The following is a 72,089-nucleotide window of genomic DNA, read 5'->3' on the forward strand; positions in this document are numbered from 1 at the left end:
AGAGCCCAGTCCAGCCCTAAACTCGGGCGGACCGGACCGGCCCACCGGGCCGGGTTGATTTTGATAGCTCTAACAGCATGGTACTGAAATAAATCTCACACCTGAAATTTGAGCTTGATATTTATCAGTGATAAATCAATTTCAAAGTCCACGTCCTAGTCGCGTCGCATCTAATTAGATAAAATACAAATAATTATATAAGGGCCTAGTTAAACTTTTTAAAATAATTTAACATAAATCTAATGAAATGATTTCATAAAAGCATTTTAAAATCGTTCATTGTTTTTTTAGAACAAATCTAGAGTGAAAAATAATTAATTAATTATAAATGATGATTACTATTAAGAAAAACAAATTTAAGAAACGTGGGCTTGATGCACTTGTAAAAATTCTACATGCTAATTTAGGTTATTACTTAAAGGGTAATTTTATACATAGCCATTTTTTTACTCACTGCAGCCCCTTAATAAGTAATAAAATAAAAACAATAATGAATGTACCATTTTATCCCTACAATTAAAATTCTAATTAAATTATAGTTCTATGAAAAATAAATATTTTTATCTGCATCTTCTTGAAGAACCATAGCCACCGTCAACACCTCATTCTTGTCGAAGAATTCATCGACTAAATACTATCCGTCAAGACTTTTGATAACCCTTGAGATTGAGGTTCATTTCAAAATCATGTCATTCTTTGATTGAGAGCGAATAGTTGATCAAATCTTATGATATTATTTAACATAAGATTCAGATGTTTTCTGCGTTTGTTAACATTCTCTGCAGCCATTGTTGAACAAACCAAACATTGATCCATTATAATTTAATAATACAATTTATATTGTTTTTTCTTAACAGAATTGGAACAGTTTCTCTGCACACTGTCATAGTTTTATTGCTCAGATATTCAATAATTTTTGTATGAATTATTTGATGAATGTTGTAGTTGTTGACTTGTTGGAGTTTACTAATTCGGTGTCTCATTTTTCGTACAAGATATTCTAAATTAGAATATGGATTAATTCATGAAACCTTAATTATCCGATTGTCATATATACATATATGAACTACTCACGATTAATCATTCGAACCCACCCTTTATTAATTCCATAGATCTGTGCATTTGCCGGGAAGAATCTTTTGATTAGATTTTAGGTTTCCTATGAGGCTATACCGATGGGGTTATGTTTTTTTCGGGTTTGTTTTATTTCCTTTAAAAAGATATTATCTAGTATTTAGAATTCAAAACATGGGGACTATGGGGTGAAATGGTACATTTATTATTATTTATATTATTATATTAATTAGGGGGCTATAATGAGTAAAAGGGGCTATGTATAAAATCACCCTTACTTAAATCAAAAGCCCATTCTCAATTAGCCCATTTATCCTTAAGCCCCAAGTTCTAAATCAATTAAAATCTGCCAAACTAATTCTCTCCCTCAACTCTTGACACTCGTTTCTCTCTCCATCTTTGTAAAACACGCAGTCACGCAGAGCCCCCAAAATCTCTCACTTCTTAAACTCAATTCATACAACCCCTCTCTCCTCCCCTTCTCCTATTGCTTACGCCGCCAACTATTCACCGCCGCCGCTTCACCGGCGGTCACCACCACCACCGCCCTCATCTCTTAATTGTCTCTCTCTCTCTCCGAAATTCACCCTTCCTCATCGCCTTCCTCCCTTAACCAGATCCGGCGCCGCCTTCCATCCATCTTCTCCTGCCCGGCAGCAGCGCCGCCATCACCGTCCTCGCGACAGCGGCAGCCGCCCAATCACCTCCTCCCTCTCCCCGACCGGATCAGCGCAGCAGTGGCAGAGACCACCGCGCCGCCGCCTGCGCTTCTCTCCGCCGCCGCCTCTCATATGTGGCGGCGGTCGTAGCTCCGGCGAGTAGCTCCTCACCCCATTTCATCCCAACTCCCTTTATCAATTTAGGTTTCTAAATCTAAGTTTGTTTCCTGTAAAATCAATGAATATGTATTCCTTTTCGATTTCTTATGAATTACAAATACTAGATTTAATGATATGTATATGCATGTTTGGATTTGGAAATTTTGGTTTTGAACAGAGAATGAATAAACAATTGAGATGCCGAAATTAAATTAAAATTACATAATTTCTGCACAAATAATTAAAATTACCATTTGAGTCGAAAGGAACAGGACAAGAAGTTGATTGCTGGGTTTTTGAGTTATTTTCAGAAAATGAAAGAATTTAACATGATAGAAACTGAGGTGATAAAGGCTGATGTTTTAAATAAGAAGGTCTGAAATGGTACTTGCAGCTCAAGAAAGTTTGAGATGAAAAGTGGCTGTAGCATAAATCAGATCACGTGGCGGATGGAAATTGAAATACGTAAAAACTCATACTACTATTATTAAGTCAGATTACAAAATAGTTTTGAGGGTGCATGGGCTTTTATTCATATACTTAGCCCATAATAAAAGAAGGCCCAGTATTAAAAATATTCAAATATTCTTCATGCTTAAAAATAAAATAGAAAAATTTTGAGGATATAAATTTGTATAATTTTATAGGCATAATCTATAATTTAAAGCCATACATCTAATTAGGGGCGTGAGTAGATTCATCACAAATTCAATTGATAGATATATTTCAAAAATTTCATAGCTTGGAAGATTAATAATTTTCAAATAAAAATTGCGAAGAAAAATAAATGGTTTTGGGCTGTGACATATACTCTGTTTTGGTGTTATCAAGTGAGGACATCTCTGCGATTAATTTCCGGTGATCTTGATTTGGTTACTACGTAGCAATCTCATCTTTATTCTATTCCGGTCCTTGTTTATGGTATTTGTTGGGGATGAATCCAATGATTACAGATAAGGACGTCGGGGTCTTCCGATACGATGGGCACTAGCAACCTGAAACACGAACAACGTTAGAGCCCTTCTTGGAGCACCGGTGGGAGGTATCGATGGAAGGGCCTCCGACGCTCAAGTCAGTAAACAATATTAATAAAAATCATATTGAAAGTAAATGAAAGAGTAAATCGGGTCTATCTGGTCGACGGAGTTGAAGGCCATTGAGCAATGAGCGAGGGTCGTTGGGTCGTCTCGGTTGATCTGATCACCGAAAAACCTAAGGCTGAGAGCGTGGAGGCAGAATAGTGCGAGCAGGGAGAGAAGGTGGAGAGAACGTGTTGGAGTGCGAATGACTGTGTGTGGGTCGAATGACCTAGTTGTTATTTATACCGTGATGACTTGACGGCTAGGGTTTTGTTGCCATGTCTCCTACCCTCGTCGTTCCGATATTCGCGGGATCGTATCCTTGACCTTATTTCTTTTCTTCTCCCTCAAGTCGCTGCCCTTTCTAGGGTTCGAGGTTGATGGACCTTAATGACCTAAAGTACCGGGTTGGACAGAATTAATTGGCACTAATTCAGTTTTTTAGATTGGGCCTAACGTTTGGGTCGTGAATATTTATTCAAATAGACTATACGAAATTTGCCCACTACAGTATTCATGTGTATATTTTGTGCAATTTTGGGTGCAATATGGATTTATTTATTTATTTGTTCAGGCGGCGAATAATTCGATTTGGGGTCGATGAACAATTTTGTTTCGGACCTTCTGATTCTTAGAGCTCTCTCGATTCCCGGCAAGGCCAAACGCCCTCCGACTTACATCTACATCTCGCGGCAACTCCCTCCTCCAAATTGGGTTAAAATCAATACCGATGGGTCTATCCAGAATGACATCATGCACGCTGGAGGGGTTATTCATAATGCATAACAATGAGGTGATCGGTTGCTTCCATTTCTCTGGGGGTAGGGGCTCTGCTTTTGAAGCGGAGCTTTTTGCTCTCATTATCGCTATTGAAAGCGCTCATAAAGCGGGTTGGCAACATGTCTGGTTTGACGCCGACTCCACATTCGTGGTTAGTCTCATGAGTTTTCGTTCTTTAAATATTCCTTGGCGTTTCAAAGCTCGCTGGATTCAGGCGTTATCTTATGCGGCTGCCATCTCTTATCAGATTTCTCACATTTTTCGAGAGGGCAACAGAATCGCTGATTATTTAGCCTCTCATGTTAAGGATGAGGGTTATTGGCCTCATGATGTTGCGGATATTAGACAGCTGGTTATTGAGGATCTTAACCTCCATTTTTTTACTCGAGTGGTCGTCTAGTTGCTTAGTGGGTTTTCTTCTTCTTGCGGTGGTTTGGGCAGGCTACTGTCGCGGTTCCTCCATGGTGGTGGGGGTTCATGTTTTAGCGATTGCTCTCGAGGTGTCTCCTTAATCTTTTTATAGCTTTGGGTGCGCTCGAAGTTGGGATTCGGGAGGTCGGACCTTGTTGGTGGCTACGTGGTAGAGGGTCTCCATTTTCTTCCTCTATCAGCGTTGAGTGGTTTGCGCTCCTACCCAGTGTTTTATCACTTGGGTCTTCCTCTTGTCTGTTGCTCGGTCAGGGGTTCTTTTTTGTTTTTTGGGAAGGAGAAAATCGGACGGCTTAAGGACAATTGTTAGGCCGGAGTCTTTAAAGCTATCTTCCCGTTTCTCTTTCCCCTCTTTTTTCGTGGTCGGTTTAGATGAGTACTCTTTTTCCTATCCTAGATTTTTCCCCTTTGGGGTTTTTCCAAAATAGGTTTTAACGAAACTCGGCCCTTAGTCTGCGTTTTTGTGCTCTCAAGGGGTTTTTTTTTTTGCTTGGTTTTTAATAAAACTAGCAGAAAGAACGTACGTTGTACATATAATTAATGTTATTTTAATTGATAATATATTATTTTAAAAAATTTATTATTTCATTACTTTTTTATTAGATAATTTATTGGATGGATATATTTATTTATATGCCTTATCAATAGAGAGCGCTCGTGATATAGCCATTTTGAAGAAGAAAACACAATATTTGACCATTAATTAAAAAAACACAAATTCTGGCCATTTTTTACGTGTAAAGACCATTTTGCCCTTAATTAGGGCGGATCGGATTCGGGTTTACGCGCGGGTTAGGCACATATGGCACTATTAGTGTCATATGTGCTAATCGAAAAAAAAAATCTAAGTATATGTCACTAATGGCACTAATATGACCATAAGTACCATTCGTGCAACATATTAAATGGATAATCTAAACCCTAAATGATAATATAAACCCTACGGGGAAGTGTTCAAAATGGCACTAATGACACTAATATGGCCATAAGTGTCATTCGTATGGCACTAATAGTGTCATATGTGCCAAACCTGCGCGCAAACCCGAATTCGACCCGAATCCGATCCGCTCTATTTAAGTGCAAAACAGTCCGAAAACGTGAAAAATGACCATAATTTGTGTTTTTTCAATTAGTGGCCAAATATTATGTTTGCATCTTCAAAATGGCCATATGAATATATTGTTTCTTATCAATAACTACATATATAAAGTATTCTTTATAGATTTGGGTGACAAATAGAGTATATCAAAATGGATTTATATTTTATAAATATAATAATAAATATATAACAGGGGTAAAATAGGCAATCCACAAGTTGTGCCTTAGACTGCATTAGGCTTTTTTTTTCTATTAGTATAGATTTCTATTTCATCACCATGGATTTATTTATTTGTTTTATTTTAGGGTTTTATTCATAGCCCCTATTTTACTTATTATAGCTTCATTTAAAAATAATAATAATATTCCATAGCTCCAAATTAGCCCCTTGCCCGTGTTTGATCATATCCTTTGAACCTCGTTCGAACTGTCCTTTCACTTATAGGTGCGGATTCCTAATCTGCAAGGGACTTGTGATTCCAGAATGCTTCTGCAAGAGACTATTGATTTCTAGTGCAGATGTAATGCCTCAAAATATTTTTAACTACAAAAATTTATCTTCTTTAATTCTTTTCAATAATTAAATTTTAAGTTTTATAAGTCACGCCTAAATATTGCATGAGCATGAGCATTTAATCATTTCAAGTATTTATTATTATTATTATTATTATTATTATTATTATTATTATTATTATTATTATTATTATTATTATTATTATTATTATTATTATTATTATTATTATTATTATTTTGGGGATTTTATTTCCTATAAGATACTATCTACCTCTTTTAATAAAGCCCAATTCTTTTATTTTCTAAAGCCCAATTCTTTTAATTGAAGCCCATAATTTCAGACCAAATAAAGTGATTCACAGAATTCCCCCTAAAGCTGACCTTCCTCTGCATTGCCGATTTACCCTAATTCCTTTTCCTTCTTGACAATATTAGATTATGGAAAGATTTATTTTGATTGATGCTTCTTCCATAAATAATTTCTAGCTCTTAGTATAAATAACAGCCGTCTTCATTCATTTCCTCACACCTAAAATTTATTTATCGAGCTCTCTGAGTGAGGTAAACCTCCTCTTCTTTAACTTCTGTATTTATCTGTATTTTTCGTGTTCCTCTATTTTTCGTTCTCGCCAATGAAGATGATGCCACTTCTTTTGTTGTACTAGAAAGTCTGAGCATGTGCATTATATCATCAGTTTTCCCTTAATGCACTGTTCTTTTAGTATACTCATATATATATATGAGTATACTAAAAGAACAGTGCATTAAAAAGAGAATCTGACAACTTCATTAAAAGCATAAGGGAAAACTGTTGATATGATGCAATATATATGTTTTAAGTATACATAAGCATGAGGAAGGACATATCGATCTTTCTTTTATGGCTATAAGTTTAAACATTTTTTTACGAATATATATATATATATATATATATATATATATATACGGCCAAATATAGGAGTAACGGCACCCATCGCATATTAATTGCGATTCTTGATCTTTCCCATCATCATCATCACTACTATTTTCTTCTTCTTCCGGAGATGATGACACTAATCTGAGTTTGTGATTATAGAACTTATAATCTTCATCATGATGAGGTATTGATATAGCTCCTCCTTCTCTCTTTACCAAACCTCCAATTAGCTCCTCGTCCACATCACTTATTGGGAACTCCATAATCCATTTCTCATTTATTCTACAACCAACAAAAATACTAATTAACAAATCTTTATGATGATGATGATTAAGAGGGTGTTTGACCGAACTTATAAGTTCCTTAAAACAACTCATAATTAAGTTTCTTAAAAAATAAAGTTTCTCACCCTACTTGAGTTTTATAAGCAATAATTTATCTTCAATTTTCTTATTCTAACAAGAATTTTCTTATAAGCTCAATTATGAAATACTTTGACAATTTATAAACTTTTGAAACATTTTATAGGCTGTTTTTTTTTCAACTCTCTGAAATAAACTTTGCCAAACACCGTCTAAGTAATTAATGACACAAGAATACTGATCAGAACGTACCTAATTGCGTTGGAGGCGCAGTTGAGATGGACAACATAGTTGCAGGGCTCACAATGATATATCCAATATTTGGACGGTAAATATTTTCTACACACATCACATTTGGAGTTGTTTTTGATATATAGAGGTGGGACATGAAAAGAGAGGGAGAGGGAGAGGGAGTGAGAGTGGTATTCGGTTTCGATGGTTTAAGGCAACGATGCGCATCTCTGGTGGATCCAATACTGACAATTAGGTTTGCAGCAGATGTAGGACTTCCCCCCACGTGTGGTGCCGCAAGCATCACACTTGAAGGGACAACTCCTCCTCACCAACTTCAATCCATGTTTGGGGTGACTTCGATGATTTATGGTGCGACATTGCTCGTCGTCATCATCATCGGCTGCATCGTACATCATGTCACTACCCTGCGCGCATCTCATATGCATCCACAACTCACATTCTGCCTTCATACATTTGTAGAAAATGCTTCCCGCCGTGTTGATAAGAAATCTTTCGACCATGAAATCATACCATCTGTGCTTGGTAAGAATCCTTACGCGGTTGATAAGAGAACTTACGCAGATTACACACAACTTTCCTGTGAGTGTTCCGTTTTCGTATTCTTTAAAGCTGAATACATGTTGAGTGAGTATGTGTTGTGGGTGCATTGCGTGTCTAATCTTCCTCGGCATTCCCAAACATTCTTCATCTAATACGATACCAACCGACCAACATCTACATGCATAAACTTTCTCTCCTCCACTAAAAGGCCTTCCACAGCCAAAACATCCTTCTCCTATACGAGGTTCCCCGAGAGTAAGACGATGCTCGTGGCTCCAATGATGAACAACCTTCGTCTCCTCCTCGTCCTCTTCCTCTATCTTATTTTCTTTCCCACTCATTGTATATGTGTGTGTGTGATTTTCTACAACTGATGATGGTGTCTGTTGGTGGTGGATGTCGATGGAGCTTTGAGCTTTGGAAACATTTAACAGACGTAGAATGGAATCATGCAAAATTTCCCATCTCAGCAAAGAATAATGCATCATAATAACAAAGTATACTTCACTCAAAGAATCTACTTTTTTTTTTCTTCCTATTTTTGTCTTGATATAATTTTTTGTCTTAACAAATATATATATATATATATATATATATATATATATATATATATATATATAGGGTGTGGTTCTAGAGAGAACTACATTATTTGTGAGAACGGGAGAACCATCAAATCTAATGCATTCACTGTAAAAATTAATGCATCCGCTGTTAAAATTAATGCACTCAAAAAAATAAAAAAAAAAATGCTCCCTTCAGGATTCGAACCCAGGATCTGCATTCATCCAACAAGATGATGCATCCACCGTAGATCTTGATGATCGAATGGCTGAAAATGGTTCTCCGGTCTTCTTTTATTTATGGTTCTTTCCTGAACCTCTCCCTATATATATATATATATATATATATATATATATATATATATAGGGGAGGGTTATTCAGAAAACTCATCTTAGACTATAAACTATAAACTAATTAAAATGTATGAATTATATGTAGAACACCCATGAATCCGCTGTGTAAATGTATGAATTATGAAAATTAAATTTTTTGCTACCTATGAGATTCGAACTCAGGACCATGAATTATTCCAACAAGGTGATGAATTAACCGTAGATCTTGATGATCCAAGGGCTGAAAATGGTTCCTATTTTATAGTCTAACTTTGATTTTTATTTTAGCCTTGCCCTATATATATATATATATATACAAAAAATAATGCAACTTAGGGGTGGGCTACCGTGAGAGCACATCTTAAAATAACAAATATATAAGAGCAATTTTTAATGTATGAATTTTATGTAGAACACGTATGAATTCGCTGTATAAAGGTATGAATTGTGAAAAATAAATTTTTGCTACCTTTGAGATTCGAACTCAGGACCATAAATCCATCTAACAGCATTACGAATCAACCGTAGATCTTGATGATCTAAGGGCTGAAAATGATTCTTATTTTATATCTTAAGAAATGCTCTTATTTTGTGAACAGATCAAAAAGAAAATTATAGTAAATTTTTCGTGGACGGAGGGAGTATTTTATAAAATTATTTTATTTATTATATCCCTATAATGTATTCATCAATAAAATAAATCACAAGTCATGAGATTTAAAGAGAAATTCTATAATCTTAATATTTAATTACGTAATCTTGACGAGATCATTTTTAGGTTTTCCCCTTCTTATCTTGGCGGATGTGTTGTTTTGGGGGGAAAATGAAATAGAAGAAATAAAAATAGTACATGCATGGATAATGTATTGGGCAAGCAAGGGTTCAAGATTGGTTAATCCTTTTGAATTTGAAAGTGTGTTTTGGCAAATGAGTTCAGGAAGGTGAAAATAGGGTAAAAGATCGGGCACAAATAAGCGAGAACGTATTTTTCGGAACATGGAGTGTCGCCCATGGTCATGGGCCATGCTATCGAGGCCTGACTGTATGAACGTATTTTCTGGCAGCGGGAAATGTAGCAGTCTTGCCCGCAATGGTGACTGTGGTGCCTCTGTAGCTTCGCATAGTATTTTTATTTTAGCGATATATCTATTTCATTTTAGACCTATTTTTGCTTAAAAACTCGTATCAAGCCGAATTTCAATTGCCATCAAAATCATTCTTCCTAATTTTGATTCATTTTCCCTAAAATTGCACCAAAACATCCAAACAAGCATAACTTCAAGCTTATCATATAGTACTAGTACATGTTTTTTTTTTTCACAATATAAAAAGAGTACAAAAACCAGGTATGTCAAAGTCATACTCAAATTCTCGTTTTCTGATTTTCTCAAACTCACTTCTTTTTATCATATTCTACGATATTTATCAGTAGATTATAGCAGTTATATATAAATATTCTTCTTTTTTTGCGGACAAAGGTTTATGAAATTTGAAGTGTACCTTAAGGAGGTGTTTGGTTTGGTAGATGTAATAAATAAGATTAATAAAATTGATAGGATTGGAGGGGTGGTTAAATAGTCCACCCAACTTTGGGGTAGACACTCACTCATTGAGTGATTAGATGCAGACTACAAGATTATCAATCGCGGACTCGATCATGCAAACTAAATATTTAATTATAATGAATTGTTTTATCAACCACGTCTTATCACTCAAATCAAACCCCTCATAAGTTTACTTTTTAACTAATAATGTGCCTAATTCTATTCAATTGAGCATTAAATTAAAGTTGATATATGGCTATTTCAAATATAGTTTGACATATGGTCAATTAGTGTTGAAATAATCGGCATGCTTGGCAACATCTACTTGGAAGCATTTATGTCATCTTTTATTTAAGAGATTTAGTTCAAATAAACTTAAATTTCACTTCAATTATTCATATAATTGTATCTTTAACGAAAAATATTGTGTGAAAATTAATAGATGTAGCGTTTACAAATTTTAATTATTAATTAGAGATGTCAACTTTATAAATAAATATAAGACATTCGAGATTTTTTTTAGTACACCTATGGAAATATCCCAAAAAGAACAATAAAAAACAGGGCTAAACATGTGTTGGAGGAGGTTCAAATGAGAATTATTTTTTCAAATGTGAATGTAAAATTATTTATAGTCCTTGAATCCTCCTGATTTACGGTGGATGCGTCAATTTGATCGATGAATTTCAATTTTCACAATAAAATTTAGTTTTTATGTTAACCAACCTCAATATGTGTGTGTGTAGGGTTGAGTTCAATAGAGAATTATCTTTTTATTCATTATGAACAAATCTATTCATTTTACGAACATATTAACATAAGTAATGAACAGACGTCTTTAGTAAAAATAAAGAAAAACTCGCCACCAGCAGAATTCGAACCCTTGGCAAATTGTTGTTCATGTGGTACATTGATCTGTTCATTAAAATTATAGATCTATTCATTTTTATTTTACGAATTCTCTATTCTCTACAATATTTAGCTTCTCTGTTGAACCCTTCTCTCTCTCTCTCTTTCTCTCTCTCTCTCTCTCTCTCTCTCTCTCTCTCTCTCTCTATATATATATATATATATATATATATATATATATATATATATATATATATATATAGGGATGAGCTAAAATAAAAACACTTCTTAACATAATCATCAAGATCTACGGTTGATTCATCACCTTGTTGGATGAATTCATGATCCCGAGTTCGAATCTCATAGGTAGCAAAATAAATATTTTTCGCAATTGATACCTTTATGCAGCGGATTCATACTCTACATAAAATTCTTACATTTTTGTTGGTTTGTATTTTTTATTTTAAGAGTTGTTTTTACTGTAGCCCTTCCTTATATATATATAGGGATGAGTTATACTAAGAATGCTATCTTTCGTGAGAAATGAGAATGATTGAATAAGCCAATATATAGTGTTGAATAAGCTGCTTGTAATGACTGAATAACGAAATTCAATTAATTAGATATAATTTTCGCTCCCTTCAGGATTCGAACCCAGATAATCAGTCATTACAAGCAGCTTATTCAACACTATATATTGACTTATTCAATCATTCTCATTTCTCACGAAAGATAGCATTCTTAGTATAACTTTTTCCAATATATATATATGTAAGAGTAATATACCGATCTTATGAGTACCTTTCGCATTTTGTCTGTGTTACCATTAATCCTTTTTTAGAAAAATATTTGTTCTTATTTTGTTCTTTTATTTATTTATTTGAAGTTAGAGGGAATAAGACAAGAATAAATAGAGCTTTGATTTTTGTAATTATAAAATTAATAAAATCAATAATAATTTATAAGCTAATAGAAGGTAAATGTATAAAACAAACAAGAAAAATGTTAAAATGTAAAAAATTTGAATGAAATTTAAATATATAATATGAATAATATAATTACCGACGGCGTCGCTAGTTAGCGACGGCGATTTTGCCATCGGTAATTGGCCGGTGATTGAGAAAGGACGGGTCGCCTGAAATGTCGTCGCCGGCTGCCGGTAATTACCGACGGCAAAATCGCCGTCGCTAATTTTCGTCGCTATTTACGCGTTTTTTTTTGTAGTGAGCTGAAGATTAGATTAAGTGTACTTTTATTTTTTGAAAGTTACAAACGCACAAACATTCACATACAATAAGTGAATTAAAATCTCGACCTTAATTATAGGCAAAATATTTTCATTACTAATTGAGTTGTAGTTTATCTTTAACTTTAAGTTTACCTTTCAACAAATTAATATGCATAACATATTCCATCCGATTAGGGACTAGGAGTCTGATGACTATTGCAAGCAAAGGACAACATGGTATCAATTAAGGTTGAAATAGTTAAGAAGTTTGGCAACATTTGATTTTCAACATTTTGTCATTTTATTTTATTAACAAAATTAATTTAAACAATGAAAATTGTTGCTCCCGCAAAATAGAGAATATTGGACTAATTGTTTGAACGATGAATCCAACAATTATTTATGAAAAACAATAAAGCAGAGAAAAATAAAGTGAACATAATTGAATGATTTTATACTGCAATTTTAATTAATTGCATCTGCGAATCCACTATAGAAAATTCATTTTTCCGATGAATTATACGATCTACTTAATAGAATCCCTCGTATTAAGTAGATCTGATGAGAAATATAATCCTATCGTAAATGCTAGCACAAAGCTAGACTTTACTGAAGCTAATATTAATGTAACTGACAAACAATCTTATCAACTAGTCCTAATCTCATTTTATATTTGGGGGCTATGCAAAACTACCACTTTTTTAAAAAAATACTCAATTGGTTCCATTACTTTTTAGGTACGTGGATTAAGAAAATTGTAGTTAGCGTATAAAGTGAGTATAAAGTGAGTATGTGAAAGATATTTAAGGATTATTTAAAATGGGTTGATGTATAATGTGAATTAGGCCCACTGTTAATAACATTTTAAATGTAGTTAGTTTTTTTCCTAAAACTAGTATGGAACAATAATAGTGGAACGTTTCAATAAAGTAATTGGGACATTATTAATGGGACGGATGGAGTATCTACCAAATATATCCATTATTGATATTGTCTACAAGTATCATTAATGGAGGAGAAATATGTGGCTCGGCTATGGAAGAACTCTAGCGTGGCTTATACGGCGTCGGCAATGCGAGAACCCCCGGCGTGGCTAAGAGGAAGAAAAATCTGTTGAGAAACTCCAACGTCTCTGACGTCGGTTGTGCGACGCAGCTAAGAGGTAGAGAAATCAGTTGAACAATGCTAGAACTCCGGCTATATGAATTTTTGGTCAAATAAAGAATTTTTTGGCTAAGAGAAATATGTGGTATTATATATGTGCTGGATTTTTAAGCAAATAAGGTATTATGCGCCCATGAATGTATTGAAGAGGCATATGTGATATGTGGCAGAGAGGATCAATGCCTGTGATTGCGAATTCTATGCAGTTGTTGGAGATTCTTTATGAGTTTTAAATTTGGTCAGACTATTAATTAACTGAAAACTGTATGATAGATATAAAAGATTCTTTCATGTGTGTGTTGTTGGAAATATGGTTTTAATGTCATATCTGGAAATTATTATTTAATTAAATATTTATTATTTAATTAAAATAATGATTGTATGTTAATCTACATCTCGAGTAGATCAACGTGATATACTTGAAGTCTCAAAACCGATTTCCGATGAGTGAGATATTGTATGTCAAAGTTTGGATGTTGAAGAGGAAAAATAACATTTGTTATGTTATCCCACATTGGAAAACATAGAGATGTTTTTCATGTATAAGAATAGCAAAGCACATGGAGTTAATAAATTGACTTGTGGGCTTGCTAGTGGGCTTGATCTAAGTACTAGCCTCGCGCGCACACACACACGCGCGCCGCCGCCGACGATCGATCGATCGGACGGACGGACGACGACGACGACGCCGCCGGACGGGCGGGTCGGGTACGGGCCGCGGCCAAGGACTTGGATCTTGGCAATTGGTGCTTTGGGGTGGTGTCACATGGAGTTAATAAATTGACTTGTGGGCTTGCTAGTGGGCTTGATCTAAGTACTAGCCTCGCGCGCACACACACGCGCGCCGCCGCCGACGATCGATTGATCGATCGATCGGACGGACGGACGACGACGACGTCGTCGCCGCCGGACGGGCGGGTCGGGTACGGGCCGCGGCCAAGGATCTTGGCAATTGGTGCTTTGGGGTGGTGTTTGGGGCCCAAACTATTTTTTGGACCAACTCAACTCCATTGGGCTTTTAATTTTTGGCCCAACAGAATTATTTTCTTGGCCCAATTGATTATTTTTCCTAAGCCCAGCCCATAACAGCAACAGTTGACAGCAGCAGCAGAAGAAGCAGGACGCCAACTTCGACTTCTGCATGGCGTCTTCAATTTTGCAACTAAGTTTCTTCAATGACTGCGCCCACCGGCCAACTCTTCAACCTTTACGGCTTCCAGCCGTCGGAGTAGAATTCAAGGTATTGAATTCATACTTACCACATGTCTATAAATAGACTTGTGGAGAGCATGCAGAAAGAATGAACAACACCAACAAATTTCTGCATTCTACCATTTACACTCACACTCTCTGCAAACACTTGTGCTCAGTTCTTGATCCTATTTAGTTCGCCGGAGCTCGCCGGATTGTGGTGCTACATCCGACGAGACGTAGTCGTTTTACCTTTGGGGAAGATACGCCAAACCGAAGAGCACTACCGGGGCGATAATCTTCTTGCGGGAAGAGATTCATCTCGACTCGACTTTGTTTATACGTATAATTTATTTATACAGTGTATTTCAGTTGTATCAAATTATTTGAGTTGTAATTTCTCAAATTATTTACTTTGTAATATTTTCAATTATTTTGAGTCGTAATTTCTCAAAATATTTATTTTGTAATATCTCGATCGTGTACCCGGTTCTAACAATCGCAAGAAGATTATTCTCTGCCGTTGATACACGTTCGAAAAATGGCTCACACCGACGTCAATATGGATGGCTCCACCACCTCTGCAACCATCGGTTCAACCACGTCGTCAATATTTTCCTCGTTTGCATCAACGGGGGCTTCTTCGTCAACATCTAGAACTATTGGTCTTGCCGAGAAACCATCAACGTTCTCAGGCAAGAACTTCAAATATTGGCAAGAGAAGATGCTATTCTACCTCACAACCGTGGGGTTTGCCGGATTCTTAATGGAGGATAAACCTCCAACCCCGAGTGAAGGGGAAGGGGAGACAAGCCAAGAAATTCGTGCCGGATATTTGAACTGGTGTCGCGGCGACTACTTGTGCCGTAACACCGTTCTCATGTCTCTGGACGAACGGCTCTACCGTGTTTTCAAGGTTCATGAAACCGCGAAACAATTGTGGGAGGCCCTTGATCTAAAGTATCAAGTGGACAAGGCGAATACTACCAAGTATGTCGTTGCCAAATGGTTGGAATATAAAATGGTTGACTCCCGACCATTGATGGACCAAGTGGAAGAGTTCCAAAATCTTTCACATGAGGTTCAAGCCGAAGGGATGCCCTTGGCGGATGCATTGCTCGTTGCAATCATCATAGAGAAATTACCTCCTATTTGGAGGAAATTTCAAAACCTTTTGAAGCATGAGCGCTCGGAGATGTCCGTGCCGATATTGTTATCCAAGCTTCAAATGGAGAATCACGTGAGAAGTCGTGATCAAAAGGGAAAAGCTCCGATGGAGGCAAAGGCCAATCTCGCCGAGAAAGGCGGTCCCTACAACAAACGTGGTCGCCCTAACCCTAATAATAAGGGTAAAGGGAAGCAAAGCGGTAGTCAACCATCAAAGTTTGATGGTGTATGTTATAATTGTGACAAAAAAGGTCACATGGCTAAGGATTGCCGCAAGCCAAAGCGGAAGAAAGCAAATGGCAACGTGAACAACGTCGAGAAGGACTTCGACGATTGGAACCACGATGACTTTGCTGCCATGATCTCCGAGGTGAATCATGTGGACAACCCGAACGCTTGGTTCGTGGACACCGGCGCTACCGTCCATATATGCATAAATCGTGAGTTGTTCCACAACTACAAGGAAGTGGAAAACAAAACGATAATGGAGGCGAGCGAGCGGACATCCAAAGTCCTTGGCATGGGAGATGTGATTCTTCAACTCACGTCGGGCGTGGAGATCACATTAAAAGACGTATTACACGTTCCAACTGTCCGAAAGAATTTAATTTCGGGCTTTAGGCTTACGAATAAGGATTTTGAATTGTTTTTCAAATCTGATTATGTTGTAATACGCAAGTGGGGAAAGTTCCTAGGGAAAGGCTATGCCTCCGAAGGACTTTTCAAACTTGGTGTAAGAGCTTGTAAGCCTGCCAAGGCTAAAATCAATAAAGATGCATCAACTTCTTCTGCTTACTTGATTGAGTGTTCTGATTTATGGCATTGTAGACTTGGACATGTTAATCTAAATGCTATAAAGAGATTAGTAAAAATGAATTTACTAAAAGTTGATGAATACAACTCACAAGAAAAATGTGAAGTTTGTGTTGAAGCCAAAATGGCTAAGTTACCGTTTAAATCGGTAAAAAGGAGCACTCAACCATTGGAACTTATTCACACCGATGTTTGTGATTTAAAGTTCGTGCAAACTAGAGGTGGCAAGAAGTACTTTATCACCTTTATAGACGATTGCACAAAGTATTGTTACCTTTACTTATTGAAAAGTAAAGATGAGGCTATTGAAGCTTTTAGAAACTTCAAAAATGAAGCCGAGAATCAACTTGGATGTCGAATTAAGATGGTTCGAAGTGATAGAGGTGGAGAATATGTAGCTCCGTTTGCTGAATTATGCAACGAAAGTGGTATAATCCATCAAACGACGGCTCCTTATTCACCACAATCTAACGGCGTTGCTGAACGCAAGAATCGAACTCTTAAGGAGATGATGAATGCCTTGTTGATTAGTTCAGGATTACCCCAGAACATGTGGGGGGAAGCTGTCTTAACGGCCAACTATATCTTGAACAAGATTCCACTCAAAGGGAAAGATGTAACTCCCTATGAGCTATGGAAAGGAAGGAAACTTTCGTATAAATACCTCAAAGTGTGGGGGTGTTTAGCCAAGGTAGAAGTGCCTTTACCAAAGCAAGTTACAATAGGACCTAAAACGGTGGATTGTATCTTCATTGGTCATGCACTTAATAGCAGTGCCTATCGTTTTATAGTGCACAGATCGGAGATACCTGATATACATGTTGGGACAACGATAGAATCAAGGAATGCTATATTCTTTGAAAATATCTATCCTAACAAGGATAAAGGTACATCGAACTCTAATGATGGAGTTGATGGTGATGCTACAGGTTCTAAACCTATGGAAGTAGCTAGTAATTCTACTCAAGTAGATGATGCCACGGGTTCTAATCATGTACCACCTAATAGGAAAAGACCAAGGTCTAAACCTATGGATGTAGAACCGAGACGTGGGGAACGAGTTAGAAAAGCTAATGTCTATGGACCGGATTATGTTGTCTTGATGCTAGATGGCGAACCGGTGACGATTAAAGAAGCTATGTCTGGCTCAGATGCAGCTCTCTGGAAAGAAGCCATCGATATTGAGATTGATTCCATTATGCAGAATCATACTTGGGTGTTAGTGGATCTACCACCTGGAAGTAAAGCTTTAGGATGCAAATGGATCCTAAAGAAGAAGTACAAATCTGATGGTACTATAGATAAGTACAAAGCCCGACTTGTCGTTCAAGGTTTCAGGCAGAAAGAAGGGTACGATTTCTTCGATACCTATTCACCTGTGACCAGACTAACATCTATTCGGATGCTTCTCGCTATTGCTGCCTTGCACAATCTCGAGATTCACCAAATGGATGTGAAAACTGCGTTCTTGTATGGCGAGTTGGAAGATGAAATATATATGAAGCAACCTGAAGGGTTTGTAGTACCTGGGCAAGAGCACAAAGTATGCAAACTTCAAAGGTCTTTATATGGGTTGAAGCAAGCACCGCTTCAATGGCATTTAAAATTTGACAGTGTAATGTTGTCAAATGGATTCAGAATCAATGAGTGCGATAAATGTGTCTACATTAAGAATTCTAATAACGGATATGTTATTGTTTGTCTTTATGTAGATGACATGCTCATCATGGGAAGTAATTCCCGAGTGATTCAAGAAACCAAAGGCATGCTAAGTAAAAATTTAGCATGAAAGATATGGGCTTAGCTGATGTTATCCTTGGAATTAAAATTCTAAGAAGACCTGATGGTATTACTATAACACAATCTCACTACGTTGAGAAAGTGTTAAAGAAATTCAACGCTTTTGACAAGCCAATAGCTAAGACACCATGGGAACCTAGTGTGCATTTGAGTGTACACAAGGGAGAACCTGTTGACGCGATAGAATATGCGAAGATTATTGGGAGCTTGTTGTATCTAACAAATTGCACTCGTCCCGATATAGCATGCTCGGTCAACAAGTTGGGCAGCTTTACAGCTAACCCTAGTAATGAACATTGGAAAGCTCTTGAAAGGGTTTTGAGATATTTGAAATATACTCAAAACTATGCGATTCATTATACTAGGGAACCCTCTGTACTTGAAGGGTACTGTGATGCAAATTGGATATCTGATGCCAAAGACTCGTTTTCAACGAGCGGTTATGTATTCACTGTGGGGGGTGGTGCTGTGTCTTGGAAATCCAAGAAGCAAACATGTATTGCTAGATCGACCATGGAATCAGAATTCATAGCTTTGGATAAAGCTGGTGAAGAGGCCGAGTGGCTTAAAAATTTCCTCGAGGATATTCCATGTTGGTCGAAACCTGTGTCATCCGTGATAATTCATTGTGATAGTCAAGCTGCTATCGGACGAGCACAAAATCATTTGTATAACGGTAAGTCGAGACATATTCGTCGACGTCATAATACCGTGAGACATCTGATCACAAGTGGAGTTATCACAATTGATTATATAAGATCAATTGATAACATAGCGGATCCTTTGACAAAAAGTATCCATCGAGATCAGATGTATAAACTGTTAGGGGGAATGGGTTTGAAGTCCACAAATTAAGGATAATCATAGTGGCAACCCAACCATGATGACTGGAGGATCCCAAGAACTTGGTTCAATGGGACAACTAAGCTATGAAAATCCGTGTGTTGAACACTCGAATTGCCTATTCCTTGTAGAACAGTGAGTGTTCGGAAACCTGCACGTGGTGAGGTTAAGTCTTTGACTTTTAATGACTCTAGAACTCCTCGAAGAGGACAAGTATAGCAGGATACTTGAGTTAAGAGTTACCTATGTAAGTGTGAAGTGCGGCCGCTTCGATTGAAACACTTATGAATCCAAAGAGGTGTTCCAAGGCCTGTAATGGACACAAACGTGAGAACGAATAAGGATTGAAGCAATATTGTGTCAATATTGTTGACTAAGTATACACCGAGGAGGACTAGTTCAAGGAACACAATCCACTAGGCCGCCGGTATACTCGATAATATTGACTATGGCAGGTTCAAAGCCACAAGCTACCTCTCCAAATGCAATGTTGTATCTTAAGAGGACTGAGCTAAGTGTTTGCATACTTTCGCATACTGTTTTCTCACTCATGTGGGGGATTGTTGGAAATATGGTTTTAATGCCATATCTGGAAATTATTATTTAATTAAATATTTATTATTTAATTAAAATAATGATTGTATGTTAATCTACATCTCGAGTAGATCAACGTGATATACTTGAAGTCTCAAAACCGATTTCCGATGAGTGAGATATTGTATGTCAAAGTTTGGATGTTGAAGAGGAAAAATAACATTTGTTATGTTATCCCACATTGGAAAACATAGAGATGTTTTTCATGTATAAGAATAGCAAAGCACATGGAGTTAATAAATTGACTTGTGGGCTTGCTAGTGGGCTTGATCTAAGTACTAGCCTCGCGCGCACACACACACGCGCGCCGCCGCCGACGATCGATCGATCGGACGGACGACGACGTCGTCGCCGCCGCCGCCGCCGCCGCCGCCGGACGGGCGGGTCGGGTACGGGCCGCGGCCAAGGACTTGGATCTTGGCAATTGGTGCTTTGGGGTGGTGTTTGGGGCCCAAACTATTTTTTGGACCAACTCCATTGGGCTTTTAATTTTTGGCCCAACAGAATTATTTTCTTGGCCCAACTGATTATTTTTCCTAAGCCCAGCCCATAACAGCAACAGTTGACAGCAGCAGCAGAAGAAGCAGGACGCCAACTTCGACTTCTGCATGGCGTCTTCAATTTTGCAACTAAGTTTCTTCAATGACTGCGCCCACCGGCCAACTCTTCAACCTTTACGGCTTCCAGCCGTCGGAGTAGAATTCAAGGTATTGAATTCATACTTACCACATGTCTATAAATAGACTTGTGGAGAGCATGCAGAAAGAATGAACAACACCAACAAATTTCTGCATTCTGCCATTTACACTCACACTCTCTGCAAACACTTGTGCTCAGTTCTTGATCCTATTTAGTTCGCCGGAGCTCGCCGGATTGTGGTGCTACATCCGACGAGACGTAGTCGTTTTACCTTTGGGGAAGATACGCCAAACCGAAGAGCACTACCGGGGCGATAATCTTCTTGCGGGAAGAGATTCATCTCGACTCGACTTTGTTTATACGTATAATTTATTTATACAGTGTATTTCAGTTGTATCAAATTATTTGAGTTGTAATTTCTCAAATTATTTACTTTGTAATATTTTCAATTATTTTGAGTCGTAATTTCTCAAAATATTTATTTTGTAATATCTCGATCGTGTACCCGGTTCTAACATGTGTGAGATAATTAATTAAATAATGAAATGGATATGTAGTATAGGTATTTGAGAAAATGGGTAGTTTTAGTACATAATTTGAGATAGTTGGGTTATTTTAATTATTACCACTTTACATTTTTACTGTTACATTAGAAAAAGACGAAAAAAATGCCATGCGCTTTGCCCTATCATGTGCGCGAGTTAGCTTCAACACACACAATCGAGACTCAAATTTGATCCGAACCCGGATATATAACCCTTGAATTTGAAGGTCGGATAAATCCCAATTAGATCCAAACCCTAATCCAAATTCGATCGGAGCCCAATCCCACCTTCGCGCACTGAGAGCACCTCCAGCGCTCGTGTCGAACGCTGGATCGACCCGCGTCGAGGAGGGGAGCGGCGCACTGGAGACTCGACCAGATGCGAAGCCGTGGCGAAGGCGAGAGCTGTTTGGCGCGTCCGGCGAACGTGCCCATTTTTTAAAAAAAAATTCGAAATTCGTTTTTTTTTAAATGACCATTTAATATATTTTTTTTAATGACCGTTGGGGCCAACGGCTGAATTCAACATTTTTCCCCTTTATCTATATATATCACAACTTAATTCCATTCATTTCATTATCTAAAAATCATCTTCACATCAAAAAATTCTCTACAAAAAATGTTTTCCTCCTCATCAAGCCACGAGGACGAGCGACGTGCTAAAGAATTTTCCAATCTTGTGCAAGAATTTAACCAAATTGTTCAAGATATTGGTGATCCAGATGAGCAACCTCGTCGTCGGCGACGAAGCGTGGCAAAGAAGGCCTACATTCGTCGGGACCGTGAAGCCGGCGCTCTACGTTTGCACGTGGATTACTTTGATGAAAATCCGGTCTACCCCTACAACATCTTCCGTCGTCGATTTCGGATGCATCGTGCGTTGTTTTTGTGTATCGTTAATGTCGTCGCATCCGATTCATACTTCCAACAACGCTCGGATGCACTTGGGAGGCCCGGCTTCACGCCATTGCAAAAATGCACTGTCGATGTTCATATGCTAGCTAACGGTGGGGCAGCGGACCAATACGACGAGTATCTCCGGACTGCAGAGTCCACCTCGTTGGAGTGCTTGCGCAGATTCAGTCGAGCTATTATTCAACTCTTCGGCGCGGAATACTTGAGGAGGCCGACTTCTGCTGACTGCCAACGGCTTCTAGCAATGCACGAAGCGAAGCACGGCTTCCCGGGAATGCTAGGGAGCCTTGATTGCATGCATTGGCCGTGGAAGAATTGTCCAACGGCATGGCAAGGCGCATATACTCGCGGCGATCAGGGGGAACCGACCATCATCCTCGAAGCCGTCGCATCGCAAGATCTATAGATCTGGAATGCTTTTTTTGGGACTCCTGGTTCGAACAACAACATCAACGTGCTCAACAACTCGATGTTGTTCAACGATCGGCTGCAAGAAATGGGGGTGCCGGTCACATATCAAGTCAACAATGCTTACTACACAAGTGGGTACTACTTGACTGACAGCATCTATCACAATTGACCTATATTCGTGAAGAGTCCTACACATCCTACGGATCCGAAGGGGAAGAGGTTCAAAGTGATGAAGGAAGCGGCTCGCAAGAATATTGAACGAGCCTTCGGCGTCCATCAAGCTCGTTGGGCAATCGTCAAAGGCCCATCGCGTCTTTGGAGCAAGGAGGCGATGAACGACATCATGTTCACGTGCATCATTTTGCACAACATGATCATCGAAGATGAAGGCGAGCACGCAACACAGTGGGAAGAAGACGCCGACGAAGCTTCAAGTAGCGCCGCATCTCAACCTCGTGCCGGTGCTCCGCCGGATTTTCGTGCATTTGTTGCACGACAAGCATCCATGCGAGACGCGAAGATGCATGCTCGCCTCACTTTGGACTTGAAGGAGCACATTTGGTCTCGTTTTGGTCCGATTGAGCCCTAGAAAATTATTGTAATTTTTATTTTTTTATTGTATTTAAATTATGTCGTTAAATTATTGTAATGTAGAATTTTAATTTTAATAAAATAGGAATTTTAAAAATAAAAGTGTAGAAATATGAATTTTGTGGAAGTGAGGATCTAAGCACCCACCTAAGATACAATGTATTGGAGAGAAGTGTGTCTTAGGTGGGGACCACTTCTAAGACATCCCTCTAAGACACTTGGAGGTGCTCTGACGCCGGCGGCCACACAATTAAATGCGCCTCATTTAAAAAATCATGACTAGCGATTCTTAAAAAAAAGAAAAAAAAATCATGACTAGCGGCGCAGTGATAAAAAAAGAAAGGCGTGTGTTGTAATTCTAAATCGCGTACGGGCTCAGCCACGCATTTCTCCTCCACTTATGAGTTATTACAGCATGCACCAATTAACACTTAGCTGCCCAAAGATGGGACCAGAAACACCAAACTTGTCTCACTAAATTTATAAATAATTTTAATAATAAGTAGCACTTGCTAGAAAGGTGACAAAAAGCCATCGTACATACTACATACCCATCGAATCCAATCCGATTTCGAATTCAGAATTTAGAATTTACACACCTAATGGAAGACATGTGATCGAAAGCCTCATATCACCACAATTGTTTCATTTTTAAGTAGGGGGTTAATTATTTGCATATACTATACAATTTATATACGAAAAATCAAGAAGAAGAAAAAACAAAATTCTCTTTGAATAGGTGAAGGTGAAGGTAGTACACACCTTTTATCTATTACAGCTCATTGTCAGTTGTGCTGTGTGTTGCTCTCTTTATTCTTATTCCCTTATTAATTTGTTGCTATTAATTATTGGTTGCCCTTTTTGAATTCATGGCCTTATGGACTTTAATAATTCAAAACATAATTCTGGGAAGAAATTTCAAGAATTCTACAATAGTTAGTTTATAGGCAGAGGAAATAAGTAACGACAATGTTGAATTTTTTTTGTAAATCTAGGTAGGGTGTAATTTTTTTGATTTCTGAAGGACTAGAATTTCTTCGTTTATTCAAGAGAATGGATGTGCCGTGAGAGATCATCTCGCCAATAAGTATATGGTAGTTGACAGAATTTATTACGTATATAATTAAATTCTGAGCTTTGCTGTTATGTGGGCACTGCACTTTATGTTTTTGTTTTGATACACCAAAAACACACGGCCGCAAGCACCCTTTAGTTGATGATGATGGTGATACAACTGGAGGGACATGCCGTCACAATTTCCGATTTTTATTGCATATTCTTCTATTTTAGTACAAATATCGAGCTGCAAAATCTTAAGTGGAAAGCCCGAATCTGACGTCAATATTTTAATTTATTTTTTAAAATTACATAAAAGTATATTTTTCACTTGATATCAAAATAAAAAGTTGTTTTGATGTCCAAAATTTCTTTTTTAGAAATATATTTTTCATTTTAGCATTAAACAATGTATCTTTGATGCTAAGTAAAAAAAAAATTCCAAATTTAGATGAATATCCACCTGAATTCGAGCTTTTTCACGTCAGAATTTTCAATCTGAAAATATAGGCCCAAGCCATATTTAAAAATTAGAACTCGCTTAGGCGATTAGACTATTTTTGCAACTCGACCAAAGACCAGGCCATAAACTATGATTAACTTTAAAATTAAACTAATTTAAATAATATATAAAAAGTAGATCAATTTTGAAAAAGTTTACATACAAAGAATTCTCATCTCTTATACCTAATAAATAAAATTTTAAACCATGAAGCTCAACTAGGTTGATAAGACACTAGATCAGAAATTCGAATCACCTAATTATGAAAATAAGGATGAGATCTAGTGAGAATCATTCCCTTGGGTGAAAACTAAGTACACATACGCGCACAAACATATAAAACCGATGAGCATGGGATGATTAGATTGAATAAATAAACGTATAACACATGCAAAAAAGCCCATTCTCACTTGATCTTTAATTAACCATATATAGTTATTATTAATTATGTTTAGTAATTAAAATAAGTGATGATATTATGTATATCACAAAATTTGTACAACGCATATTTTTTTAATAGTCAATTTGGATGATGCATCTTGCTTCAAGTGTAGCTTTCGTATGTTTGACAATTGAATGATCTTAGATACGTTGAGATTTTACTATTTATATATTTCGTGATAATCCTTCTTCCTACGCGAAAAATGATTTTTATTTGTCGATATCGGATGGAAAAATATCCGAGAATATAGAATATATTTGGTATCAGTATCACCCTCGTGCATATATATATTTGCATCAATATGCACGCTGAATCATGTTTTTATCTATGTCCTTAAATAATTAAAAAATTGTATAATCTTAGGACAGACTGTTTGATAGTATTATATACTTCGGATGAATTTTTGTGTGGCAAACTTGCGCCGCCTGTTCTTTGACAAAAACAGTAATTAAGATAAGGGAATCGCAAACTAACGATCGAAGTATATTTGATGTTGATATATACTCTGCATGCCTCTCTTTGCTAAATTATATAGCAAGTCAAATGGTTCGGCGCAGACCGATAAAGATGTAACCGCGCCGTACATATACCTTTATTCATTTAGTTTGGTCTCATTCACTTTTGACTCTTTTTCGTTGGACACCTTACAAATTTATCTAAAGATTGGATGTTGTCTGCCTATGTTAAGTTTTTGATTTTTATAATTTTATTGCAAGTGAGTAGCATATATCCGTGGTCCGTGGATACAATGTGAAACATTACACCATGCTTCAACTTGCTTCACCTATTTGACTAAAAAATCTACTTTAATTTCCTCGCCTTTTTCACGAGACAGATTTGTCACGGAATTAAGTGAATAGTGCGAGTGACAGCGCGCGGCTTCCGCGAACATTGCTTACTCATTTCTATTCTATAAATACTGCAACATTGCTTCCTTGTCTCTCATTGCTTTTCATCATTCAAGGTAAGCTTCAAGATTTTGCAGCGCTCACAAACTTAATTATATATCTTAATATGGAGTTGAAGTTCTAAAGCATTGCATTGCGATATTGTAATTTGTAGGATTCATTTACGCTAATGGCTGCCAAGGAAGATTTCCACGATGGACTACCACCATTGATCAAAGCTATCACTGCAAATGAAGTTGATGGTTTTGATAGTTTCAGAGAACATAAGGATTTCAAGTGGTGTGAAGAAACCGCTTCAGTTTTGGTAAGTTAAATCCTTCATATTTGAATATGCAGATAGATAATTATAATGGAGGAGAGGGCTTATCGGTAAATTATATTGGTATTATAATCTCAGGAAATCGAGGCAGCAAGCATGGAGAAGGAAGGCGAAGACAAAGACCCACAACAGACGCGTTTCATCATCTCCATCAGTATGCCGCCTTCTCCAGTTGAAGCTAATCGAGTCTTGTTCACAAGGGATGATGAACAAAAACCTCAGCCCAAAGGGGTTAAATTCCATTCTCAACCGATGCCCAAACCTTGTGCAATCAATCCAGTTTACGACAAAAGATTCGACTCTTTCAAGACGTGGTCGGGAAAACTCGAGCGACAGTTCTCAAATCTACGCAGCAAACAATATCGCCAAACCGAGCAGCCGCCGTCGCCGTCGCCGGAGTTTGAAAATTTGCCCGTACACCGATATTTCGACGCTTTGGAGGGCCCAGAACTGGACACTCTACGCGTATGCCTTCCTCATCACACAAATACACGTACGCATCATTTTCAAATATTCCTATTAATTATTGATAAGTTTAATTGTGGTGCAGGCTTCTGAGGAAATACTTCTACCAGACGACAAGCAATGGCCGTTCCTCCTCCGCTTCCCCATCTCCTCCTTCGGTATCTGCCTCGGCGTCGGCAGCCAAGCCAAGATGTGGAAGAATCTCTCATCCTCCGCCACCGCCTTAAGCTTCCTCAACGTCACTCCTCACATCAATCTCGCATTATGGCTCATCTCCGCAGCTCTCACCCTCACCGTCGCCATCATTTACGCTCTCAAACTCATCTTCTACTTCGAGGCCGTCCGGCGCGAGTACTACCACCCCGTCCGCGTCAACTTCTTCTTCGCCCCTTGGATCTCCCTCCTCTTCTTAGCACTCGCCGTTCCGCCCTCAATCGCTCAAACCCTGCCGTCGTATCTGTGGTACATTCTGATGGCTCCCATCTTGTGCCTCGAGCTCAAGATCTACGGCCAGTGGATGTCAGGCGGCCAGCGGCGGCTGTCCAAGGTTGCCAACCCCTCCAACCATCTGTCCGTGGTCGGGAATTTTGTGGGGGCTTTGCTGGGAGCTTCCATGGGGCTCAAAGAAGGGCCCATCTTCTTCTTTGCGGTTGGAATGGCTCATTACATAGTGCTGTTTGTGACTCTTTATCAGCGGCTTCCGACGAACGAGACGCTGCCGAAAGAGCTCCACCCCGTTTTCTTCCTCTTCGTGGCGGCGCCCAGCGTGGCGTCCATGGCCTGGGCTGAGATTCAGGGCTCCTTCGACTACGGATCGCGCATTGCATACTTCATCGCCATGTTCCTCTACGTTTCGCTGGTGAGCATCCATCCTGAGCTTTTTTTTTCTCTGGGGTTAATAATCATAATTTAGTACTTGAACGTTTTTTGTTGTTTTTTTAGGCTGTTCGAGTGAATTTCTTCCGAGGGTTCAGATTCTCGTTGGCGTGGTGGGCTTACACGTTTCCGATGACGGCCGCTGCGATAGCGACGATCAAGTACTCGAGCGTGGTGACATGCAGAGCGACGCAAATCTTTGCCGTGATGCTCTGCATTGTGGCGACGGTGGCGGTGGCGGCGTTGCTTGGGAACACCGTGATCCACGCGTTGGTGCACGGGGACCTCTTCCCCAACGACATGGCTATCGCGATCAGCAAGAGGCGGCCTAGACGGCGGTGGTACCACAAGAAATCGGGCAGCTCTGACAGCAGCATCGAGCAGTACCTTAAGTATTCGGAATCGGATGGGAAAGATGTTGAGGCTGCTCTTCATTCTTCTAGCCCTAATACCCAAGATTAATCATACTCTGTTTATCAAGTGAGGAGAGTTTAATTTCCGGTGACCTTGATTTGGTTGTATATTTCAATTCATACTCTCTGTCTCTGCTTTAGAATTATAATTAATGTCTTCAAATTGTACAGAAGCAAAGACGCCCTCGTTTCTCTTTGCACTACACCAGATTTTGTCAATTCGTTGTATTGAATTTGTGTTAGTTATCTTCATTAATTTAAGCTGTAGATAAGGAAAGTTTTGTAAGGGGAGCGGAGCATACTACCATGAAACAACAAGAGATTGGATTCGAAACTCTAATATATCCAAGGTTCGCTATTGAAATAATTTCACACCCAAGCTTGACTTTACTGAAGTCAAAATTTTAGAGAAATGAGAAAGTGTTTGATTTTCGTCATAAAAAAGAGTACACTTTATTTCGAAAGTAACGAGCGATGGGAATATAATATGAATCTCAAATTTATCCCAATTTCATTTCCATTAACCTTTTTTTGAGATACTCCATTCACATTCTTCAATCATGCTATCATCGCGAAAGGTATCATGCCATAAAAAGCTAATATTTTCTTTTATATTTTAAATAAAGAGAAAATTTAAAGACGATAATATAAAATGCATCATCCCAACATATACACCAACGATGGCTACCAAAGCTGGAACTTAGAAAACGCTTTCCATCGACTTGAAATGATCTGCACAAATTAAAATTCAATAAATAAAATGAAAATGAAAAGCTATAGGCCTACGAGGTATTAGTTTAGATAAATGAATTATAAATAAGTTTTATTAATATATCTGCAATATTTTTTCTTCATTAAATTAATGGAGAAAAATCATGATATTTACGTATAATGTTTAAATATTATTTTTGGATTATTAATTTAATTGGGCTCAGTTGTGTTGCTCAACTATACTCCAATTTCTCTCACAACGGCCCAAAGGGCTAGAAATCTCTTGGAAATTAGACAGAAAATATATCAAGTAATCATTTATATGATATCTCAAAAAAAAGTGTCAAATTATACTACAGAAGTTCAAATTAAATGGTGGAAGAATAAATTATATAGTTTTACCATTATATGACATGAATCGAATATATTATATCAAACATTAAGAAGTCCTTTATTTTGAGCAATAGGATAGATTGAAATTCATGACAGAATATTTGAAGGATAAAACAATCAAACAAATTTAAAATCAATTAATTCATCAAAATTAATCAATTTGTATTATTTTTATTAATTAATCATATTATTCAATGTAAACGCCTCTAACTAAATTTATCTATATCAGCATACACAAAATAGGTACAGAAATATCGAAGTAATTAAAATGATATGGACCACTTGGTCCACTTCGATGAATTTTTCCCAGCCCAAAAAACGTGTACTTGATTCAAAGTTTTTTTTTTTTTGATAAATTAATAATTAAATAAGTAAATTCAAAAATCACATAATTATGAATTCTAATTCAAAAAGTTTAATTTTAAACATTAATCACTTTATTGTTAGGTCAACTCACACACACCTTACTGATTCAAATTAGTTTATGAGAGTAACCACAACCGTGAGGCCCTCAAAGGGCTCTTACATGGTCCCCACCATTTATGAACTCATTCTTCATAATGGGAATCTGTATACTCGAGCTCTTATATTTTCTTTTTTATTGTATCTTTATTTTTAATGTGTTTTTCAATTAAATTTAACAACATAAAATTTATTTAAATTAAAATTTTACACTACATTAGTTAAAAATTAAAATTATATTAAAATAACATTATTGTGAAAATTAAAGCGAAAAATTGTAACATTTATAGAAGAAAAATGTAATAAAAATATTAAAAAAGAAAAGGGAGAGTGCCGTCATGGGCGGATTTACTTGGGGGTTGCAGTGGGCTCCAGCCCAGTGCAACCCCAATCTTTCTTTCTATATATATGTAATATATTTAGTTTAATATGTACATAGTTTAATTCATAGCCCAGTCTAGTCTAAAAAAAAGATAATTTTTTTTAACATAATAATAAAAATTAATTTATTTTATTAAAACTAGAATAATTTTTAAAAAATGTATAGATGTAGCTCTTTATGTGCTTCAAACCTATTATTGAATCAATAAAAAGAGTACAACTATATATTATATTAAGTGATTGATTTTTAATTCTAAGACCATTAAAATTCTATTTAGACACAAAAAAAATTGTACAGACTGTCCAAAAAAATTTAGCTACACCTTCAAGAAGTTCAGCCCCCCCTATCGACAAATTCTAGATCCGCCCCTAAGTGCCGTTGAACAGAACAACTAGAAAGAAATTCAGCGAGAGCTGTTGCTCCCAATTTTTAATTTTTATTTTCGAAAATTCCCTATTATACAGTGCCTCCAACGCGCCATTCTCTCTCCTCACCAGAGTCGAGTGCACATTTCTGTGGCGGGGGATGCTTGGACGCGCATCCGCTCGCCGAGCCCCCTTAAAGTTGCTGTGGAGGTTGTTGATTATGAAAACAAAATTAAGATTTGTTTTTAATAATGATTAAGCGAGGAGGCAAAATCAAAATTTATAACTGGAAAAAATAAAAGTAAAAAAACGAGATTATATGTAGCAGTGTATATTGTTTTGTTGATAGCACGCGCGAAGCAAAAGTTAAAGAGGAACTTTTAAGAATTCCTGCCGGGCATGGTAAAGCCTGCAGCTTTACCGTTAATTTTCATGTTTTAATTCCTAAATTCTTCAATAAACAGACAAAGAGCAGAGCATAAGTGGTAAATACAATAATCTATTTGGATAAAATATAATTAAATATTTTTAAAAATAAATATATTTAAAAAATTTGGTTCAAAATAAAAAAGAATTTAGTTAGTTTTATTGTTTTCTCCACATTATTGTCTTTTTTTTGTAATTTTTTAATAACTTTTATAATTTTTATTATTTTTAAAGTATAAAAACTACAAAAATAAATAAATAACAACATAAAAAATTTTAAAAAAATTACAATGTGGAGAAAACAATAAAAATAACTAAATTCTTTTTAAATTTGATCCAAATTTTTTAAATAAATCGATTTTCTAAAGTATTTAACTTTTTTTGTCTAGACAAATTTTGTTCAAATAGCACTACTCTGACAAATAAGCTATCAATATCTGTAATGAAATTGTTTTCGTGATTTATTAATTTAGATAAAAAAAATTCGAGTACTTATTTTAGATAATACTTAAATTACCTAGTTCCTTTCAAATAAATAACTATAAGATTACTTCAGTTTTCTACAGTCTTTGAAATAATTGTAAGTAGTTCTATTTTTTTAAACAACTAAATCTTATAATTAGCGAAATGTAGAGATCTGCGAGATGCTAAACATCACATTCTAAAAATATACTGTATTTGGTTTGAACTATTCTAAAAAATTAATATTATTGCACTGATCACAGTTTCTTGTTTAAGTACCGTTTGTTACAAACAAAATTCCGTACCACATTTTAATTTCTTTTTAAATCTGTTGGCAACACAACAGAATACGAAACGTTCGCGCGCAAAATATATACTATATGACTTAGGGTGCTATTGAATATGGACCATATTTACAAGTGAAAATAGTTAGTTTGAGAAATTATAAATATATACCCGAACACCGACGGAATATTCCGTCGGTAAGCATCAAAATTCCGTCGGTAAATGGAGATACCGACGGATTACCGACGGATTTCACCCGTCGTTGAAACGCTCGTCGGTAAATGATTTACCGACGGATTTTTTCTGTCCGTCGGTGGGTACCGACGGATTACCGACGGACATCGCCGTCGGTAAGTCTCCGACGCCAGCGTTGGCCGTGGTAGGTGGCGCGTTTACCGACGGATTACCGACGGAATTTTCCGTCGGTAAATTAATTATTATTTTTAATTATTAATTTTCGTTTTTTTTTTTTAATCAACCTATCTTCGTATTCTACAAGTATTTCGTATTTCTAATGTATTTTGAATTTAATTGCATATGATTTGGCCAACTTCTCAGTGGGTCACCCATCTTACTAGTGCTCTGAGTCAAGCACGCTTAACCTTCAAGTTTCTTTCGAGTGGTCGCCAGTAGAGAACACACGTATTATTGATATAACTAGCACCTATTAATTCATTTAAACTCTATTTCAATATACAATATCATTTATTCATAACCTTAGAATATGTCGAGATGATATCTAAGACTTGTGGTGCCGGCGAAAAAATAACGGTAAATATATGATCGAATTTAAGATAATAAAAAAATTAATATTATCGTTTATTAAAAGGAGAAAATATTATTGCTAAAAATTAGTATCAATTTTAAAATATTTGCAATAATTTAAAAATAATAATAATATAGAAAATTAATTAAAAATAATTTAAAATAAAAAAAATAAAAAATAAAAATAAAAAAATAAATAATAAAAAGTAAAAATAATAAAATAATAAAAAAATAATTTACCGACGGACTTTATCCGTCGGTACTAATTTTAAAAATAATTTAAAATAAAAAAAAAATAAAAAAAATAAAAAAAAATAAAATAATAATATTTATTGAAATTACCGACGGAATATTCCGTCGGTAATCCGTCGGTAAAATATAAAAATAATTATTAAATTCAAAATTACCCAATTTTCCGACGGAGTTTACTCCGTCGGTAGATATTCCGTCGGTATTCCGTCGGTAAAAAATAAAAATAATTATTAAAATCGAAAATATCGAATTTACCGACGGATATTGTCCGTCGGTAGCGATTCCGTCGGTAGTCCGTCGGTATTTTCATCGGAAATAGATGCCGGCTCCGGCGATGTTGCCGGATGACGGTCCGTCGGTGATCCGTCGGTATTTACCGACGGAAAATAGTCCGTCGGTGATATCCGTCGGTGTTCGACCAGTTTTCTTGTAGTATAAGTTGACAGCCACTGAAAGCAGTGATTGTATTGATATCTAATTACTCGATTAACAAGTCAGGCTCAGGCATACAATTTAAACGTATATCTATTAATTAATTAATCCCTCATTTACTGAGTTAAAACAGTTTAACACTCCAAGGATTGGTCAAACTGACAAGACTAGCTAGATGATGATTAGTGATATATGTATATGAGTAGAAAATTACAACATAAGTACTATAGTACAGTTTTCCCTTAAAAAAAGTATTACAGTACAGTTTTCATTCTAATTAAAAGACACTACTAGTATTCTAAAAAGCCAATTGTAAATCTATTATAGAAGAGACATGGGAAACCATTTTATAGATTTTATTTGATCATTATATATATATATATATATATATATATATATATATATATATATATAGGGGAGAGCTAGAATAAAGACACTCTTAAGTGTATAAAATATAAATGATTTTCAGCCCTTAGATCATCAAGATCTACGGTTGATTCGTAACCATGTTGGATGAATTCGTGGTCCTGAGTTCGAATCTCAAAGGTAACAAAAATAAATTTTTGTTACGAATTGCGAAAAATAAATTTTTGTTACCTTTGAGATTCGAACTCAAGACCACGAATTCATCCAACATGGTTACGAATCAACCGTAGATCTTGATGATCTAAGGGCTGAAAATCATTTATATTTTATACACTTAAGGGTGTTTTTATTCTAGCCCACCCCTATATATATATATATATATATGTATATATATATATATCTCCTGGCAATCTCTATATACTCCCTCAAGAGTGTACAACATTTTTTACAACATTAATTTTAATAAATATAGGTGATTATATTATGAGTGGAGGAATAAATCCACTTTATTATGGTGTTATATGATAAGATAATATTCAAAAATGAAAAATACACATTCTTATATCACATGTATTAAAATGATAAAAAGTACACATTCTTATGTAACGAATGAAGTATTTTTATTATATTTCTTTCATTCTGATCAGAGTTTGAATTAAATGCACTGTTCACACCCATAAAAAATATGTGGATTCGACTAAGGTAAGATTAATTAGATGTTACTATTTTTTATCAATATGTTTGCCTCAAAAAAGATTATCGATATGCAATTATAGACGTCGACAAATAAAAAGTTGGCCAATTTCATATGTACTGTATATATAATTTTCGTTTAAAGATGATGGCATTGAAATTATTACAGAGCCCAGCCTTAATAAAGTGATGTTATTCTCAAGAAATATACTCAACAATTAATTATGGCCCACACATTTTTTATTTTTCTCGTATATGATTACAGCTAATAATTTATTTAAAGGCCCACTCTCCAAAATAAATATCTATATACAAATATAATTGTATAAAAAACATTTAAATGAGTAAACATATGAAAAAGAACTCAAAATCGGAGAAGGCCCCAGCGATTTTCCCTACCTCCTGCACATACCACATGCAACTTGTTCGAACTCAATTCAAAGACTTTAGTATTCCAAATAATTTGTCGCAGATTGAATTTAATTCGAGGGTGTCTGGTTGAGATTTTTGGAAACACTAGAATTTTGGATTGGAGACTTCATTTTTGGATGAATCGTGTAACATTGAAAAGTTGGTATTCATTAAGATAGAAAAATCTGACCATAAGCGATGTCTCAATAAGTTGTTGAGACCAATATGAATTAATACTTATTTTAAAAAATATGACAGATAATTTTTAGCATTAACATTTTTGGATGAGCCACAAAATAATGTTTATTTTAATTAATAAATAGACTTTGTATAAATTTGTAAAGTATACATCTCCAATTGGAAATAATGTTTATTTTAATTAATAAATAGACTTTGTATAAATCTGCAAATAAAAATATTTTATGGACTTTAAGAGCAGCCTTTTCTTTCTTCTTTTTCAAATGGGTTAGTTTGTTATAAATTTATAAATTATTAGTGATTTACTGGTTGATTCAAATTATATATAACCTATAGTAGTACAAGATTAGTCCCAGATTACATCCAATTTATCAGTAATTTCACGCACATTCATATAATAATGTGTGTAAACATATAAAATGTGCATGTAATTATGTGTAAATAGATATATAAATTGTAGCGTACTAATTCACCACTCATCAGGTATAGTATCTTCAAAACTGCTACAAATAATGCTGATCTATATGCTCCCAACAATATTATGCCCCTCAAAAAACAAAATCATCATTCATAATTTATTCAATGGCTAGACAGCTTGAGTTATACACTTAATTAATTTATGTCGCAGCTATAATTATGCAGAACCAGTAATCGCAACCAACTTAAAAGTTGGGATAATATTATTCTGCCTAAAACTTCACAAAGAAGAAAAACTCCATCTTTTCCTGAGTTGGAAAAGAAGAAAAAATATACAATAAAATAAACAAAACCAAATATAATGGAAACACCCACAGTGGCGTGAAACTGTGCGGACTACTACTAGTTTCCAAGGCTTACAATCTTTGACAGAAGCTGCTTCCTCAAAAAGACAGATTTCTGCATCATATTTGTCATGATAATACAAAACAGGCAAAAAAAAAAAAAAAAGAGATGAACACCATTGAATTTTCTCATGTCTTTTCCTTTGTCCGTTGCTTCAGACATCCTTGTTCATTACATTCCTGAAATTTTGCGAACAATATATGTGCATAAGCATAATTAAAAGTGAACTCCAAAACAAAATTGAAATGAAATATTTACCCTGAGTTCTTTTGCAGTGGAGCACTGCTTCATAGATTGAGCTCTCGGAATCACAAGACCTGCGCCAGTTATCATCAGCAGAGTAGGCCAGGCTGGTCCGGGGCGAAGTGGCGGCCGACAGCTCCCAGTTGCGGTTGCTGCTGATTGCCATGCTACTACTGCTCTCCCGCCTCCTCCTATAAAGAAGAGGCCTCAACAAGAACATGACATACTTGTTGAAGAATCTCTTGGACAATCTGTGGCATCTCCTCAACGAGGAGCAGCGCACGCGCCTCGTTGTATGCACTGTTATCTCAGATGTAGATGCAGTAGTCGTTGCTATGTAGCAGCCCTCCTCATCAAACCTCTCCATCTTCACCTCCTTGACGAAAAGGGGGACGAGGAAGCCGTTGGAGATGAGCTCATCAGCATGAACAAGGCCTAATGGGGAGTCCGACACGGGGAAATCGAAACCAAAATCAGACGAAACTCGGATGAACCTCTTGGAGGCTGGCAATCTTGGATCCATCTCGATGAAGGAGGCTCCTTCATCGTGATCGGATGCGATCAACGAGTCCGATGGCTTCAAGTTAGCCAGCCAACTATAGGAGAAACTCTCAATGGAGGGAGTCTGCAGGCTGGCTTCCATAGAGGAACAGAAAAACAAGCTCAACTGTTTTTCAAGTGTGTTTAAGGCTGTCTGCACAAGAAGCCTTGCTCTTACAAAATACATATGTACATGTATTATTTATCAAGTACATATTGTGTTTCTCTCACTATTCTGACAATAATATTTGTGGTGGTCTGACTTCATGACAAGTGTAATTAATAAATGACAAGGAAAGGAAATGGGAGAAAGGGAATAAAAGTATTAGCCCCACAAAGTACTCATTTTTGGGTCTAGATTTCTTGATTACACATTAAATACTAGATAGTGTTGCAAATACACATTGATAAATACATTTGAACAAGTGCAGTCTGCTGATTATGAGGAAACAATGTACTAATGTATTAATATGCATCAAAGGCTTCTACTTGAATTAGTAATTTACCAGTCCATATTTTCATTTACTTATTCTAATGTTTTTTTATTCTTGTCCGTTTACATTTTGTTGCTTATCATTCTCTATCTCTCTCTCTCTCTACATGACCATAAAAGTCCTAAGCCACTGTGGAGTTTTCATATTCAAATATTCAACATTCAACAAATTTGACTACTCCAGATTCATGAGGTAACAGCATGGACGGCTTGGCCTTATTTGAGGAAATTTCACTAAGTAAATCTACTAATAGAAAGTTTATGTTTGGCTAAAATAATACTATCCTATATAGTTGAGGCGTTGTGCATTGGTTATTTAGTTTGAGAGTTGCTAAATAGCATAGAAAGGTTGAATAAAGCAGAGCAAAGGAGCAATAATTAGAGAATGGATAAGATTCGAGTGAAGCCAAATAGTGAATGAGTCACCTCATGGCACATGTTGCCTAGAGAGAAGTGGCAGATAAATAAAAAACATCAGAGCCTCAACAATGCAGAGAATTCAGTTAAATAGAAACAGGAGTAAATAACCAAAACTGGAAAAACCTGAGTTTGTCCTAAATATCCATCACACATGTAAGGAAATCTAGATATAATGTTTCATAGCGAGAGCGGGCAAAGAGGATAACCATATCGTTCTCAGCTAGCGCGAATCTTGATCGTATTCGTATTAGGGAAAGGAAATATCAGGGCGTTCTGATGGTAAGGAAGTTTGGGGGCATGACATCCACCAAACCTGAGTGGTGCTCATTCCTACTCTTAACTTTCTCATCATAATGCTAAAATACTTGTCTCTTTCCTTCAAAGTCCAGCTATTATTAGAGCGCTCGCAAACAATTTAGACAAACTAAAATACCAGACAAAGGTCCCCCCTTCTTGTCTCAGAAAGAGGTAGCTATTAGGAAGCAAAAACCACAACTCAAAGTGACTCTTGGTCCCCCTTTGACGTTGCTCCCTTTAAAAAAAAGGTAACTTTGAAGGGGGAATTATTCTACCAGACACCATAGCACCAACTAGACTAGGCCTAGTGTTGTCCAAGGATGTGAGAAATTTTATCAGGCACACATGATCAAGCTGCAGAAATCATGTAGATACTCTTCAATAATGAAGTACCAAAAAACATCAAGAATAAACATAGATGCCCCAAAAGCAGATTCTTGATTTCAAATACAGAATAATTCACAAACACATGGGGCATTCATGAATTGAATTTTTTTTCTTTTTCCAAGTAATAGAAATTACTCTCAAGATTTGCTTTCTAGAATACTAGGAAAGAATTATCTGACAAATAACAACCATAGCAACACTCTTTCGTGCAGTAGTTATCCTGCAGTAATATGTGAATGCAGCAGTTATATATCACAGGAACTAGAGCTGAAATAACTGGGGTGCCGACATTTATGAGGGGATTTCAACAAGTAATTTCCTCAAGAAACTGCGAAATAAATGCACGAATGATGAGGAAGAAATACAACAGATACGAAAAGTACAAGAATCGCTCTTCACAACAAATTGGACAGGAATATGTGCAATAATGACATTTGTGCAAGAGAAAAACATGGTAACAACGAACAATTTAAAAAATACTACTAGCATTGTTGGCCACCTCCCTCTAAAAAAACTAGTGTCTTCCCTATATATATTGTAAATTCATTTCATTTTGTAAGTTCCACGCTATCTACAAATAACAATTTTCTGACTTCTTTCTGGAGTTCTTTGACTGTTCATTTTTATTCGAGCGATTATCACACAAGTTTAATTTCATAGAACTTTAATATTATTTAAATAAATATGTTAATACTCGTTTCATCACTAATAACGAATTTGATTTTATTTTGAAACTTGTTATCCTACTTTACCTCTCTGTCTTGAGGGTCCTTCTACTAAAAAGGACAATGTTGGTTACAAAAGCAATAAATCAAGACAAATGAGAGGTAATTTTCTCCTGTCATCAAATTTTTTAAAGTTGTATTCATATATAACTATTTAAAATCTTTAAAATTGTAATTTTGCTAACAATAATTTATAATTGAGAACTATATAATAATTTAAAAAAAAAATCAATTTGTTGTGGTCTTTATTCTAACTTGTTCATTTTTTTTGTCGAAACTTGTTCATTTTAAATCCATCTTTTATATACCATATATCAAATTAAATATCTTATTATGGTCTTTAATGCAAGTTGCATAGTTCGTTTATTTCCATGAACAAAATCACATGATTTTGAAAAGGAATGAATGAATAAGAAATAGAAAAACAGAGAAGAACGAATTGTTGCATGATAAATACAAATGAAAATCAATATTATATATTATTGCAATCAATATAGGAAGTTTTGGCGAAAAAATAATTTTGTTAAACGATCCTTCTTTCATATATACTAGTATTTGCATCCCGTGCAATGCACAGAAAAATATTTTTTATTTTATATATTTATATAAAAATTAATACTAATTCAATTATCATACTCATAAATATAATAAAAATTAATTTTAATTAAATATATTTGAATTGAATATTAATAATAAAAAAATAAAAAATAAAAAATAATGTACAATTATAAAATTTGATATTATGAAAAGCAAAAAAATAAATAAGTTTAAAAATAAAAAATACTAATAAAAAAGAATTTAAAATACATTTTTTTTCAAAAAGATGAGAGAGGAGAGAGAAATTTATAAAATTTTAATATTTAAACAAATTTAATTTGTACATTTTAACTCAAATATTTGTATAAAATATATCAAATTAATTATTGTGATCTTTAATTTGATATGCATGTTAAATATTTTATAATTAATCGAATTTCACAATTTTGGAAATAAATAAAACAACAAATAAGAAGTTAAAGAAATGGAAAATAAAAAGAAAAATATAGTTTAAACATAAACGTTCAATTTTATTATAACTACAAAATTGCCACTCAATTTTGAAATTGATTTCAAATTGGAAACTGCTTTTTTAATACTATAGTATAGATATATATATGTGTGTTTCAAGTAGCATTAATTATCTGCATGTTTCATGTGAGCACATAATATATTAATCTCAGTTTCATATATTCTCAAAAAAATAAATCTCAATTTCATATAATTCGAGTCGTCATATACAGTCAAATAATTGGATGGTTGTCTATTAGTAGAAAGAATCGGGATATTTATGATCAAAGTGTCACATATTTAAATCTAATTTGGACGAGCTCGTTTCCATCTTCATCAAAAGATTTTTTTTTTTTTTTAAGAAAAAAAAAGAAAAGAAAAAGGATCGGAGGTATAATTAGGAGATAGTAAAAGAACCGAACAAATAGTCGAGAGTGTATTGAAAAACTTTATAAAGGGCAATTCTATCACTTCACTAAGAGCACTCCCAGCAGATCACCTAAATGCATCACTAACTTTAAATTTAGGCTAAAACAATTGAAAATGAGATAAAAAAAAATGCATCCAGCAGATCCCCTAAATTGGATGGGGCCCACAAAAAATTTTACACCTACCTAAATTCAATCTTAAATTTACACCCACCCTAAATTTATTTTAAGCTTATAATTAGTAGGGCCCACACATAATTATTGTTTTTATGTAGAAAATAGGAGATTTGGTGTATGCATTTATAAAATCGAGATCCTAAAATTAAATAGGGAAGCTTTATGGAGGAATATAGGAGCATAATTTTGAGATTTCTGCTGGGAGTGCTCTAAGGCATTTTTTTTGTGGGGACTTCACTAAGGTATTTTTGTCTGGAAAAGATTTGTGTATGTTTGGAAGTTTGTGGTTTGTGGGTACATTTAGCTTCACCGCTCTATTGATCTTCGAAAATGGTCCATCCATTTCGGCCTAATAAATACTCACAATGGGCCTTATGATCTTATCCAGACCTTGATTTAGATTATTTATTTAATTCGGATAATTATATACATGGCCATCATTTTTTTTCATTACTTTTTAAAATAATAATAATAATTATTATTATAAATATATTATGTTATACCATAGTCCTAATTTAAAATTAAAATAAGCAATTTTGAAGAAACCGTACAAATTGATGGAAGAGAAAAAATCCATCGACGTGGTTTAACACTTATCTTCTGCCTATTTTTTAGTTGTAGGCGTACTGTAATATCCTAGAATTCCTTGTGGTCGACTTGTAGAAATTTAATGGGAATTAAATCGATTAAAGTTTGAAAAAAAGGAAATATAGTTTTTCAATTACTTATTCCTCGTTTGAAATTTGTTCCAGAATTTTTTATTTCTTGTTAATATTTTCTATACAAAATCTCCTGTGCACCCGGGTGTACGGTACACTCAAGTCGTACTCGATCCGAATCCTGACTCGGATCTGACACAACTGGACTATCCTACTCGAATATCAAGTGTTAGTGTCATTTCGATATAGTGTTACTATCATTTCAATATAGTGTTGATGTCATTTTACACGTAGTGTTAGTGTCATTTCAATATAGTGTTAATGTCATTTGTAAAACAAAATAGTGTTAGTATTATTTTTGAAATAGTGCCATTTGTAAAACAAAATAGAGTTAGTATCATTTCAAGAAAAAATGTGTCAAGATAGTCTAACTGGATCAAGATTCGGGTCGGGTACAACCCGAGTATACGGTACACCCGGACGTACAGGAGACCACTTTTATTTTCTATCTATCGATCGTGCCACAAAAGCTGTCGTTGCCCTTGGTCTGACATTTGAATGGAGATACATTGTTATGCAAATAATTTTTTTGAGAAATTATGCAAATAATTCACTTACGTCTAACTATCCATATAGATCAAAAGTAACATGTCCAATTATTGGGAACTTAATGAAATATCTTATCCCTAGTTTTGATGATACCAAAACTCTTAAAACTACTTGTAATAGACTAGAACTTTTCGAACTCAAGTGTTAGAGTTCATGTTTTCTAGTTAGACTGTGCGTTGTTCTGAAGACGGAGGACTGAAGACTGAAGACCTCAACTGAAGATAGTTGTGAAAAAGACCAAGTCAAATACTGATGTATTGACTAAACGAGGATCTCACTGATAAATCAGTTATGACTGAAGTATTAATGCTGGCCACATGGAATTAGCGAACCGGTACTCAAGTCAAGTATCAGTTGACATTCTTCCTCGGACCGAAATTTCTAAGTTAAAAGGAAGCCACATACATACAAATACAAGCCGCATTAAATCCAGAGATATTGAAGATCGTCCTTTCTCTGCAGAGCATTCCTTTTTGGTGCAAGCTTTTCAGAGGCGCCTTACCTGCTGTAACTGAGACGCCGTTCTTCACCAAACTAGGAACTTCGAAGATTGAAGCCTCAGCCAAGTTCAAATCTCTCTCACAACAGACGAATTCTTGAAGACCATCTCAGCCAACGGATCTATTCAAGACTTCGCCTATAAATAGAGCTCGAGGGACACCACAATCATCACCGATTCAAACGCACAAGCTGAACCTCTGCCGAAATTGCAACTCAGCCTTTCACTGCCTTCAAAAGTTTGAATCGAAGAAGAGAATTATCAAATCCTAAATCAGTTCACTGATTATACACATTCTCTTAGTATCTTAGGCAAATCCTTGTTTTATCCAAAACCTAAGTTTTCGATTACAGAGAGCTTGTTCTCTGTAATCTAGTTGGTATTTCGAACCATTTTCAACTGAGAGAAAAGAGACATGGCCATCATTTTTTTTCATTACTTTTTAAAATAATAATAATTATTATTATTATAAATATATTATGTTATACCATAGTCCTAATTTAAAATTAAAATAAGCAATTTTGAAGAAACCGTACAAATTGATGGAAGAGAAAAAATCCATCGACGTGGTTTAACACTTATCTTCTGCCTATTTTTTAGTTGTAGGCGTACTGTAATATCCTAGAATTCCTTGTGGTCGACTTGTAGAAATTTAATGGGAATTAAATCGATTAAAGTTTGAAAAAAAGGAAATATAGTTTTTCAATTACTTATTCCTCGTTTGAAATTTGTTCCAGAATTTTTTATTTCTTGTTAATATTTTCTATACAAAATCTCCTGTGCACCCGGGTGTACGGTACACTCAAGTCGTACTCGATCCGAATCCTGACTCGGATCTGACACAACTGGACTATCCTACTCGAATATCAAGTGTTAGTGTCATTTCGATATAGTGTTACTGTCATTTCAATATAGTGTTGATGTCATTTTACACGTAGTGTTAGTGTCATTTCAATATAGTGTTAATGTCATTTGTAAAACAAAATAGTGTTAGTATTATTTTTGAAATAGTGCCATTTGTAAAACAAAATAGAGTTAGTATCATTTCAAGAAAAAATGTGTCAAGATAGTCTAACTGGATCAAGATTCGGGTCGGGTACAACCCGAGTATACGGTACACCCGGACGTACAGGAGACCACTTTTATTTTCTATCTATCGATCGTGCCACAAAAGCTGTCGTTGCCCTTGGTCTGACATTTGAATGGAGATACATTGTTATGCAAATAATTTTTTTGAGAAATTATGCAAATAATTCACTTACGTCTAACTATCCATATAGATCAAAAGTAACATGTCCAATTATTGGGAACTTAATGAAATATCTTATCCCTAGTTTTGATGATACCAAAACTCTTAAAACTACTTGTAATAGACTAGAACTTTTCGAACTCAAGTGTTAGAGTTCATGTTTTCTAGTTAGACTGTGCGTTGTTCTGAAGACGGAGGACTGAAGACTGAAGACCTCAACTGAAGATAGTTGTGAAAAAGACCAAGTCAAATACTGATGTATTGACTAAACGAGGATCTCACTGATAAATCAGTTATGACTGAAGTATTAATGCTGGCCACATGGAATTAGCGAACCGGTACTCAAGTCAAGTATCAGTTGACATTCTTCCTCGGACCGAAATTTCTAAGTTAAAAGGAAGCCACATACATACAAATACAAGCCGCATTAAATCCAGAGATATTGAAGATCGTCCTTTCTCTGCAGAGCATTCCTTTTTGGTGCAAGCTTTTCAGAGGCGCCTTACCTGCTGTAACTGAGACGCCGTTCTTCACCAAACTAGGAACTTCGAAGATTGAAGCCTCAGCCAAGTTCAAATCTCTCTCACAACAGACGAATTCTTGAAGACCATCTCAGCCAACGGATCTATTCAAGACTTCGCCTATAAATAGAGCTCGAGGGACACCACAATCATCACCGATTCAAACGCACAAGCTGAACCTCTGCCGAAATTGCAACTCAGCCTTTCACTGCCTTCAAAAGTTTGAATCGAAGAAGAGAATTATCAAATCCTAAATCAGTTCACTGATTATACACATTCTCTTAGTATCTTAGGCAAATCCTTGTTTTATCCAAAACCTAAGTTTTCGATTACAGAGAGCTTGTTCTCTGTAATCTAGTTGGTATTTCGAACCATTTTCAACTGAGAGAAAAGAGACATGGCCATCATTTTTTTTCATTACTTTTTAAAATAATAATAATTATTATTATTATAAATATATTATGTTATACCATAGTCCTAATTTAAAATTAAAATAAGCAATTTTGAAGAAACCGTACAAATTGATGGAAGAGAAAAAATCCATCGACGTGGTTTAACACTTATCTTCTGCCTATTTTTTAGTTGTAGGCGTACTGTAATATCCTAGAATTCCTTGTGGTCGACTTGTAGAAATTTAATGGGAATTAAATCGATTAAAGTTTGAAAAAAAGGAAATATAGTTTTTCAATTACTTATTCCTCGTTTGAAATTTGTTCCAGAATTTTTTATTTCTTGTTAATATTTTCTATACAAAATCTCCTGTGCACCCGGGTGTACGGTACACTCAAGTCGTACTCGATCCGAATCCTGACTCGGATCTGACACAACTGGACTATCCTACTCGAATATCAAGTGTTAGTGTCATTTCGATATAGTGTTACTGTCATTTCAATATAGTGTTGATGTCATTTTACACGTAGTGTTAGTGTCATTTCAATATAGTGTTAATGTCATTTGTAAAACAAAATAGTGTTAGTATTATTTTTGAAATAGTGCCATTTGTAAAACAAAATAGAGTTAGTATCATTTCAAGAAAAAATGTGTCAAGATAGTCTAACTGGATCAAGATTCGGGTCGGGTACAACCCGAGTATACGGTACACCCGGACGTACAGGAGACCACTTTTATTTTCTATCTATCGATCGTGCCACAAAAGCTGTCGTTGCCCTTGGTCTGACATTTGAATGGAGATACATTGTTATGCAAATAATTTTTTTGAGAAATTATGCAAATAATTCACTTACGTCTAACTATCCATATAGATCAAAAGTAACATGTCCAATTATTGGGAACTTAATGAAATATCTTATCCCTAGTTTTGATGATACCAAAACTCTTAAAACTACTTGTAATAGACTAGAACTTTTCGAACTCAAGTGTTAGAGTTCATGTTTTCTAGTTAGACTGTGCGTTGTTCTGAAGACGGAGGACTGAAGACTGAAGACCTCAACTGAAGATAGTTGTGAAAAAGACCAAGTCAAATACTGATGTATTGACTAAACGAGGATCTCACTGATAAATCAGTTATGACTGAAGTATTAATGCTGGCCACATGGAATTAGCGAACCGGTACTCAAGTCAAGTATCAGTTGACATTCTTCCTCGGACCGAAATTTCTAAGTTAAAAGGAAGCCACATACATACAAATACAAGCCGCATTAAATCCAGAGATATTGAAGATCGTCCTTTCTCTGCAGAGCATTCCTTTTTGGTGCAAGCTTTTCAGAGGCGCCTTACCTGCTGTAACTGAGACGCCGTTCTTCACCAAACTAGGAACTTCGAAGATTGAAGCCTCAGCCAAGTTCAAATCTCTCTCACAACAGACGAATTCTTGAAGACCATCTCAGCCAACGGATCTATTCAAGACTTCGCCTATAAATAGAGCTCGAGGGACACCACAATCATCACCGATTCAAACGCACAAGCTGAACCTCTGCCGAAATTGCAACTCAGCCTTTCACTGCCTTCAAAAGTTTGAATCGAAGAAGAGAATTATCAAATCCTAAATCAGTTCACTGATTATACACATTCTCTTAGTATCTTAGGCAAATCCTTGTTTTATCCAAAACCTAAGTTTTCGATTACAGAGAGCTTGTTCTCTGTAATCTAGTTGGTATTTTGAACCATTTTCAACTGAGAGAAAAGAGAGTTTGAGAAGAGAGGAGTTCAGACCAGTGCTCTGACTCCAGAGTTCTTAGCCACTGATGCGTCTTCGACTTTTGGGCCATTTGGCCCTATTTTTCTCTTTCTTTTGTTTTGTTTGAGTCGTCTTGGGGAGAAAACAGGTATTCAGGATGAAGAAGGCTCAGTTCAGGGCATATGCACGAAATATGGTCAGAATGGGCATTACCGGAACAAAACTATCCAAACTTCCAGAAGTGAAACTTACCAGGAAGAGAGCTCGGCGAATTACCCCTCAGAACCATTCGAGGCGCGGGAATCTCCGAAGTGTACCCAGGTGTAAGGCTAACCGAAGGAAGCAGTTGGTAAGGCTATAACAGCAGTCGCAGTCAGCACAGATGAGCTATACATGAACCAGGAAGAGAGCTCGACGAAGTACCCCTCAGAACCATTCGAGGCGCGGGAACGTTCGAAGTGTACCACCTGGTATGAGGCCAACCGAAGAAAGAAGCTAGTATGACCATTCCCGTCAACAGCAGTCAGCAGCTGGAGCTATATATGGAAAGATGTGTGGAGGAGATTGCCCGGAAGATTCTGGCGAATTCTAGCAATGGAAGGATCTGGAATACTGTGGAATCAACCCCAAATCCGCTGGAGATCCATTATCTATCAAATCAAATCTAAATATGAATATGGAAGGAAATAATCTGCCAGATTTGGTCTGCCGGCTAGGGTTTACCGAATCGCTATATATGTGTGGCTGGCAGAGGGCAGTCTTGCGAGTTTGACAGCAGTTTTTAGAGGAGAGTGATCCACGAGTTTTTCATTACTTACATAGTATTTTTAGTGGTCTTCTAGACTTAAATTTTAGTTAGTTCACCAAGAAATAATTTATTTTAGTTCTTTTACATTTTTCGCACCAAACGATTTAGTTGCTTTTCGTATTTCAATTCCGTTGTGACGAACAAAGCCAAGGTTGTTGCCTTAGGTATTTTTATATTAAGTATTTCAAATTTCCTTTCATTCATGTGTTTATTTTATTTCACATTTACGTTTTTCAATATGTGTGAGTAGTCCCCTTGGTGAGGTTTAAGGGGTGGAAATAATTGTTGTCAATATGTAAACATTCGTGAGGCATTTGTTCTTTCGGTTGAGTCTCGTGGTTCCAGACGGATCTGTGCCAAACCATGGACAGTAGGGGCCTAACGGGTGATCTCCGTTCGGTAAAACGCTGTCCGTGTCAAGCAAAGGCCAGGGTATACCAGGGCATGACAATCGGTATACCCAAGACCGAGTAGCTGAGCAGCGTCAACAAAAGGCGTTGTAGATCCGGAAGGTGGGGAAAGGATTGATGGGATACACTGTCCTTCCTCAGTCTTGGGCTTCTCTAGAGACTATCCATCAACTGTGACGAGGCATAAAGCCATGGTTATCAAACGAGGAAAGCAATCTCGGCGCCGTAGCATGTCTATGACTGGTCGGCTGACAAAGCCGGAAATAGTTGAGTCCAGGAGGCATGTGTCACTAAAAGCGTGGAGTTGGGGACCTCGGGAGAGAAGGTTGGTGAGGGTCATACTTGGTGAGTAACGGGTATGACTACTATCTAAGGAGGAGTGAAGCACTGCCTTGTGACCGGGGAATGTGTGACCTTCGGACCAAGTGATCGCAATGGACTCAACCATCCTAAATGTGAAGTATAGCCTCTTGAAACGCCCCAATGTCTTTGGGCCACGCCTTGAGTCTATACGGATCATGGACGGATCATCAGTATGCCTATGACCAAAATAAATATTGACAATAGTTATGACCTAACCGAAAACCTTAACCCTTGTTATATTTGATCTTTGTTTAAGTTTGCTTGTGCAGATAAACAGGTTGAGACCGTGACAACTCAATTTGTGCACCCAAAGAGTAAAGTAGTTCCTCACTCTCTGTGGGATCGACCCTATACTTGCTGCTAAGACTATTCTTTGGTTGCGAGCAATAGGAGGGTGTATTGTCCGTCTAGGGCATACACAAGTATTTTGATCGCACCGCACGACGGGTGCGTGTCAAAATTGGCGCCGTTGCCGGGGAGTGACGCGCAATAATTTTACTCTTCATTTTTCATCTTCCGCCTACTGTGAGACGTGGTACGGCGAGACGCGGGATGGCAACTGCCGCCCCGCAGGCCATACGTCAGTTGGCATACCCGGCTGACCTGAACTTGAAGCCCAACCTGATTCAACTCATGTAGGGATGGGCAACGTCGAGCTCAAGACAATAAACAAGAGCGCTGACTGGGAGGCAACCCAGAATAAGGTCGTTGGTATGACCATTACTGCTTTAGTTTCATGTTTCTTTTGTTTTCTTTGTGTTCTGTGTTTCTTGGAGGACTAACCATGTAGAAGAGTTGAGCTGGACCCTATGCATTGAAGATCAAAACCCACTTTGCGAAGCAAAGTGTGTAGGTGGGGCCGGTGGAGTTACAGTAGGGTGGTCAAGGGATTACCGCATCAGCAGTATGATTGGTCAGGGTCTGCCCGACTGGCAAGACCTTTGCATTTTGAAGGATCGGGAAATTCATTCGCCCACTCTCCACCACTCCATAGCTGCTACACATGATCTTTACTCCATACTGATGTCAATGCAATTTTGTTGGACATTTGGGATGCATTCCATCGAGTCCTCACACTCCATGAATAAGTTTTCTCTCCCTAATAGTCTTTGTTTTTCTTTTGAGTCTTGAGTTAGAATCTGTCTGCACATGTTGTTGGTATTGGTGATTCATGCATGCTATTTGGTTTGACTGGTTTGTTGGTATGATGAGCATGATCACATGATAGCAGTAGTGAGCATACTGAATACTCCCACCTGTGAGATCTGAGCCAAAACTGCATTTATTTTCTGTGTGACTATGCTGCTTGGTAACCCCAGAACTTGTTTATGGATTTTAGCTAGTTGGTATAATTTACATGATTAGGGCAATTTTCTTCAAATTAGAGCCCTAGAATTATTTCCTTGAGCTTTAAATGATAAACCTTTGCTAAACCACTTTGAGCCGAATGAATTTTTTTTGTAAGCCCTTGAATTGAAATGGATGAAAAGGTGTGCCTTCCACACCATACAAAAGATAAAGGGAAGCTTATTGCTCTAAGTGAAAAAGCATAACTTGAGAAAGGAAGGTCTGGGCACAAAAATGAAACAGTAAATTTGCTTGAATTGAAGAAGTTAAATCAATCCCTGCTGAAAATAAAGGGAGAAAATGAAGTGGGTGTGCTAGTACTGAAGAAGATAGGTCGGTATGATTGGAACCAAGTTTTAAGCTACTTATCCAGAAATCCTTACCTCCACTCCGTATGCCCCACTACAACCTTTAAAAGACCCTTTGATGAATTATACCAATTTGAACACTTGCTATGAATCCGTGATCAAGCTTATAGGTGAGCTAATGCAGCATAGTATGAGAGTATATACTTAGCCATACACTTGAGTGTGTGAGAGAAACTGCTATCTCTACATGTGATTTTTCTGCTCAATGGTTTGCGGTATGACATTACGGATGATGCATGCATGTTTGATCTGAACTGATAACTGTGCAGTTTCGTGTCTTGAATCTTTATTTCTTTTCTTTCTTCTCTTTTCGTCGGTGTCTTTTGTGAATCCATCTGCATACTTGAGGGCAATTTTGACACGCACCCGTCGTGCGGTGCGATCAAAATACTTGTGTATGCCCTAGACGGACAGTACACCCTCCTATTGCTCGCAACCAAAGAATAGTCTTAGCAGCAAGTATAGGGTCGATCCCACGGAGAGTGAGGAACTACTTTACTCTTCGGGTGCACAAATTGAGTTGTCACGGTCTCAACCTGTTTATCTGCACAAGTAAACTTAAACAAAGATCAAATATAACAAGGGTTAAGGTTTTCGGTTAGGTCATAACTATTGTCAATATTTATTTCGGTCATAGGCATACTGATGATCCGTCCATGATCCGTATAGACTCAAGGCGTGGCCCAAAGACATTGGGGCGTTTCAAGAGGCTATACTTCACATTTAGGATGGTTGAGTCCATTACGATCACTTGGTCCGAAGGTCACACATTCCCCGGTCACAAGGCAGTGCTTCACTCCTCCTTAGATAGTAGTCATACCCGTTACTCACCAAGTATGACCCTCACCAACCTTCTCTCCCGAGGTCCCCAACTCCACGCTTTTAGTGACACATGCCTCCTGGACTCAACTATTTCCGGCTTTGTCAGCCGACCAGTCATAGACATGCTACGGCGCCGAGATTGCTTTCCTCGTTTGATAACCATGGCTTTATGCCTCGTCACAGTTGATGGATAGTCTCTAGAGAAGCCCAAGACTGAGGAAGGACAGTGTATCCCATCAATCCTTTCCCCACCTTCCGGATCTACAACGCCTTTTGTTGACGCTGCTCAGCTACTCGGTCTTGGGTATACCGATTGTCATGCCCTGGTATACCCTGTCCTTTGCTTGACACGGACAGCGTTTTACCGAACGGAGATCACCCGTTAGGCCCCTACTGTCCATGGTTTGGCACAGATCCGTCTGGAACCACGAGACTCAACCGAAAGAACAAATGCCTCACGAATGTTTACATATTGACAACAATTATTTCCACCCCTTAAACCTCACCAAGGGGACTACTCACACATATTGAAAAACGTAAATGTGAAATAAAATAAACACATGAATGAAAGGAAATTTGAAATACTTAATATAAAAATACCTAAGGCAACAACCTTGGCTTTGTTCGTCACAACGGAATTGAAATACGAAAAGCAACTAAATCGTTTGGTGCGAAAAATGTAAAAGAACTAAAATAAATTATTTCTTGGTGAACTAACTAAAATTTAAGTCTAGAAGACCACTAAAAATACTATGTAAGTAATGAAAAACTCGTGGATCACTCTCCTCTAAAAACTGCTGTCAAACTCGCAAGACTGCCCTCTGCCAGCCACACATATATAGCGATTCGGTAAACCCTAGCCGGCAGACCAAATCTGGCAGATTATTTCCTTCCATATTCATATTTAGATTTGATTTGATAGATAATGGATCTCCAGCGGATTTGGGGTTGATTCCACAGTATTCCAGATCCTTCCATTGCTAGAATTCGCCAGAATCTTCCGGGCAATCTCCTCCACACATCTTTCCATATATAGCTCCAGCTGCTGACTGCTGTTGACGGGAATGGTCATACTAGCTTCTTTCTTCGGTTGGCCTCATACCAGGTGGTACACTTCGAACGTTCCCGCGCCTCGAATGGTTCTGAGGGGTACTTCGTCGAGCTCTCTTCCTGGTTCATGTATAGCTCATCTGTGCTGACTGCGACTGCTGTTATAGCCTTACCAACTGCTTCCTTCGGTTAGCCTTACACCAGGTGGTACACTTCGGAGATTCCCGCGCCTCGAATGGTTCTGAGGGGTAATTCGCCGAGCTCTCTTCCTGGTAAGTTTCACTTCTGGAAGTTTGGATAGTTTTGTTCCGGTAATGCCCATTCTGACCATATTTCGTGCATATGCCCTGAACTGAGCCTTCTTCATCCTGAATACCTGTTTTCTCCCCAAGACGACTCAAACAAAACAAAAGAAAGAGAAAAATAGGGCCAAATGGCCCAAAAGTCGAAGACGCATCAGCCACCCGCTGCAAAAGACATTTTATCTTAGCGTGCTAAAAAAGAGCGAGAAATCCAACCCAGTGTGTTGGTACTGGAAATTCTATTTTCTGTCTAAGGTTTGCTGTGCACCCATAAGCACAAGCCCAGAGTGTTTGTTAGTGTGTTTAACTGACCGTGGACGTAGGAACTTGTTCCGAACTACGTAAAAATCATTGTGTTCTTTATTTGCTTTCAGTTATTCTTTACTTGCGCTAAAATTGTTTGACAACTGAAACTTACTAACTTAAAATAGAAACTAAGGATTTTATTAAGTGACAAGCTTTCTAAAGGCTATTTGAGCTAAGTTTATTTTTCCGCTGCTAGTGTTATTAGTCTAACTGATAAATCTTCGGATAATCAGTAAGATTCATAACACTCTTCGGTTTACAAATTCTAGACTGAAGCCTTATGTGAATATCAGTTAAAGCTCTGAGCCTAACTGAAATCAAAAATACTGAAGTTCAATCTACAACCACTTTACAACTGAAGTTTCTTTAAGTGCTCACATCAGTCAACCTTTTCAGTATCAGTCGATGCTCTTCAGTTATTTGTAAAAGTTTGTTTTTAAAAAATGGCCTACAAATGTATCCCCCCCCATACACCTGTTCAATGACCATCCGGACCCAACACTGATATAACTAAAATCCTCAACAATTTTAAATTAGATGTTTATGCCAATTCTCAGTTATGAGGCGAACCTCTTAAAAATTTCTGCAAATATGAATAGTAGCTCGACCTCTGTGAATGTTTTTTATTGGCTCTATAACACATGTAGGATTCTTAAAGCAAAGCAAAGTTAAAATGACAAGTTATTTATTCAATATATTTAATTTGACAACTATAAATGTAAAATGATAATTTTATAATTTTTTTAAAATGAGAGCTATACTAATAAATTGGAGACTATGTCTAAAATCACTCATTTAATTGAAAATATGTTTCTTTTATAGGTTAATTACTATCTAACACTTCACATTTAGCTATTACGGACTTGACCACAAATTGGCAATTTCAGTATTGGTAGTTGATGTTTATTTTGACCTAATTTCGAATCAACCATTATAAGATCATGATAATGTAACAGCCCGGCTCCAGAGTTGACGGCTGTCCCCACAGACCAACACGAGTCTTTTCTAGCGTGTTTTGCCCTCACTCGCACGCTTTCTGAGAAACTTCCCAGGGGGTCACCCATCCTGAAATTGCTCCAAGCCAAGCATGCTTAACCTTAAGTTTCTTTCATGTGGACACTAGAAAAGAATATGCATCTTGTTGATATGAGTAGCACCTATCAAATCATTTAAGCTCTCCTCGAATATGCAGTCCAATACCTGCATATTCTCGGAATCCCTCTCGTTCGGGTGTGTTCTAGTTTATCCCTGCGCCTCTCCGCTTGGAAGTCTTAATCGGAGCCACTCTTTGTCCGTGCCTCTTTGCATCGGTGATCACTCCGTACTTCGTCCCCGGGCGTCACAGATAACCTTGATCCTAAAATCGATTGATATTGATCAAATCATGATAACCTAGTTGGTGAAGTATGATTGAATGGATATGGATTTAATCGATGAATTATTGTAGAACTTCGAATTATACCTAGTGTTGCTTTGGAAACGAGAGAGAGAAGTAAGGTTGAAAGCACAAAAATCCGATTGCTGCTGTATTGCAAATGAAGATAGCGTAAGTTTACAAGGTACATGCTAATGGCTATTTATAGATTACACGTTAAAGGTAAAAGGGTAATTTCATCGCTGGAGCACGCGTCTTGCATGGTCGGGGGCATAATAGTAATTATGTCCTCAAGCGGGAGATTTTCCCGCTCTTTTAGTGATTCCTCTGGTGAAGACCATTTCTATGGCGAGGATGGCTCCTCTGGTGCAGACCGTTCCTCTGTCAAGGCCCATCCATCTGACTTCTCTGCGGAAGCCCGTTTCTCTGATGAAGCCCGCTTCTCTGACTTATACCACTTCTCTGCTCTGCACATATTACTCCTCATCACTAGTAATGTATTTTGAGATTAAAAAAAAATTGAAGATTATAATAATATTAATTGTTAAGTATTAATTAACTTCAACAAATTAGCGTAGAAGTAACAAAAATTATCTATACGGATTCTATCTTGGTGGCGCGTGCTATGGCAAATGAAGGTCGTTGCCTACCGAATGACTTGAGAGATATTCTCCAGGGTTGCTAGAGATAATTTTTTACTCGGCATTAGACATGTGTATAGAGAGGTTAATCAAGCTGCCCATTGGTTAGCTCAACATTCGCGAGTTTGTGATGAGTCTGTGTGTTGGACTAGTGCTTTCCCTAGTTGGTTTAGGGAGATGGTTAATGATGATTCTTCTTAATTTATGAAATCATGTTTCCTTTCAAAAAAAAATTAGAGAAGCAACACTTCCAGGTGTTACCGTAATTTATGGCATTTATCTTGGTATCCCAAAAAATAAAAGTATTACTCCATCCACTTCAGTTTTTAGTATCTATTTGAGAGTCACAAGTTTTAATAAAGTGGTTAGGTGTGTTATGACTTGCGATTGTGAGTGGAATAAAAGTCTCACCTTTTATGTGAGTGTTAAAATAATAAAAGTGGAGTAATGGTCTCATGTACTTTTACTAAAAATAGAAATGGATACTAAAATATGAAACATCCAAAAAAGAAAAGTTGAATACTAAAAGTTGGGACGGATGGAATATTATTAGCTATTCATTTTATGTAAGAATTTCTAACCTACTATAGATAAGATTGTTATGTTCTTAAAATATGTTTTAATGTCCTTATTAGACATTTTCTCTTTAAACCTGTTACATTTCTTTCTAGGGTTAAGTACCAGATTCACCCCTATCGATGGCGTCCCTATCGCGTTTAGCCCCCTACCGTCAGGGAGGAGAGCTGCCCACTACCTCAACGTGGCAAAATATCGCACCAAATTCCCCCCGCCACTTAACGGACACTAACACCGTTAGAAAAAATCTTTTTTTAAAAAAAATCAGGTGGGCCCCACTCATCGCCTCACACCCATCGACACCTCCGGCGAAGCCAATCGGCAGAATCCGCCGCTGCTGCTCCCACCGGTGAAGCCAATCGGCATCGGCTGCCCGTCGGAGAAGGTAAGAAACAGAAAATGGAGCCGCACTTCTGCCCTCTACTGCTCCTCCTTCTCCCGCCGCTCCTCAATTTTCTCTCTCTAAATTCAGTCTGCGGAAGCGGCGGCGGCACCATTGGTTTCATCAAAGTGAATTATAACTTTGCCGGCTCCGACGCCAATCTCAACACTCTCAGCACTCACGATGATGTCCGCCACCTCTCCATTCTCGTCGGCGTCAACCTACCCCTCAGAGGCACCAGTCGTAAGTGGGGAAAATGGGCTGCCAAGATACAGAATGGGCTCTCTCTCTGCAGATCTAGGATTCTGTGGATTCTGCCGTCTTCATCGGCGAAGCTCCTGCCGCTTGAATTTGGGGCAAAGGCGAGGGAGAGAGGGATGGTGGTGGGAACTGTTGGGTGTTGAACTTTTGGTTCCTGAACTTGTGGAGACGGAGGAAGACGTGGTGGTGGTGGTGACGATGGTAGTGGAAGAGGCGACAGAGATGGAGGCCGGCCAATGGCCCTTCGCCGGAGGAGGAGCCGCAGCGGCAGAGCTTGAGAGAGGGAGAGACGGATCATAAAAATATTTTTTCTAACGGTGTTAACGTCCGTTAAAATGTGGGGGGAAATTGGTGCGATAAAGTCACGTTGAGGTAGTGGGCAGCTCTCCCCCCCTGACGGTAGGGGGCTAAACACGATAGGGACACCATCTATAGGGGGAATCTGGTACTTAACCTTTCTTTCTATAGATATTTTTTTTGTAAAAACGGCCATAGCAGACAATTCTCTCTTAGTTCTCACACATTTCAAGGAGCAGCTTAAATATACTAAGTATAACTCATAAATTCAGGAGTCTATCTATTTACATGCAAAATTTGCATGATACATGCCCACGAAATCAATTACATTTATTATTTTATTTTTTACGTGCTTTTGCCCGTAGTATTCTACTAACAAATGCACCAGCGAGGATGGTTTTGAGAATTCTTCGAAAGAATATTTTCTAAGCAACCTTTTCATTACAAATTTGAATCCCAAGATACAGGGAAATTCGAGAAATGTCAAGTATATATATATATATCCATCTTTAAAAAGTTCTAGCTCTCTAAAAAAATTTCTCTATAAATTCAAATTTAAGGAAGCTAATAAAATAATTACTAAAAGTATTAATTTTAAATTTGAATGAAAAGTCATACGCATTAGAAATCAATTAATTGACATTTATTCTCTCTTTTAAAAGAAAAGGACAAGTCCATACCGCAAGATCTCTTGTATGCATCCGTAGGAATACTTATGATTAATGACTTTTCTTTTCTTCGTCGTTCCCATTATTGTTACTTTGTTAGTCGGTTAGTCTCGAAAGTCTTTTAATTAAGAATAATAAATTAACCCTCTAAACAATGATAGATTAACAATAGGAAGCAAAATTTTCTATCCAGAGAAAGTGCACGAGGATAATTTACATGTTTTTCAGTTATAACATAATTGAAGATTCATTAGTAATTTAATTAGTGGAGTGTTATAGAGTGAAACTTTAAAATATGAGGGTATAACCAGTGTTTTTAATTGAAAATTAAAATAAATTACATGTGATAATTAAAAAATAGTGTCGAAAACATTGATCCTATAACATATAGCATGGTTATTTCGAGGACGAGACTATCAATTCTATAATTTACCCCTTCCGTCCCACGAATCTTGACACGTTTGGTTTCAGCACGAGAATTAAGGAGTTATAGATTAGTGTTTTAAGTGTGTAGTTAATAAAGTATAAAAGTGATAAAGTAGGAGAGAGAATGTAATAAAAGTGATAAAGTAGGAGAGAGTACTATCTTATTTGAAAATGTGTCAAGATTCGTGAGACGGCCCAAAAAAAAAATACGTGTCAAGATTCGTGGGACGGAAGGAGTACTAGCTAGAAGATAAAAGAGCAATCAATACATATACCCGGCTATAGGGATGACAATGGGCCGAATCTAGACCGCATCTCATCAATACCAGATCCAGATCCGTTTTAATATATGGGATCCAGATCCGCCCCAGATCCAATGGATCTGAAAATTTGGGATCCAGATTCAGATCCGCGGGTCCACAGGTCTAGATCCATGGATCTACTGTTTTTAAATTAAATTAAAAAAAAAGTCACAAAATCAACAATATCTAGTTTCCATCATAAAAAGTATTGCACAAAACATATTCATGCAATACAAAGTCTCAACATAGAAAAATAAGTCACTAAAAATTCAAAATAAACAAATCTCAATGCTCAAGTCAATGATATCAACTCTTTCAAATTAAATTTCGTAAGAAAAAAGTTTTCATAGTGTGTGTGTTTTTTTTTTTAATTTTTAATATATTTAATATTATTAATAAAATAAATATAAAATATAAAATATATATATTAAATAAAACGGATCTACGGGTCGGATCCGAATCTAAAATTTTAAAATCCAAATTCGTTTTTAAAATTGAAATCCAGATCCATCGAATTGAAAAAATTGAGATCCAGACCCTTAAAAATGGATATGAATCCACAAATTTGAGTTGGGTCCAAGATCCACTGCCCTACCCGGCTACCATATATAATAGCTAAAGCTAAATGTCAAACTAATTAAAGCAACAATCCATCAAAGTTTCAAAGCATGAATAATTTAGAAAAAGACAAGTTCGAGAACCCCGTTGAATTTCAAGATTAAAAAAATTAATTAACTAAAATAAATGTCTAGCTCTTGTAATTAAGTTCAAATAGATAAGATCATGCAGTCCAAATAGTGAGGTCAGGTGACACTACTTGCACATAATCAATCATTGATAATATGATGAGGAATTTGGTCCCACTCCAACTATTGGGTCTGAAATAGATTTAGCAAGTTACGTTTTCTTAAAAAAAATACTCCTAAAATACAAAAATTAGGATTTATTATTATTATTATTATTATTATTATTATTATTATTATTATTATTATTATTATTATTATTATTATTATTATTTGTGATATCTTGAAGTTTAGATTGTTTTGGAGAGTGGAAGTTAATTATTACGCTCGCACGATAGAGTATATTGGATTATTACTAAAATAAATAGTAATTCAATAATTATTAAAAAAGCAATAAAGCAATAGAAAGTAAATTATGAACATAATAGAATAATTTTATAATAGTAATTAATTTGTGGTCCGAATCCACTATAATGTATGAATTACAAATTACTAGACTAAGAATCCCTCTTAATATATATATATAGGGATGTCAATCTACCCGCAGGTAACGGATATTCGCGAAAATCCGAATCTATTAGGATAGGTTTGAGAGGCATTTGATATCTACAGATAGTTTCGTGGTTGTAATTCACTATCCATTTAGTTCGTGATATATGTTTGGATACTTAATATTCATACCCGCGAAACCCGATTACCCGCGAAAAATACCCGTCAATTACCCGTCATATATATATCCGTGAAATATCCACAAAATATATTTAAAATATGTACTTTAGATTTACATATTAGATATGGGCCACCACATTTTAGATTTAAAATATATTTGAACTATGTTATTTGTGTTGATTTTTTTTTTTTGTATTAAATTTGTTATAAATTTATATTTAAATTCTGTTTCGTGGGTATCCGACGGATAGCGGGTGACGGATACCCGCCGGATAGCGGAAACCCGACGGGTAGACATGGCCAAAAAAACCGGAACCGGGAACCGAACCGTGAAACCGGACCGTCCGGGACGGTTCTGGAACTGGAACCGTGTCATACGGTTCCGAACCGAAACCGAAACCGTGCTCGGCCGGTTCGGTTCCGGTTCCAACTTCTTCAAACCGCCGGTTCCCGGTTCCGAACCGGAACCGAACCGTGGAACCGGGAATCGTGTTGGAACCGTGCTGGAACCGGGCTAGAACCGTGAACCTACGGTTCCACGGTTAGAACCGGGAACCGTGGAACCGTCTGAGAACCGCTTATAAGTAAGGTATTTACTTTATTATCAAATACATTTAAAATATTAATTTCTTAAATTTTATATTAAAAAGAAGTTGATCAACTTAAGACGGAACGAAGGGAGTTTATATCAGTAGCTCCATAGTGTTTATTATTTTGGGAACCGAGTTGTTTTGGTTACAAATGGAGGATCATGCGTGAGTTGTAAAAATACTTATGTCGTTAGTTGTTGATTAGTGATAGGTTAATAGTTATCAGTCAATTGGTTTTTTTTAAAAATAGTTATCCGTTAATTAATCCATAGTGGACTTTGATTCTTTCGGGATACGTAGACAACTCAATTAAACTTAAATATTATAATTAAGCTCAAGTCCTATTTTCTTTATTTTTTTTCCCCCCAATTACAAGTTGTAAACTAAGTTGCCTTAATTTTATTTTAGCATCCAAAAGTTGTAATTTGTAAATTGTATTTATAAGAGTTGTAAGGTGTAACTTTGAATTATAAGTTCAATTTAGAAAATAAAGTATATGAAAATTATATTTTTTTGTGTCTTTTATTTTATTAAAGCAAAATTCATTAAATTTTACACAACAATACATATAAAACAATACAAATTACATAAAAAAAGTAAAAAAATAAAATAAAAAAAATTGACGGTTCTAACGGTTCGAACCGGAACTGGCGGTTCGAAACCGGAACCGGAACCGCCGGTTCACGGTTCGGAACCGAAACCGTGAGGGTTATTTTCCGGTTCGGTTTCGGTTCCAGTTTTTGGAACCGGGAACCGGCGGTTCCGGTTCCGATTCGAACCGGGAACCGAACCGTGGCCACCTCTACCGACGGGTAGCGGGTGACGAATACCCGCCGGATAGCGGGATAGCGGAAACCCGACGGGTAGCGAGAATCTGCTTTCAATGTACTTGTCGTTAAATGAATAGAACTGCGAACAACTATTTATTATATTAAGTGATTGATTCTAATTCTAAGTTCGGATTTGGTTCGGACCGAACCGACCCAATATGCATATGCGGTCTGGTCCGGGTCTATTTTTTAAGATCGAAAAATATTTGGGTCGGTCCGGATCTGAACCCGCTCGAACACCCGCCAAACTCGGACCGACCCATACCTTTTATAAAATAATTATATAATTTATATATTTATAATAATATTAAAAATAAATTAAATTTGACCTAATATCCCTAAAAGAGTGTAGTTGATTTTAATTGATTTTCAACCACACTCTATTAAATTTATAAAATATTTTTTAAAATAAATTATTTAAATAAATTTGACCTAATATCCCTAATTTTCAAATAAATTATTTAAATTAAATTTATAAAATAATTGATTTTAATTTATGTTTTTTTGTTGTGATTATGGATTGAGAATATTTGAGACTATGATAAGTGTTCGTATGAAATTTCTTAAGTTTTAAATATGAAAATTGAGTGTAAAATAGGAAAACTAAAAATTTCACATTTCGGCGGGTTGGACCCGGACCGAACCAGACCCGATGTTCGGTTCAGTCTGTCCTGGGTCGATCCAACTTTACAAAATTTTTGGTCCGTCAAATCCGACGGGTCAGTTCGGGTCCGACTCGCTACTCACCCCTAGGTTTTTGGTTCAAGTGACAGTGACAACATCAGTTTGAATATTTAAATAAAATTGGAAAGCGCAGTCCTATCCAAAAAAGTAATTAAAGAAAATTAGAGATTTTCAACAACAATATTGCAACAACAACAACAATATTAATAAATTAATAATTATTGTTATTATAATTTCAATGAATTCATAAGTATCATATATATACTTCCTCCGTCCCACCTCACTTGGTCTAGTTCTTTTTGGCACGATTATTAAAAAGAGTAAAATTATAATGTGAAGTATGTGGATCCACATATTTTGTAGTGAAAATTTATTATACTAAAAACTAAAGCAGGTCAAGTCGTGGGACTATCTGAAAAGGGAACTAGGTCAAGTGAAGTAAGACTGAGGGGAGGGAGTATAAAATTACGTCAATTAAAACCTTTTTTTTTTTTAATTTAATGCGAATATGGTAAGCTACATTTTTTTTTGATCAGTAAAGTAAAACTTTTATTGAAAGAAAATGGATCAAGGCATCAGGAATGCCAATCAAAACAATAAAACAAGTTTAAAGTCTTTGGAACACCAAGAAGTAAAAGGAATTCCTAACTCCACGATTTTGTAGGCCTCGTTCCAACTCCAAAGTCTCCCCTTAATCTGTAATACAAGTCTATCAATATCCCAAGCCTTGTCCTGAAAACGACTACCATTCCTGCTTTCCCATAGCAACCACACTGTTCCCACCCACAAAGCTTTAAGCAGTCTTCTTTCTCTCTTCTTTTTTCCAGCCGCGATGAAAGAAATGAAGTGTTGAAAGATACCTCTCGGATTTGCCGTTTTGATGTCGAGCCATTGAAAGATCTGATCCCATACCGCCGCTGCTTTCGAGCAATGGAGGAACATGTGTTCCGTCGTTTCCTCACTAGAAACACATGCATTGCACCATCTCTCCTCCACATAGAAATGAATATAATCAAGTACCGTAGAAATTGGGAAGGATGTAGTCACTCTTTATAATAATTAAACACAAATGCTCCATAACTGAAATCCTATATACACTGAGAATTGATATCTTTCTGCTTTTATTGAAAGTAAAAAAATAAATAGCAATAATTAGCGTATATATGGAAAATGAGTGCCTAAGTACAAAAATTTAAGTTCCTTCGAGGTATTCAAACAGATTCATATATAGTGCCTACACTTATTATGTGAACAGATATACTTGAAGAAATAGAAATTTTAAAGAGGAAACGACTATGGTTGTGAAATGTTAATATGTGACTTTTGATTATATAATGAGAAATTGAATTGAGAGAAAACGCATATGAGCGACAAAGAACGCTTAACACTGTAAACACAGTGTGAAAACCTGAAAAAGAAAGGAGTATAACATTACTACACTGCTTTATTAAGAGTTTGAAAAACATGCAACAAAAACAACCTAATTAACTCAGAGAGAGAGAATTACACACGTGGCGTATTATCCAGCCGACCATACTTCAATTTTCAACATTGTAGCTCAACCACCATTGGCCACGTGTCACTCCCCACCACTTACACAACTCATCTTCCAAAGTTTCTTCCTTCCCTCCATTCCTTGTCATAAATAACGCAGCCAAACCTTCCTTGGAAATGAAATGAATCATATTTTTGAGTCATTTCAATCCCCATAAATTATGGTTCCTTTCTATTATTTTGCTGTATGTTGGACATTCCTCCTATTCGGATCCGTGGTGACGGGTCGGATCGAGCCGGGTACGAGATTGGTTGCCCGTGAGAGTCAAGCATGGGTTTCGGATAACGGGAGTTTTGCCTTGGGCTTTGCGGCGGCCAACTCCAGAAATGATCAGTTTCAGTTGGGAATATGGTTTTATCAACTTCCTAATGATCGGACCTTCGTTTGGACTCCAGATATGTAAGTATCATATTCATGCTACTTCATTTGCTCAAATCTCTACAATTCTTTTTAACATTTTAGTATCATACTTTTGGTGGGCACATACTTTAATAAAATAGGTGTTGATTTTTATACAGTGAAAGAATAGTCTCATTAAATGTAAGTGAAATTGTGTGAAATCTTACTATTATAAATGGAAGTGACAATTTTATGAACAAGTCGAAAATAAATTTTTAACAAATTTTTCATAGGCGAAAAAGATATTAATTAGTATATTTCATATGTATTATTTGTAGAAAATGTGATATTACTAATAACAATTTATCCAAAAAAAAAGTACTAGTAACAACGTCGCTAGTATTGAAACTATGAGGAACCTTTTGTTACTCATGTGACATTAAAATATACGAAAGTCGTGTAAAATATACGTTGTAAAATAATAAATAATATATATCTATTTTTTTTATATATAATTTACATAAGTAAATAAATAAATTCAAAGATTGCGATGAAGAACTTGAACCCAAGATCTCAGGTATTGGACATTAACCTCCTACCGCTAAGCCAACACACACATATATATCTCTTTTTAAACAAATAGCTCTCATTGTGATGATAGAGTCTCTTAATTCATATATATTACCTACTCATGTGTATGTTTCAATTCGTTAAGTCAAGTATCCAAATTAATTATGGTTCGATGTGATTTTTGGATTTGTACAACAAGTAGATAATTAATTTTCACACCACTAGTCTTTTACTAAAGCTTTTGCAGGTGACTAGTTAATTTTCTTGGCCAATCTATTCATTTTATCTAAATAATCTAAATATAGAAATTCTCCAGTCAGCAAAGACGCAATCCTGGAGTTCAAAACCAACGGCAACCTCGTCCTCACCGACGGCCGCACCACCGTCTGGACCTCAAACTCCTCAACTCCCGGAGCCCCAACCGCCGTCATGTCCGATAACGGAAACTTCATCATCTACGGCTCGAACCAAAGCATCACGTGGCAGAGCTTCTCTCACCCCTCCGACACGCTCCTCCCGGGCCAACCCTTCACCGCCGATCTCGAGCTCACCTCATCCAACTCCCAATCACGCGGCGGATATTACACGCTCAAAATGCAGCAGAAGCCAACTTCACTCAGCCTCGGCCTCACCTACAATCTGCCGGAATCATACGACGCCTCGCCGGAATCGCTATCCAACTTCTCCTACTGGTCGGGGCCCGACATATCGAACGTGACCGGAGAAGTTGTGGCGGTTATGGACGACGGCGGCAGCTTTGGAATCGTGTACGGCTCGTCGTCGGACGGAGCTGTCTACGTGTACAAGAATGACAACGACAGCGGAGGCTTATCCTCGGCGATGAACAGAACGGGTAGTCCCTTAGTTATCCGTAGATTAGTTTTGGAGGCTAACGGGAACCTGCGGCTGTACCGCTGGGACAACGACGTCAACGGATCGCGACAGTGGGTGGCGGAGTGGGCCGCGGTGTCGAATCCGTGCGACATCGCCGGAATCTGCGGCAACGGGATATGTAACCTGGACAAGAGCAAGACTAACGCGTCTTGCACCTGTTTGCCGGGGACGGCTTCCGACGAGGCAAGCCGTTGCTCCGGGAATTCGTCGGCGACCACGGGGAAGTGCGGCCCGCATCACGAGAACCTTAAAACCAAGTTGAAGATCTCCGCGCTGCAGCAGACGAATTACTACTTCTCCGATTCATCGGTGATTGCGAATTACAGTGATGAGGGGACGACGTCGAAATGTGGAGATGCTTGCTTGTCGGATTGTGATTGTGTTGCTTCGGTTTATGGTCTGAACGAGGAGAAGCCGTATTGTTGGGTTTTGAGGAGCTTGGACTTCGGAGGGTACGAGGATCCGGGCTCGACGGTGTTCGTGAAGGTGGATTCCGATGGAGATGGATTAACGAGTGAAGAAAAGGGGAAGGTCTTAGTGCTGCCTATTGTATTAAGCATCACTGTGCTAATAGCCCTGCTTGTTTGCTTGTTGTATATCAATGTTCGTCGGAAGAGGAAGTTGAGGAGAGCTCTCGAGAGTTCCCTCATCGTGTCAGGGCAGCCCATCAGTTTCAGCTATCGCGATTTGCAGTTCAAGACCAGTAACTTCTCGCAATTACTAGGAACAGGTAAAATCAAAGTTATAGTGTGTATAGGTAGATATAAAAGATGTGTTTCTGATAAGATGATTTAATTGATAGGTGGATTTGGGAGCGTGTACAAGGGAAGCCTAAGTGACGGAACTTTGATTGCGGTGAAGAAGCTGGACAGAATCTTGCCTCATGGGGAGAAGGAGTTCATTACAGAGGTGAACACTATCAGCTCGATGCATCACATGAACCTGGTTCGACTGTGGGGATATTGCTCGGAGGGGATACAGAGGCTTCTGGTTTACGAGTTCATGAAGAATGGATCGTTGGATAAGTGGATATTTACTTCATACAACAGTGGGGAGAGTTGCAGCAGGATTCTAGATTGGGAAACTCGGTTTCAAGTGGCTCTCGGTACTGCACAAGGCATTGCGTATTTCCACGAGCAGTGTCGCGACAGGATAATCCACTGCGACATCAAGCCGGAGAACATTCTTCTGGATGAGAATTTCAGTCCCAAGGTGTCGGATTTCGGTCTGGCCAAGATGATGGGGAGGGAGGCGTCGCGTGTGGTGACCATGATACGGGGAACGAGAGGGTACCTGGCTCCGGAGTGGGTGAGCAACCGCCCCATCACTGTGAAAGCGGATGTTTACAGTTACGGGATGCTACTCCTGGAGATCATTGGTGGGAGGAGAAATCTGGATATGAGCTATGATGCAGAGGACTTCTTTTACCCAGGGTGGGCCTTCAAGGAAATGAAAAACGGAAGGGCGGCAAAGGCTGCAGACAGGCGGCTGGAAGGGGCGGTGGAAGAGGAGGAGGTGGGTCGGGCGCTGAAAGTGGCGTTTTGGTGCATCCAAGATGAGATAGCGGTGAGGCCTATGATGGGGGATGTGGTGAAGATGCTGGAAGGATCGGTGGAGATAAACATGCCGCCGATGCCGCAGGCTGTGTTGGAGCTGATTGAAGAAGGATTGGATAATGTTTATAGGGCTATGAAGAGAGAATTCAATCACTACAGTTCCTTCACCATCACTACGCATCCTTCCTCTCATGCAACATGTAGCTATTCCACCATGTCGCCAAGATGAACATATATCTGCCATTTTCTTGCATACAAATTGGCTGCTGCTACTCATGCATTGGCCTATTTGTTTTCAAGATATCAAGCAGACAAAAGGGGTAGTTAGTATTTAATGAGATTGGAACAAGAGTTGAGATATACTATACAACTTTAATAGGACAAACTGGACCTCATCTCTTGCATTTCTTTTGGGGGTGAATTCACACTTCATCTCTTCAGAGTTTGCCCAAGAATGTGAAATCTTTGGTTTAGATCAGTGAATGAAGCACAACGACAGTAGTTCAAAAGGCCGAATGATTCGAATGGAAATCGATTTGGTTCCAAAATATAGATACAACTAATTTACTAGCTTCCCCTTCACACACACACACACAAATTTAATAAACCAATATTGGTTAATGCACACAATAGAATATGACCCTCATTTTTTATTTCTTATTTTTCATTCTTGAATGAAACGGGACCTTCAAATTGAGAATGCAACTAGTTTCTTAGTTTAAGACCCATTTTAAATTTACTGTAATTGACATTCGTGAACAAGAAAACACTTTTTATTCACAATGTTTTTCCCCCAACAAAAGAACTATAGAACGAGTAGTACTCTCTCCGTCCATCAAAAATAGTCCTAAAGGTGGATAACACGGGTTTTAATAAAATAATTATTGTATTGTGAGTGGAGAAAATAGTCCACTTAAAATTAATGTTTATAATCATAATTCATTGTATTGTGAGTAGAGAATGTGGCCCAACATGTGACAAATAGTTTCAAAAAATAGAAAGGGACAAATTTTGTGAACAACCCAAAATGACAAAAATAAACTATTTTTTATTGACGGATGAAGTATTACATAATCCAACAAAACCATGACTATACACGTCAGATAAGATTTTCAATACCTGTTTTTGTTTTGTTTTTTTTTTTTTTTTAAAAGGTAGTAAAATCTATTTTAGTTCTTGATTTCCAAATATTTTAGCATCAAAGTACCCTAGGCTATGACGCCAGTAGATTTTTATTTTTCCGAAATTCGGGAGAAAAAAGGGTCTGAAAAATTGGTGCCACCAACGTATATATATCTAAACCAAAGATTCTTTGCAGTGCAGAAAACCCAATCCAATTTTGCCATTCTGCAACCTAGAGTAAATGGAGAAAATGAAATTCGCGGAGGAATTAGTGAGAGAATTCCTCGTGTTTAGAGGATTCACCAACACTCTGCAGGCCTTCGAGAAAGAGCTAGCAACTGATATTGGCAAAGGATTTGAGGTCGACAAGATTATAGACCTAATTTTCTCCGTCTACATCCCTAAGTTTGAAGCTGGGAAGTTGATCGATCTGCTGAGCTTTTTCAGAAACTGCTTTTCATATTCTGATTCGAATCTGATTGATGTTATTTCGAAATTGCACCAGTCAATTCTGCGTTATTACGTTGTTTATGCCTTGAAATGTGGAAGGAAAGACACGGTGTTGGAATTTTTCAGAGACTTTGGGAATGATTTGATGCGGAGAGATGAAAGTTGGAGTTCCTGGTTCGGTGAGTACAACTTTCGATGAATTTTCTGTGCTGTTATGGGTCTGATTTTTTTAAAATTTTGGTCGTTGCAGCGGTTCCGTATTTGCAGAATCCGCATTTGGATCCGCAGTTCCGCGTGTACTTTTCGGAGGAGTGGTTCCGTGCTTTGCACCTTTCTCTTAGGAATTTCTTAAGCGAGATGCTCAATGGTACTCATATCCTTAATGAAGATTGAATGCAGCTTGTAGTTCATAACTTTAAGTAATATTTGAGCTATGCTATATCCTTAAAAGAGATTCTTGTGGCGCCACTTAAAACTTGAGTAGTGGAAAGAGGATTATTCTAAAAGTTACAAAGAATTGTCACTTGAAAATTAAAATCCTTAATTGTTGGTCCGTTGGATTGGAAGAACAAGACAAGTAGTCATGCTTTCAATGTGACAATGCTTTGTTGAACAGACTTTTCTAACTTGAGAAATTAAGATGATTTTCAGTTTGTTAGAGTTACAATTCTGATTAAGTGTGTGAAGCACAAGATCATGTATGACGTCTAAGTTTGTTTAGTGTAATTAGTTGTTTCTATGTTGTAATCGCAAACAACAAATTTGCCAGCTTTCCTTCTGGTTCATTGCAACAGGAGGCTTCCAAGTGAAAGATGTCTATATACATTTAAGTTACTTTTGTTATGTTTTTTTTCCTTTCTTTCTTTTGTCTCTTTTCATTTATTTGTGGAGCAAATTATTTGAATAATTAGTGTCTACAACTAATTACTTCACAACTAGTGGAAAAATCAACTTCTCTGGTTTTGCCAAAAGATCATATGTATGAGTTTTCTCTTAGCTTATCCACGTACCCCTGCCTTATTGAAGATCGGTTCTGAAAGGGATACCGTGAACCGTCTGAAACAAGAGATAAAGCAACTTTCTCTCAAGTTATCTCAAGTTCAGACTTCGTTGGAGGAAAATGAGGCACAGTTATGTCTATTAAGGAGGTTAGCTTAATTACAATTGCCCCAAAATTCTGTATATGTTGGGTAAAATGAACATATGTTATATGTGCTACAAAGTGAAAAGCTTTCTACTTTGTTTTGTTTTGTACTATTTATTTCAGCTCTGAAGCAGCTAGTGTTCCACCTAGTATGACTTATAGAACTCATGTGAGTCCTTTATCACAAACCAAAGAAAGATGGCCATTATCTTATTGGATACAATACTCAAATTGTGGAATGATGTGTTTCTCAGGCTAGTTTTAACGACCATGATGATGACAATCGAAGTAATGATATTGGCCAAGGTTTTAAAGAAGATTTTGTTGCAGGTAAGTTGCTGCCTGAGTTGTCTGGGTCTTTTACACAGACAAAGCAAACTAAAGGGTGTTACTACTTCTTTGTTCATGTAGGAGGGGATATAGCAAATAGTACATGATACTATATGCATGTTATGAACAAACCATGAGTTTATCTAACAACCATTTGGAATGAACTATAGAATTTACATGTTGTGCCTGCCATTATAGATTGCAACCTTAATGCTGATGTTAAATGTGCGTTTCCATCACAGGCAGTAGTTCCGATTTGCATAATGAAGAAGATTTTCCTGAAGTGAAAACAGTGTTTCAGGTTAATTCTTTTGACAGAAATTACTAGTTGTCTTTGTGATAGTTGGACCTTTTCTTTATCTTCAAAATGATGGTTCTCATATACTTGTTCTGTAGGATACATTCCTTGGCCACACAAGTCCAATCAGTTGTAGCCGCTTTTCTGCTTCTGGAGACAATATAGCGAGTGCTTCTGTGGATGGCACAGTCAGGTATATTTTGTCAACTTACTACACTCATTGAGGAAGGTGCATAGATCTCTTATAAAACCAATTAAATGATGAATTCAAAAGTAGAATAAAAGTGCAGAGAACTGCCACAGGCAGAGGGCTGTCTTTCTTATTCGCTTTGTTCTCAGACAAGAGGAAGGGAATGGGGAGCAAAATACATTTTAATTAACCAATTTATTAAAATTTCCTTGAGATTATTGGCTATGGTCGTCGTAATCTTTTGTCCTATTCAGATAATATTTTAAGCTTTTTATTTGTGCCTCGAGTCTCTTGACATGCTTGTTGGCCTATCTGTTTTCATGTTGCTGTGGTAAAGGATATGGACCTATGATTCATCAGCACCAACATCAAGAAATGCAACCATCTATTGTGGAGCTGAGATCATGTCTCTTGAGTGGGATTGCAAATCCGATCGTTTGGTATGTTGCTGAGTGTTATATTTAAATTGAAGTTTCTTTTGGTGTAATCTTGTAAAATATTTACCATGTAATGAAGACTGGGCATTTGATTTGATTTTATTGTCTATTTGACTAAAGCTACTCATAGGCACTTCTGATGGAGGCATAAAAGCATGGAATGTAGATGCTAAGCGGGTTGTTTGTGATCTAAACTCTTCAGAAGCATTTCCGAGGTGCACTTCTCTGTCCTTTGTATATTCATCTATAACCCCTGTGTCAATTATCTTTGTTTATTTTGCTTTTCGCCTGTCCTGACCATTATCATACTTCAGCATTTTGGACCTGAAATGCAGTCCTGTGGAGCCTATTTTTGTTTCTGCAGCAGCATCCAGGAGGTACTCTTGAACTTGCCATATCATTCTCTTTAGCCAGCACAAGCATGCAATTCTCTTTCTGAGAGATGCTAGTTTTTGGCTCTACCATTATAACAAAAAAAGAACCAAAATAATTTGTAAATCGTAGCATCCAATACCATTTGCAGGCAAGGTTCTAGTTCTGATAGCTTGGGGTTTGCCTCATTGACTGTATGGAACATGAGGACATGGAAAGCTATGGTATGTGATTGTTTCTCATGAAGTTATATGTAAATCAAGAGACATCAATGCTCGTACATGTCCCTTCTGAATAAAGAATCATGAATCCTCACTTCTTTCAACTTTTCTTGAAGACAGTCCTTCCTCTAGGAAAAGATCCACCGGCAATAACCTCTTTGAGCTTCAATCACAATGGAAAGCTTTTAGCAGCTGCTGCAACGGATGGATTGATTCATATGTTTGGTATCCTTACTGTTGATCTTCTAAAGAATATCTCTTTCCTAGTCTTACTGTAGTATAGAAAATTTATAGCATGTAACAAGATACACACCTTAACTGAGAGAAGATATGTCTGCTGGCCAACAAGTGACGGGATGGCCTGCACATGATTGTGCAATCAGCTCAATTCTTTTTGGGCCCGATGAGACCAGTATCTTTAGCTTGGGAACTGATGGAAATGCAAGTACCCATGATTAATGTTTGGTTTGACTTTGCAACTATTTACAACTGTACTATATTGTATGCGGTTCCCTTCAAATGAATAGACATTGTATTGTAATAAAATATTCAATATCAGGAATCTAACCTGAAAATTTTTGCGCTCAGATATTTGAGTGGAGCTTGCACAATCAAGGCAAAGTACTTTGGTCAAGAAACTGCAGCAGGTATAAAGTTGTTACTTACGTGCATCAGAGAACTAGAAAGTGCATTCTCCGTTCTTGTTTCATCTTCACTCTAGAAAAGTGTGATTTTAATTTCAAATTGTTACTATGATATAGGTTTTGCAACCTTGAAAATTCTTCTCAGTGGAGACATCAAATGGCTTTAGATGCGGAGGGGAGGAGACTTCTGGTAACATCTAGTTCAGAAAGAGCACCAATATATCAGGTAAGCAGTGTAGTGGTCTCCACTCTCCTAACTTTGATTCGTGACGACGAATTAGCAATAGTTTAGAACCAGAATTTGTGCATTAGATACTGGTCTTGGTGATGCATTAATGTTCCTTTGTTGTGGGCAGGTTCGTGGTCAAATGAGTGGCATGAGAAGTCTTGCTCATAGGGGATCGATCACAACAGTAGATTGGCATCCAAATTTGCCCATCTTCTTGACAGGTTCATCTGATCACTCTGTTAGGGTCACGGGGCCGGCTTATCCATGACGCTATTGAGGAGCTCGCCTCTAATTCCTTGGAAAATTGAGTCGCCAAATATCTGATATTTGTAAAATTATCCTAGGAAACCAGTTTAATATTAATGATACTCTTTCTAATTTTTTGCCTACATTACTTTCTTTTATTTCTTTGAAACTTCAATTTTTATTTTCGCTTTGTTATTATTCTTTTTTTTTTCTTCTTTTTTCATATGTTCGTTTGCGATTCTCCTTTCACTACGATGTTGCAAGTGACCAATGTAGTTGTAATGAAGCAATGTTGTATTCCACAAAAATTGATGAATTAGCTCCCAAGTATTAATATTAAGTTACTTTGATCTATTTAGACTATGAAACTTGAAGGTAGTTTAATTAAATCAATTTAAAGCAAATAAAATTCAACTTATTCAATAATTAAATTAAAGCACTAAATGAGGAAAATTTCAGACGGGAAAACTATCCTAGGGATTAGAAGTTGGTGGATAAGGTATTGGATTGCACTTCACTTAACCAAAAGTTATCGAGACTTAAATTATCTTAAACATTACTAATTTATTTTAAGCCTCCTTTTGAGTGTACTTAAATTATATTTCAGATTATAATCTTCACTCAATAAATCCAACCTTATAGTGCCAATGGCTCTTTGTCCTTCGTGGTTGAATCCCTGGATCATCAACCGACTACTTGAAAGCTCACCCACTTGAATTCTCAACTCATTAAGTGTTCTTAAGGACAAAATATTGACCGCAGACCCTTCATCGATGAGTATCCTGTTCACCTTTTGCTCATAGGTATAACAACTCACAAACAATGGCCTATTGTGAGTTTCAGACCCAAGTTCTAAATCTTCATCAGAGAATGTTATCGCGAAGACATTCTCCTTATCAACAACATTTGATTCAACTCTATCTTCTTCTTGGCAAACAGAGTCATGCAAGATTTCAACATCCTCCACCATATTATTGGACTCAACAGTGACAAGATTGGCAGTGGACTTATCCTCTTCAAGTGATATCTTCCCCTGTTGCTCTAATTGCATAACTTTATCCTTGAAGATGAAGCAATCATGTATGGGATGTCCAACCAGTCGATGATATTTGCAGTACTTTGGATCATCAGTTTGTCCAGCTTCATTTGGCATTTTCATCTCTGGCAATTCGATAAGTCCTTCTCTAAGTAGATCATCAAATATCCCAGAGACGTCAGAATCTAAGAAAGGATATTGCTTTTGCTGCATTTCTTTCAAAGTAAGCTTTCGGTGCCCCACGTCTTGAGGAGTTTTCTGTTCGTCGCCCTTGTTGTCATCCTCTCTCAAGAATTTGACAGAGGTTGCTTTGACTGCCATTGACTCTTTCTTTGGCGTCTTGTCAAAA

The 72,089-nt window shown here is 36.9% G+C and overlaps 6 protein-coding genes across 12 annotated transcripts; 5 read left to right on the forward strand and 1 right to left on the reverse strand.

Moving 5' to 3' along the window:
- The first annotated feature begins 3,701 nt into the window (after window positions 1-3,701).
- Window positions 3,702-4,151, forward strand: LOC131019033 (uncharacterized). Its single transcript, XM_057947718.1, has one exon. It carries the CDS (start codon window positions 3,702-3,704, stop codon window positions 4,149-4,151), a length of 450 nt encoding a protein of 149 aa, XP_057803701.1.
- A 17,601-nt stretch (window positions 4,152-21,752) lies between these two features.
- On the forward strand, window positions 21,753-22,454 carry LOC131019034 (uncharacterized). Its single transcript, XM_057947719.1, has one exon. The coding sequence runs from the start codon at window positions 21,753-21,755 to the stop codon at window positions 22,452-22,454; it is 702 nt and encodes a 233-aa protein (XP_057803702.1).
- A 3,313-nt stretch (window positions 22,455-25,767) lies between these two features.
- On the forward strand, window positions 25,768-28,403 carry LOC131014589 (S-type anion channel SLAH2-like). Its single transcript, XM_057942600.1, has 5 exons — window positions 25,768-26,014; window positions 26,113-26,262; window positions 26,356-26,742; window positions 26,828-27,601; window positions 27,685-28,403. Exons 2-5 carry the CDS (start codon window positions 26,128-26,130, stop codon window positions 28,078-28,080), a joined length of 1,692 nt encoding a protein of 563 aa, XP_057798583.1. The 5' UTR covers window positions 25,768-26,014; window positions 26,113-26,127; the 3' UTR covers window positions 28,081-28,403.
- Window positions 28,404-35,282: 6,879 nt separating this feature from the next.
- On the reverse strand, window positions 35,283-38,328 carry LOC131014590 (probable membrane-associated kinase regulator 6). Its single transcript, XM_057942601.1, has 2 exons — window positions 35,715-38,328; window positions 35,283-35,635 (listed from the first exon to the last, which is right to left on the reverse strand). Exons 1-2 carry the CDS (start codon window positions 36,424-36,426, stop codon window positions 35,628-35,630), a joined length of 720 nt encoding a protein of 239 aa, XP_057798584.1. The 5' UTR covers window positions 36,427-38,328; the 3' UTR covers window positions 35,283-35,627.
- A 23,409-nt stretch (window positions 38,329-61,737) lies between these two features.
- On the forward strand, window positions 61,738-65,569 carry LOC131014591 (G-type lectin S-receptor-like serine/threonine-protein kinase At5g24080). 5 transcript variants are annotated; one of them, XM_057942604.1, is made up of 3 exons: window positions 61,738-62,061; window positions 62,888-64,195; window positions 64,268-65,569. In XM_057942604.1, the coding sequence occupies exons 1-3, from the start codon at window positions 61,989-61,991 to the stop codon at window positions 65,248-65,250; spliced, it is 2,364 nt and encodes a 787-aa protein (XP_057798587.1). In that variant the 5' UTR covers window positions 61,738-61,988; the 3' UTR covers window positions 65,251-65,569. The 5 variants fall into 5 exon arrangements, with proteins under 5 accessions (XP_057798587.1, XP_057798585.1, XP_057798586.1 ...); XM_057942602.1 differs by having other exon boundaries at window positions 61,740-62,061; window positions 62,877-64,195; XM_057942603.1 differs by having other exon boundaries at window positions 61,754-62,061; window positions 62,892-64,195.
- Window positions 65,570-66,219: 650 nt separating this feature from the next.
- LOC131014592 (uncharacterized) lies at window positions 66,220-70,833 on the forward strand. Of its 3 annotated transcripts, XM_057942607.1 has the most exons (16): window positions 66,224-66,772; window positions 66,844-66,965; window positions 67,599-67,741; window positions 67,861-67,906; window positions 67,992-68,067; window positions 68,310-68,368; window positions 68,464-68,558; window positions 68,893-68,995; window positions 69,113-69,207; window positions 69,307-69,369; window positions 69,516-69,588; window positions 69,702-69,810; window positions 69,914-70,026; window positions 70,174-70,232; window positions 70,347-70,455; window positions 70,586-70,833. In XM_057942607.1, the coding sequence occupies exons 1-16, from the start codon at window positions 66,385-66,387 to the stop codon at window positions 70,724-70,726; spliced, it is 1,794 nt and encodes a 597-aa protein (XP_057798590.1). In that variant the 5' UTR covers window positions 66,224-66,384; the 3' UTR covers window positions 70,727-70,833. The 3 variants fall into 3 exon arrangements, 1 of the variants encoding a protein (XP_057798590.1); XR_009098267.1 differs by lacking the exon at window positions 70,586-70,833 and having other exon boundaries at window positions 66,220-66,772; window positions 69,914-70,050; window positions 70,347-70,426; XR_009098268.1 differs by lacking the exon at window positions 70,586-70,833 and having other exon boundaries at window positions 66,220-66,772; window positions 69,914-70,076; window positions 70,347-70,398.
- The last annotated feature ends 1,256 nt before the right edge of the window (window positions 70,834-72,089 follow it).

This window comes from Salvia miltiorrhiza, chromosome 3, assembly GCF_028751815.1.
Source record: "Salvia miltiorrhiza cultivar Shanhuang (shh) chromosome 3, IMPLAD_Smil_shh, whole genome shotgun sequence".
Classification (NCBI taxonomy): domain Eukaryota; kingdom Viridiplantae; phylum Streptophyta; class Magnoliopsida; order Lamiales; family Lamiaceae; genus Salvia; species Salvia miltiorrhiza.

Coding starts and splice junctions, on each gene's coding strand:
- LOC131019033 (XM_057947718.1), top strand. CDS start 3,702: ATGGGTCTATCCAGAATGACATCATGCACGCTGGAGGGGTTATTCATA.
- LOC131014589 (XM_057942600.1), top strand. CDS start 26,128: ATGGCTGCCAAGGAAGATTTCCACGATGGACTACCACCATTGATCAAA. Junction 26,263..26,355: donor AAGAAACCGCTTCAGTTTTG/GTAAGTTAAATC, acceptor TTATAATCTCAG/GAAATCGAGGCAGCAAGCAT. Junction 27,602..27,684: donor TGTTCCTCTACGTTTCGCTG/GTGAGCATCCAT, acceptor TTGTTTTTTTAG/GCTGTTCGAGTGAATTTCTT.
- LOC131014590 (XM_057942601.1), bottom strand. CDS start 36,426: ATGTATTTTGTAAGAGCAAGGCTTCTTGTGCAGACAGCCTTAAACACA.
- LOC131014592 (XM_057942607.1), top strand. CDS start 66,385: ATGGAGAAAATGAAATTCGCGGAGGAATTAGTGAGAGAATTCCTCGTG. Junction 68,996..69,112: donor ATTGCAAATCCGATCGTTTG/GTATGTTGCTGA, acceptor ATTTGACTAAAG/CTACTCATAGGCACTTCTGA. Junction 69,589..69,701: donor TGAGGACATGGAAAGCTATG/GTATGTGATTGT, acceptor CTTTTCTTGAAG/ACAGTCCTTCCTCTAGGAAA.
- LOC131014591 (XM_057942602.1), top strand. CDS start 61,823: ATGGTTCCTTTCTATTATTTTGCTGTATGTTGGACATTCCTCCTATTC. Junction 62,062..62,876: donor TTCGTTTGGACTCCAGATAT/GTAAGTATCATA, acceptor ATCTAAATATAG/AAATTCTCCAGTCAGCAAAG. Junction 64,196..64,267: donor CTCGCAATTACTAGGAACAG/GTAAAATCAAAG, acceptor TTTAATTGATAG/GTGGATTTGGGAGCGTGTAC.
- LOC131019034 (XM_057947719.1), top strand. CDS start 21,753: ATGTTTTCCTCCTCATCAAGCCACGAGGACGAGCGACGTGCTAAAGAA.